Source organism: Lepisma saccharinum, chromosome 25 (assembly GCF_977018435.1).
Source record: "Lepisma saccharinum chromosome 25, izLepSacc3.1, whole genome shotgun sequence".
Lineage (NCBI taxonomy): Eukaryota > Metazoa > Arthropoda > Insecta > Zygentoma > Lepismatidae > Lepisma > Lepisma saccharinum.
The window spans coordinates 33961045-34033133 of record NC_139253.1 but is presented as its reverse complement, the minus strand read 5'-3'; the positions used below and the strand labels follow the sequence as shown (position 1 = coordinate 34033133).

At 38.4% G+C, this 72089-nt stretch overlaps 1 protein-coding gene across 1 annotated transcript; it reads right to left on the bottom strand.

The window, feature by feature from the left end:
- Positions 1-41230: 41230 nt before the first annotated feature.
- LOC145978681 (thioredoxin-related transmembrane protein 1-like) lies at positions 41231-60976 on the bottom strand. The gene is made up of 6 exons (XM_083111457.1): positions 60791-60976; positions 56127-56288; positions 54264-54438; positions 53070-53171; positions 48390-48515; positions 41231-42321 (listed from the first exon to the last, which is right to left on the bottom strand). The coding sequence occupies exons 1-6, from the start codon at positions 60943-60945 to the stop codon at positions 42172-42174; spliced, it is 870 nt and encodes a 289-aa protein (XP_082967583.1). The 5' UTR covers positions 60946-60976; the 3' UTR covers positions 41231-42171.
- Between the last annotated feature and the right edge of the window lie 11113 nt (positions 60977-72089).

The following is a 72089-nucleotide window of genomic DNA, read 5'->3' as shown; positions in this document are numbered from 1 at the left end:
AAAATGCATATTTCGGCTGAAATGAAATACCACTTACTGACTAGTTTTGCTTATTTACTGCGAGGATCGGACTGGTCCCCTGCCCCTCCTTTTTGCAGTCGTCACTATCTGACTTACACAGTAAACAGAGTATTCAGGAAACTTAAACCATCTTTAAAACTTTCGCGCACTTAAGTTGCGTCATATGTTTGCATCTGTGTCTGTGTTAAGTAAATTTCCAATGCACTGAAATATAGCAATTACTTTTCATTATCCTGTATGGCGACAATATAAAATCTCCGTATGTATGTACATGTATATATGAGTCGCCGTGGTTCAGCCGGTAGGGTAGCTGACTGACAACCGAGAGACCGGGAGTGGCTTATTTCAGGTGGGAAGCACATGGAGAGGCTCTGGGGTTAACCCAGCTGCTAATAAGTGTGTACTTGGGGGCAATCCTTGGGAATAAAAGCGTCCGCAGTGTGGTGCTGATAACATCATCTCTACAAATGACCGAGATTGTGACTTGTGACGGCGTGTTGCAATGTTCAAGGACAGTACCTTCATTTTTTATGCCCTCATACACTCTCTCTCTCTCTCTCTCTCTCTCTCTCTCTATCTATCTATCTATCTCATACATACATGCAGTGCATACCATAAGTGATTGCGCAAACTGAAACGGTGACAAGTACACGGTAGAAGCAAAAAAGTCCCAGTAAACATGGGATCGCAAACGAACCGATTGCGAATGTATGGTTATGATCTCCCACTGACCAGATTGTTTGTACACATCGGATGATTGTCTCCTTGCGCACTCCGAGGTTTCTTTGTTTAATATACGTACACATGTGTATGTCACAGGGTCAGACAGGTTTTTGTAACTTGTACATTAATACATGTGTATGTCACAGGGTTGCTTGGGTTTTCTTTCATGATTCCTACCAACAAAATATCCATAATGGATACTCTTTCAGTTGTATATAACAAATTTTAATACATCCTTCGATTGTCGAATTATTACTGGGTTGCCATGACTTACTCCCCAGCCCTCGTATATAAGCATGTTCCAGGATTATCGTGAAGACGAATATCGCCTGTGGCTACCACGTTCGCTGAAAATGTTCAAGATGTTATTAAATTTGAATTAATACTATTAGTAGGGCGTACGTGCTTCATTCTTTGATTACCGTCTAATAACAAACAACAGTAATCATTCTAATCAAAACCAGGATAGCATTCACTTGATATTAAACTGCTACGCGAATATTTAATATACTATAATTAATTTACATGTTTCAAATTAAATTCAAATAATTATTGCGTCCACAAGTAATCGGTTTATAAGTCTGTACGTCATGGTTTCATTGGCAGTTATAGATCAAGGTAAATTCCGATGATTGAGAAATTTTACGTCACTGATGACACGTTTCAGTTAGCTTAATATAATTAATTGTAGCAAAATATAAAGAATTCTCCATTGTCGGCCTTTGGCTATATCTACCTCTTCTATACGCGTGTATAGGCTGCACTGTTTCACCAAATTTTCGCATAATGTAATCACTACCAGTATAAACAAAGTATGGCCTGAAACACCAACAACACCTACTGATTGTTATTTTCTTGAGTATAATGTAACACTTGAAATCTAAATTTCGAAGTGTAACTTGTTCGTATTACTTGAGCAGTCAACTCAGGTGAGGATAGAGGAAGTAATTGTATCCACCGCTTCAAACACATTGTTACTCCCCATACTCTTATCCTGGCGGGCGCTTGTGTAGCAATTTGCAACACTGCTATATTTCTCAGTAAGTCTGTTTTTGTTTTCGACCTTCAGAAACTTTTTCTTCCGAAAGTGAAACTGTTTCAAAAGAAAAGGTGTGGCTTATACATGCATGCAGCCTTACACGACACTTGTCTCTCTTTTTCTTTGCTTCTCTGTCTCTGTTTCTCTGCTTTCTATCTCTCAATTTTACTCTTTTCTGCCTTTTCATGTCACTGCCTCTATCTCTGCCTTCATTCTCCTTCTTTTCACCATCTTTATTATTCTTACTCAGATTTTCTCTCTCTCTCTCTCTCCCTCTCCCTCTCTTTCTCTCTACATCCCTCTGTGCCTTTACTTCTCTCTGTCTTTCGGCGCCTGTTGCTAGCTTTATCCTTGTCTCTCCCTCCCTCCCCCTCTCTATGTGTGGGTTCCTGCCATTCTCTCTCTCTTTCTCGTGCTTCCATCAACCAAGTTGATATTCTTTCTATCTTTTTATGCTTGTTTTCGCAGTAGATTGATTGATTTGATTTGTTTTATATCACTTTTCTGCCACTTTCGGCTAATCGCGAAGATGAGGATGAGTTATGATTTGGAAATTGATGAAAGGACAGTCACAAAGAACACCCATGCCCAGGCCGAGATTCGAACCCGTGACCTCTGACGTCGACGAAGTATATACTTCAAGCATTTAGAGTTAGAGAGCTCATTTCCCAATTCTTAACCTTTTCTTCGCTTCCATTCCATTCCAATTTGAAAATAAAAATATAATTTTTGAAAGCCATACCAGCAGCTGGCAATACGTAATAAAGACAAAATAACAGTTATTTTTGATCTAAGTGAACTTTACGCACGGGTAGCTAATCGTGACTGGACTTACAGTTGAAAGTGGAATTAGAACCACTATATGCTTCCACCGAGTATCGAAACCGGAAATTCTTGATTACAAGGTGGCGACGTTACCACTACACTATCGGTGAAGCCCTATTGTAACCGAGTGTTAAATCTTGTTTTCTCTTCAACGAAGTATATAATTGCAGAACAGGAACATTTGCAAGATGTATGTTGATCGTTAATGGAAAATTTGATGTATATGCAACACGCGTGTAATTTAGCCACTTCCCTTCCGTGTCATATTCCTAACGAAATCCCCAGGGATCCTGTACGTCAATTAATCTCCATTTCTTGACAGTATGGATATTGCAATTAACGATGGTCTCATTTTCCTACACCAGGCAACAATATGAAAACATGTTCTGTGATATTTTTTTCTTGTGTGCTACAGGGGTCTCCACGATGGCGCAGTGGTAGCGTTGTCGCCTTGTAATCAATGGGTCTCGGGTTCGATACCCGGTAGAGGCACAAGTGGTTCGGATCCCACTGTAAAACGTATGTCCAGTCCCGATCAGCCTTAGTGTGTATAAAGTGGACTTAAAACACCAACTCAACTCCTGTGTGCTACAGATAAATGATTCGTTTTCGCACAATCTAAGCCACTTGGCTTGCACTGAGTCGTTGATACTAGGAACACAAACGTTTCTAGCTGCTGGATAGAAATTGACAAGGGTTACACAAGGCATATTGCTCTGGTAAACCAAGGTATATCTTCTCTTTTTCGAAAATATTCCCTAATATCGTAAAAGACACTCTACATTTGCTACACCTTGTTTATTTTTACCATGCGCATGCTTTATTTGTTTGTTAATTTCACAGAAATGTGTTTGATTGATTTGTTTGTTTAATATTGTTGTCAATGTTCAATTTATAATTTTTGGCTGTATATTGATAACACACATTATTGGAAACAAAGTCATTTCCGGTAGGCTGAGAAAAACTTGAACTGTCTAATGCTTTGTTGAATCCGTTGCCAAGACAACGAAATGTCTGAGGATTGAACCATTGAACGTTGTTCGAGTCGTTAGTGGTAATGTGTAATATTTTAAGAACAAAAATATACTAAATTTAAACAATAAGACTTCGTGGTTTTATGCAATTAATATACCTAGACAATTTTTAGTTTTAATACTAAGATTGAGATCAGGTCACACACGCTCAAATCGCCATTTATATAAAATTAATTTAGTTAATTCACCTATGTGCAAGTGCAATCTAGACCAGGATGATGCTCCTCATGTTATATTTCAATGTCCACTTTATACCACTCAAAGGGAGATGTTATTCAAGAATCTAATAAAAAAAGAAATACTTCTCCCAACTTCTTTATCGTGTTTAATATCGTCACCAGATGTAACAATTGTATTTATCATTTGTAGATTTTTCATATTATTAATTTAGACATACGAAGATTGTAAATATTCAAAATGTGTAACTTGATATAGTCACCAGATATAACAATTGTATTTATTATCGATTTTAGATTTTGCATGATAGTGATGTAGATATATGAAAACTGTATATATTCAAAATTTGTAATTTGATGTAGCAGTTTCATGTTACAAGCATGACTTATTTTTTAGGACACTTGGTGTAGAGCTGGTATAACAGCTAAAACCAATAAAGTATGAATGAATGAATGAAGGACACTGTCATAAAGGAAAAGAATCCGCTTATTGTGTTGTGATTTCATAAGTAAGTAAGAATAGTGAACCGTTGGAAGCGATATAGTTTTAACAAACGTTATAAAACGGTAAGAAGTTAGTAATTTTTGTAATTGCATGTCCTGAGAATGCTCAGTATAGCAATTAAGTAAAGAAGAGTCCCATGACTCTACCGCACAAGGAGATTGGCCAATTACGGTGACGTAGTAATCCAGTGCAGCTCACCCAAAAGGAATGTCACACGTTGTATAGCTTTTTGTTCAGTAACAATAATAATATTTTTCCTCAAATTTATACACTTCTTGACAAAGATGTTGGACCCATAAGTTTGTAATTCTTTCATTCAAAATTTCGATTATATCACAATCTTATATGATCCTTCCTTAGTCTTTTACATTCGTATGGTTGGAGCATATACTGAGGTGGTACTAAGTTTATGTCTGAGGATAATTTATAGTTCTAATACATATTAGCACACTATAAACTATGATCTCCCTGAGGGTAGCAACACCTACATGAGAAATCTATAAAGAACAGTATACAGAGTGATTCAGAAATATGGCTACACGTTTGAAGTAAATGTATTGTTTTACTGTACAATGAAGATGGAAATGGTGAATGGTATATCAAACTTGAAACTTCATTTTTTTTTCATTTCAGATAAGTGTTACGCGCCTGAGCTTATGTCATTAGCCAAGATGTCTCTGAACATACTGCAGCAAGTTACCGTTGCAGCGCGGGCAATTGCATACCAGAATGATCGTGAGACTGTCGAGACGTGATTTTAACGTAACATTGTTGCTGTCGACTGTGGGAAAGTGGAGATAACGACTGCTTGCATCAAATTGTTGTTTACTTTAAGTCCATTGCTGTGCACACGGCGGCGCTCACGATCATTCCGGTATAGAATTGCCCACGCTGCAATTGTAACTTGCTGCTGCATGTTCAGCACCATCTTGTACAGTAAAACAATACATTTACTTCAAACCTGTAGCCATATTTCTGACTCACCCTGTACATTTTTACAGTAGCGCTACAAGTCAAACTTATTGGTGAAATGTTTAGAGTAGTGCACTACGAAGCCAAGTATACTGAATTCAAATTCTGAGGAAAGCATAAATTCTTCATTGTCCTGTTTCCTTATCTACTTCATGATTATCGTGAAGTGAATAACATAGACAGATATAATGCAATGAAGGTATTGTGCTAATCCGGGTCGCTCAAGGAAAATGCATTGTAGTTAAACCAGGGTTGCTAATGGTTCAGGAACCCATAAATTCTAATGGGTTTTATTGGTTTTCGTAACCGGATCCTTTTTTCTCGCACAATTTAAATTCAATCCAGGTTGCGCATTGTTTCATTTCAACACGGAACTTGGTAATCAAGGGGTCCCGGGTTCGATACTCGGAGACACAAGTGGTTCGGATCCCGATTTAAACTGTAGGTCCAGTCCCGATTAGCCTTGCTGTGCATAAAGGGAACTTAAAACAACGAATCAATCAATCAATCAATCAACACGGAACTTGGATCCTATTGAAACTGATCCGGAGAAATGGTTCTGGACCGTAATTAAATTGATCCGGTTTAAACTGACCCGGAAAAAGTTTCCTGGAACGTACTTAAATTGATCCGGAAAAAAGGTTCCTGGACCGAATTGAAATACTTTACATATAAAAAAGTTCTTTACGATCCAGAACCCATGTACGCTTGCTGTTTTTCTATCCTGGATCGGAATTAAATTGATTTAAAATTACTGCACCTTTAACAACCCTGGTTAAACAATTATAATTATATTTAGCATTAAATCAAATATTGTCACCATAGTGATTCGAGCCTTAAAATATTTGACCTGAAAGATCGATAGAGCACGTCAGAATAAAAGTTCGAGGTCACTTTTCCCACCCAAATTAGCCATATCGCCGGGAGAGATAGTAGGAGCTAGCAACGTTATCTCTTGACTTTGGAAAAAGACCAGATTCAGTGGGTGGTATCAAGTATCACGATAGAAGGATCTTCGAACACCTTACGCAATCAGGAATACCACGAGTCTGCAAATTTGCTTCTCACTGTCTGCACATTAAGATTTCTAGAATTAGTGTTAGTAAGTATATAAATCGAAAGCTCTGATATTTTTTAGGGAAAACGTGCCATATTTGTGTGATACCTTTACAATGCTGTTTAATTGGAGATATCGGCGAGAAAGTAATGCGTAATATTGTCAGCGTTTGGAAGTAACAGTTACTTTTTAAGCAATTGTAACTGTGACAAGCTTCTTTTAAAAGTAAGTATCTGTAACTGTAACGAAGTTACTTTTTGCAATAAAAGTAAAGCTATCAACAATTACTTTTACAGTTATTTTACGACACTTCAATTGAAAAACTTGAAAATTTGTAAAGTGGGAGAAGAGCTTAATTTGGCAACTATTAGTGTTGCCCACGAGACGAGACTTTGGCCTGTCTCGTCTCGTGGAAATGCTGTGAAATGCTGTCTCGTCTCGAAAATATTCGTTTGTCTCGGGACACATGATCAATCTCGTCTCGTCTCGAATTTTTAAAAGCCTGTCCCGTCTCGTCCCGTGGGCAACACTAGCAACTATGTGTCTTCTCTGGATGCTAAGGTGAATGGATTTTAGTAGAATCGCCTAAGGCAGTGGTTTCCAAAGTATGCGCCGCGGCGCCCTGGGGTACCATGCCTGGCTTACAGGGGTGCCGCGAAATGTTCCAATATTTTCACTGAAAGGACATGATTGTTCCAAGTATGTGCTTATTTAATACTTTTGTGCTTACAAAATGTTTCTGAATGTCAAATATGTGCTTATTTTTTAACTTAAGGCAAGCAACCTAACAACACTGAGCGTTGCAAGTGTTAGAAAGGCCTACATTCTGACCTGGGCGCCGCGGAAAATCTTGATTGATTGATTTTGTGTTTTAAGTCCACTTTGTGCACAGTAAGGCTAATCGGGTCTGGACCTACAGTTTAAAGTGGGATCCGAACCACTATGTGCCACCGGGTTTCGAACCCGGGACCCCTTGATTACAAGGCGACGACGCTACCACTGCGCCATGCGGTAAAATCTTGAAACACTAAGGGCGCCGTGAAACGAGGAAGTTTGGGAACCCCTGGCTTAAGGCAAGAAAGCTAGGCTTCGTTGCACGCTAAATTTAGTACATCCAGGCTTTATAGTAATTCATCATTTCTAACTGCGCGAAGATGTCAGTGTTTTTGATGGATTCTACATTCATTTGGCACCTGGTAGTCGAGCTAGATAGAAATAATTGTCCAGGATCTTTTCTGAGCTTGCAATTGAAGAGAAAGACACAGGTTGAAGTACAATTGATGCCACTACATGCAAAATACTGAGACATATGAACGACTTTTAGAATTGAAATCATTTGAGCAAATCCGACTCCTTGTCCAATTTTTTTGTTGTTGTAATAATATAAATATATTACGACTTATATTGTGTACCATAAAAATAAATAAAGCACATGCAAGTCTTCATTCGATGAGGATGGGTATAAAAGGAATGGACGATATCGGAAATTTGATATCGCGATATATCGTCATAGACGATACGATATAATATATCGTCTCCACAATATGCATCGCCAAATATTGTGACAATATATCGCCGGCACGATATATATCTCCAAAATATCGTGACGATATATCGTCTACTTAATATCACCTGGACGATATTTTTCCAATATCGCGATATATCGTCTGGACGATATATCACTCAAAACTAGTATTAACCTACACCTATTCGACCCTATCATTTATTTCTGACATATAAAGAAAGAGATGCCTTTCCTTCACAATTCAGCATTTCTTTGGCTCTGAGTACGCAAGATTTCAAACACAAATTTTAAAGATGGCTTCACCATTACGTTCACGGCAATAACTATTTAGCAATATCTACGTCATTGTTGGACAACAATTACGTCACACGCGTGTCGTAAACCGAGATTTATATCCGCAAACCAGCACAGAAAAAAACAACACCACATTCTCAATTGTACGTAAACAGACTCGCACTTTAACAAAAATATGAGGTTATCATCCTCATGTGGAAATACAATGGATTTGTTTACATGTTTAGAGGGGAAAGACCTACGTGAAACCGTCTAAAAAAGTGCCTTATTCTTTAACAAGAAGTCCTAGACGAGATAAGAAGTTGACGATCCTTAATACGTTATGGGAGCAGTGAACTTAACGAGGTATCTATATCTCTAGTACACTGAAGGTCAGCGACTGTATCTGGGGGGACAATAGCCTCACTAAGAGAGGAAATCTGAGTATTTTTTATTATTTCTTATTTTGTCCCACTTATAATTAATAAATAAACATACTATCCGCACTGCTGTTTCTTGCTGGATTGTCTTTCAGCTTCAAAATTAAATAAAGCAAGAATAAATGAGTCACACAAAAACAAACTGTTGAAAGGGGACAGAGGGGGCGACGGCCTCATCCTCATAAATTCTCTATTAAGCCTGTGGTTATTGTGCTTTATCAGTAATGCACAGATCCTAGACTCGAATTGACATTGGAGAAAAATCAGGTTGTGAACACTGGAGAAGATATATTCTCTCAATACTAAGAGCGAAATGAATTACGCGGAAATTAAATTACGTACTAATATACTCAAAGGTCAATCTCACAGCCGGTATAATCCTCTGTGGGGTTTGTATCTTGTATGTGTCAATTACATCTAATCACCATTCATCCTCATCGTCTCGATTAGCCAAAGCTGCCAGAAAAGCTATGTAAAATCACCAAATCAATGAATCGATAACGTAACGGCATTTTTCATTAACGTTCAACTAAACCATTTAATATGTCAAATTTCTACATCTTTGGTTAATGGCGACGATGGTGATGAATGATGGACACACAAACAATAATTCATCCATGTGTGGACAGGGTTCGAACCTGGACCTTAGTAGCAAGTTCCGCTGACCACCTAAGCGGCAACCATGTATTTCGTTAATTTTTAGTTCATGATTTTAAATTAATATCAATTGGGGGATTAATTAGTTTCAACAAGAAAGAATATAAATTTAATATTCCATTTACTCAGGTTCTGTTTTGTTCTCATTCACTTCATGAAAAACTTTTAAATAAAATAAGACATGAAGAATTTTAATGGTAAAACTATTTGATCCTCTCTCTTTTAAACGAAAATGCATTTATAATAACGTGCTAAGTAACAAAACTACAAAAGATTACTAAAAGTGTTGCTTTACTATTGCAAAGAGACAGTCTTTTTTGATATTTCTCATTGTTTAAAATTCCTATCGCCAGTTAATTAATAAAATTTTCTCAATAATTTTTTATCTTACAATGTCCTATCACCTGCCAAAAGATATCCGGTTTAAAAAAATAAGTCAGCACCTTCGAAACCTAAAAATTAAATCAAACTATTAAAATTGAAACAGTGTATTTTCTTGCAACTGCCGACCTATAGTTACTTCTGATTTCCAAGATTGATATTCAGGAAGTAGCCTATACGACAAGACATGCACACTTTATTTGAAAACAACTTTCAGAAGTTTAGCGTGTTGAAAATCTTGAAGTATACTCTATCCCGGGAATCTCTGCAGCAAGACCGCGCAATAGGTAGAGAAGGCGAGGTGGGCGGAGCGAAGCAGTACATACTGCTGCCATGGGTGTCCGGAAGGGTGGGCAAGGGGGGGACCACGACACCGCCATGGAAAATGGATGTTACCATCAGAGGCCTGCACAAGACCTGGAGCAGACCCGTTCACGAGACATCGCTCCTGAAATGCCATGCAACCTGCGCAACATCCTCGCTTGAGCAGCTTGTATGCCCACCTGCCCAGATCGTTCCTGGCAGGCATTGTAGACCCGCCGGGTACCCGCAGTCTTACGATACCTAGTAGGTCTCAGTTCGTTCTTTCCATCAACTGCAGGCTCCTCCCTCTGCATGACGTAGTTGATTCGAGTAGAAACTGCACCGGGCCCACACCGTTATGCAGTGTTGCCAACTGCAATAGATTTTCACTACTTAAAAAAGGGAACTCAAAGCTTCGTAAGCCACATCACCAATGAAATGAGATTTACGAATGTTGCTACCCCCCCCCCCCCCACACACACACATTGAAATAGGTTTTCCGTGGCACAGGATCCATAAGTATATGTCGTAAATAACCAATATACGTATATATAGTGATATAGGGCAGGACTGAAACATGTCACGTTCGACGCTGAGGTCGCGAGTCGAACAACACACTGTTCTACTGCGAACACCACGGCCGTAGCCAGCCAGGAGCATTGCCGTTACCCTCGTTTGGGGGGGGGGGGAGCAAGTACTTGGATAAACGTAACAACAACAACAATCACAATAATAGTAATAAAGTACCATGAAAGGCATTATTATCCTCATAAATCACGCAAAAAGGGGGTAGAAGTCGGTTCTCACGCATTTGTGTTGAAACAGAGGATTAGAAATATTTTTTTGCAACACGTCAATTTCACATTAGCTAATAATGGAAAACAAGCACACAAACTATTTTTGAAAGAAAGAAAGTGCATGATAAATGCATTCCGAATGTATATACATATGGCATGTAAAATTTCCATCTACAATATTTTCTTTTCACATGGAGCGACGTATTACATAATTAATTCATCCAACTCGTAACAAACCAACATTAATAGCAAATAATATCACGGGCCGCCATAGCATTCTCTGTTTTAAAACTTTTCTCACTTAGATCGTTCGGCGCTCAGGGCCGACTCCCGCTACCCCTTTGCTACGGCATTGAACTTGATGAGACTTGTACTTTAATGTTTGACTTCCACCCTGACCCCTCCGCTAGACAATTTCCGTCCAAGGTTGTGAGCAATGCACCCTGCCTCCTCTGGTTGCGCCACTGCGTGCCTGGTTAAGGCACCATGCAATGAAAAACAATTAGTTTTCAGTGAGGAGATTTTTGTTTGCTCGATCATTAATTTAGATAAATGAAACTGTAATATTGCGTGCATTTCCTGGCAATAAAATAAAAACTGCTTACGCTGAACTGAAATCGCTAAGTATATAAATTCTCCTTGGAGAAGAAGCTCCTCCTAGGACTTCGTAGGATTTAGTAGCTACGTAAGTAGGCAACACTGGCTGCAGCCGTCCGCGTGGTGATGAAACACCTGGAGCGACACGCTGCCGGAGGGCTGTTTCCTTCCAGCAGGTTTTGCAGGCGCCCGGGTCTTGTTGAATGCCCAGGTACCTTGTAAGCGCAGAGCGCCTTGAAGACCAAGAACCCGGGTAAAGACGCAAGTCGACTCGTTGCCGTGGGCAGGCGAGCAGGTAAACCTGTTATCGCGTGCAAGCGGACAGTGGGTAGGTAAAAGGCAGACTATGCTGGCCTCTAGTTACCATAAACTTATACAAAGGCTGTCTCAGAGAAGGTGAGACTAATTCCTGTATAGGAAAACAGCAACGTCCATTGGCTAGCAAATGTAAGGGGGTGAAAATTTGGTTCATTAACTGAAGATTGAGACCAAAATAAGCGCAATAGGTCAAAACGTCGTGACTGCGTAGCAGTTAAAAGACAAGCATGTACATGGACCCCTCCAAGAATCATTGAAATGAAACAAAAAATTACAAACCACAAAATTTTTATTCAGAATCAGCCATATCGAGTAGACGTACATCTTTTTCAAAATAGGCACCATTGACAGCTAAGCAAGCGTCCATACGCACCTGCCACTTTGTGAATGTCTTTGAAAATTAGTCGTCAGGTAGCGAACTGAAGAAACTTGCGCTGCGGTGATCACTTCTTTGTTCGTCTTGAAATGGCAACCACGTAAAGCGGCCTTTAAAAGTGGAAATAGCCAAAAGTTGCAGGGTGCAAGGTCCGGGCTGTATGCTGGAAAATTTATATTTCTCTCTTCGTCGCGGAATCCTGAAAAGCTCGCGCGGTATGCGGGCGTGCGTTATCGTGGTGCAATATGAAGGAGTTCTTCAAATGCGGCCTCTTTTTTGCTCAATGACTCCTTGGTAATGCTGTGGCTCTACTCAGTCTGTCTTGATCGGCATATGCCTGTTGAAACATTGCATATGTTTCCGCAGTACTTTTCCCTAAACGCCAACAAAATTTTATGGCATGTCGCTGTTCATCTTGAATACCCATCGCGAAAAGCAATGTTACACACAAAAACCTGGAGGGGTAAACGAAACACGTTCCACGTAAATCAACACAGCCGCTCACTAACGTGGTTTCGCAACATGTGACAACTTGCTACGGAAACAGAATGAGTCATCCTACACGACGCGACTAGTGCCAAAACCATAGCCAGGAAAAAATCTGTCTCACCTTCTCTGCGACAGCCTTTGTATATTGCACACGTATATGTTTCATTTCAGTTACAGTAATTAATGTTAATTATTGGACGGGTGTTGCAGGAATATGATAACTCAAATGTGAAAAAGTTATTTTTTGAGGGGTCAACACTATTATGCCTCATTTCCCTCCCGCTGGAAAAAAATATCTTGCTTGTTCCTTCCTGGAAAAAAAAATTGCGGACGTTCATGCCTTCTGCAAAGGCTGGAAATCGCAGTCGCTCCCCCCCCCCCCCTCCAAGGATATCCAGGACAGAATACAGGCAATGGTGCATTTAAGTTCCCATTTCAGGGAAGACCAAGGGGTGCTGCGAATTGTTCCTAGAAACTGGTTATCTCTTATAAGTCAGTATACTGACGTTCATGTGTCTGTACTTCAACATAATATTTTTTTTATTTAGTTTATTTTACTTCGCGTTTTGTGCCTCTTGGTTATTTGCGAAGATGGAGATGAGTGATGAAAGGATGAAATTGATGATTGGACATTCACAAACAGCCAAGCCCGAGCGGGATTCGAACCCGGGACCCTTGGCGTCGCAGCGCAATGTGCTAACCACTCGGCTGTACTTCAACATGAGAATCTACTGAAAACAAAAAGAATCCTCGTAACACTTCAAATTTATCTTGTTAGAACCAGAATAGATTTGGTCCACTTTATGCACAGTATGGCTAATCGAGACTGGACCTACAGTTTAAAGTGGGATCCGAACCACTATGTGACTCCACCGGGTATCGAACCCGGGACACCTTGATTACAAGGCGACGACGCTACCACTGCGCCATCGGGAAGACCCCAAGAATCGAATAAATTAATTGAGAGAGAGTACTGTTAACATATAAGTTATCATAACAAATCTTATTATGAGGTTGGTAACCTCTTTCAGCACTACCACCGCCTAAATGCCACAATATTAAGGAGCACATTTCGTTATATTACGCATCTTAATATACATTTTGACTTTTTAAGTGTGTTTTGCAGTTTTAGCCCATATTGCCAGTTCTCTAATGATAAATATAACAATTTTCTGAGTTGGGAACATTTATCTCTCATACATACACCGTTGGGGGCTAGGATCTTTGCATTCTACTTTGAAACTTTCATTGAGATAAAAATTATGGAGAATATGTCGCAAATCAATTACAGTAGCAGAATTAAGCTTTTTTTAATATATCACTTAACCATAATGATATGTGTTTATTGTAATTGCTTTAATTGTCGTAACAGGAGCACCCAAAAGTCAACCTCACTTCCACGCAGTACACCGTGGACTGCATTTTGTAGACGAACGAGGCTTTGGCGACTGGCACTATGGCCAGTATAATCTTGTGTGCGTTGTTCTGTTTTTTGTCCTTGTGTGTGCTGAGTGCCCATTTACTGCCTCAGCTTTTAACAGAAGTCAGAATATTTTAAGATTTTTAGTTATGCAACGTTAGAGTTGTTATTTGTAATGGTAAGGGGCTGGCCCCCGTATAATGTGACGGGTGCATAATAGTCTAAGTGCTGACGCACCCAAAATTTTAAATTCAAATTTAAATTCAATTGTCGTAACAAACTGCGTTGATTCATGTAATGTCTAAGAAATGGTTTTCAAATTAAAAACTTCGTTAATTCGTAAAGCAGATGTAAGATCTTCGTAAATAGTAATTTATGCAGTGAATTGTCAATTAAAATTATAAATTACGTAAAACATTATGTTATATATCTAATATTCTGCCATCTCTCGGTAAAAAATGTAGGAGATTTCCCCAGTGCCGGATAGCAGAAGTTTACGCATTTCTACGCTAGATAGCAGCTGCAGACAGTTATACAATAATAGAGAAAGACAATCAAATTTAGTCATTAGAACAGCTTGAGCTTTGATCTTCTATGTGCGGAGAAATTCGTTAAGAAACTCCAGTCACTTTCTCGTTGCACTATGGAGTTATCTTTTAAATCAGTTAAACAAATTTCTCGTATCCCTTTCGGACATGGCGGTGTCAATTGACACTCGAGTGTTCAAACGAATACTTCTCAGGCGATACGAGTTGTATCCGCTCGCTCAGGCTGTTGTCAGTTGCCAACAAGCTTTAAGAAGGTGCTGCCACTTGCGCTTCATTTTTGAACTACTAAAAGACCACGTGAGTTTCCTTACTTGGGAGTGTGTGTCAAGTTGCTCAACTGTTCAAGACACAGGTAAGAATACTTATTTGTTTAAAATTGTGTTATTTGTGTTATCTAAATCAAGTAAGTGGTGGAGAAGCATTTAATAGTTATATTTTAAAGTAATGTTATCAAATTGGCTATTGGTCCAATAATTACAACTACAGATTTTTTTGAAAATTAGTGGTGTTGATTGACGCCATCATGACTAAACAAGAACAACAAATAAATATGCGTAATTCAGTGATCTCACCATGTCTTGCCAAATGTTTGGACAATGTTACATTATTATTTATTTATTTATGTTTGTGTCACTGTTTTAGCGTGGGCATGCGTTATATGTCTTGATGGATGCATGTGTATGCATGTGACACCAAGGGGAAGGGGGGGGGGATGGATAACATGCATGTGTTCTGAATGAATGTAAATCAATTCGTCATCTAAAAAATTGTGTTTTTAGAAATACACAAGTTTTGTTAAAATTTTTGGATGGCAGGTCTATGTGTGGCGTGCCACGTGCAATGGTGTGTGTGTGTGGCGGGTGAGTCATGTTTGTTGATGTATGTGGAAGTGTTTGATTTTGTGTGTTAATGTGTGGGTTCCGAAAGAGGTAAGAATTTTTTGTATCTGTGATGGAATGGACTTTTTAGTACAGAAAATTACAATTACAATATGAATTTCCTTCATCATCTTCAGGTTAACAATGGCGCTTTCATTGGAGGATGCACATAGGCTTCTCGATCAGCTTGATGATAGTGACCTATCTGATTTATCGGAGCGTGAAGATGACCCTGATTGGACTCCAGACACCAGAGAAACCTGTATAGGTACTTCCTCTTCTGCACCAGTTGCAGAAGCCACAGAAACTCCTGTTAGTGAAGAATGTGACGTGGAAGTGAACATTGAGGAAGGGACTAACTTACAAAAGGAACCCATTAAATGGAGAAAGAAACCGTTCTCTCCTCCAGATTTTTGTTTTAGCGGACAAGCGGTGTCCATACCTGATACAGAAAAAACACCTATAGAATATTTCTCTGAATATTTCACCAGGGAAATATTTCAACTTTTATGTGATCAAACAAACATCTACTCCATGCAGAAAACTGGCACGTCTGTTAACTGTAGTGTTTCGGAAATACGCAGATTGTTTGGCATTCACATCATGTTTGGGTCCTTGCACTACCCAAGAATTAGAATGTACTGGGAACCAAAGACCAGAGTCCCCCTAATTGCTGATAGCTTACAACTAAATCGAGTGTCTAAACTTAGAAACAACCTTCACTTAGTTGATAATGCAGCAGATCATCCCCTGGAAGATCGTCTTTGGAAGGTAAGGCCCCTCATAGACAGAGTTCGTACAACATGTCTCAGTTTGTCACAAGAGGAGAAACATAGTATTGACGAACAGATGATTCCTTTTAAGGGACACACGATAATGAAACAGTTTGTAAGAGGAAAGCCTACTCCCGAAGGATTAAAAAACTTCGTTCGTTGTGGGGTTTCAGGAATACTTTACGACTTTGAAATCTACCAAGGAAAGTGCACAGGTGTGAGTGAGAACAACAAGTTTCTGGGATTGGGTGGATCAATTGTGATGAGACTCTGTGATAATATTCCTTGCGGAAAAAACTACAAAGTTTATTTTGATAATTTTTTCAGCAGCATTCCTCTAGTTAGAGAACTTAACAAGAAGGGAATTCAGAGTGTAGGTACTATTCGGGCAAACAGGTTACAGAAGTGTCCTCCCAAAGGAGAAAAAGAACTTAAAAAAGAAGTGAGAGGTGCAGCTGATATTGCTGTTCCTGTGGAAGAAGATTTTTGTGTTGTTCGTTGGTTGGACAACAGTGTTGTTACTTTAGTGTCCTCATATGCAGGAATTAATGATACAGATACCGTTCAGAGGTGGAGTGCATCCCAGAAGATGCACATTCAAGTTCGAAGACCCCTTATTGTAAAAGAGTACTGTGCTTTCATGGGGGGTGTAGACAAAATGGACTTTCTTGTGTCCCTATACAGAATTTCGCTCAAATCCAGGAAATGGACACTAAAGGTCATTTTTCATCTTGTTGATTTGGCAGTTTGCAACTCATGGCTGCAATATCAGCGTGACGTGAAATTACTACACGGTGACCGGACAAAGACGATGGATCTGCTAACATTCAGAAATAGTATTGCTGAAGCGCTAACTTTGATGGAGGACACTGAACAACAGAAAAGATTGAAAAAAAGAGGAAGGCCAAGATCTCACGATCTGAATGACACCGCCGAAGGAGACGATGAAGCAGATGACACCCATTCATTGACGACAGGGCTACCTGAAGTGAGACCCATCAAGGATGTACGTTATGACAACATTAATCACTGGCCTGAGTACATTACAGGAAGAGAGAAACGGTGCAAGAAAGAAGATTGTGTCGGGAGAAGCAGGATAAAATGCAGTAAGTGCAAAGTTTCTCTGTGCTTGAACAAAAGCAAGAACTGTTTTGTTCAGTTCCATACGCAGTGAAAATTCCATTTCCCTAAAATATCATGTAGAAAGACAATAAAACGTGCATTAATTTTAACAGCAAACTATTAGACTAATTCGAAATATTCTGAAGTGACTCATTTTTATAAATGTGTGTTGTAGTCAGGAAATGGCTGTTGACCAAAACTTAACTCTTGTGGTATGTAGTTAATAAATATAATAAATATAATACAAAATGCACACAACAGTACATGCAACTATTCAATATTCAGTTTAAAAAATAAACAAATAAAACAATTTCATTGTATTTTACAAACAGAAATAAATTTAAACTGAAAAGACATATGTTTCATTTCAAGTGCATAGAATCCATAGCCCAACATTTATCACCATTCAGTCACAGTGGCGTCAATTGACACCATTTCATTGTTGCGTACCTAACAATCAGAATGACAAAAGTTTGTCAAATCCTTGTTAGTATTTGTACATAGATGTAGAAAATGCAATAAAATAATTTTTATCACTCAAAGAAAAAAATCATGTCCGAAAGGGGTATCTTATTAAACATGATTAGACAACAATAAATGAACTTACATTAAGAAAATATAGGTTAATTATTCATCATTCTCAGCAGTGAGCACAATTGGTATGCGCAGTTGGTTATTTTCTCGTCATAAATGGCAAAGTTCTTCTTCTGGAACTGATTAGAAAACAAGTTCTGAGTACGAATATACGAAATCGGTGTATATTTGTCAAAGGATGACAAACCACATATTGTTCATGACAATATCTCTGAATCTGTATTTGAATTTCTGTAATTTTGCGCCGCTTTCTGCCACTTTTGGCTAATCGCGACGATGGAAATTAGTGATGATGTGGAAATTGATGAAGGGATACTTACTAAGAACACCCATGCCCAGTCCGGGATTCGAATTCAAAGTAACTCGGACCTTATCTCCCTCACGATATTGTCGAGTCATGAAGAGACGTATAGCCACCACAAGCCCACGTGGGTGTCCTAACAAGACCTGGCAACACTGAAGGGACATCTGATGGCCACGCGCTTCGTTAGGAAAATAAGGTCCGAATTTCTTTAACTTTGTCCGGACGTATAGAATATCTCCAATTGTGAGAAAAGAAATTAAAAGCGCAGGAAAATGAAAATGAATTTTCCGTGTACCTTCATATTTATGTTATTCCAATAATTGTTTTGTCTGTAGCGTGAGTCTACAGGCATTGTTCCTAAGAATATATTCAACTGTAAGTTTACTTGGAATCAATGTCTTAAAACTGCATATTTTCGTATATATGGAATTTAAAATTAGCAGCTGTTTGTAACAAGGTGTTTTATATGGAAAATCCTAAGCAATTTCACTTGAACATTCTTATTTCCTGCCGTTATTGTTGCTTCATACTGCACTGTCTCTGGGGTGCAATCTCCAACTACTCTCTCCGTAGCCTAGTCACCAGTGAATACCAAAGAGATGAATTTCGTCTTCACAGAGCATTGTGCATATCCCCATTTAAGCAAGAATTTGTTGTGTGTTTCCCTATTCCCACTAATCTGTTGTTTCTTTTTTTTCATTCAGGTCTTAACTCACAACCCACTGAAGCTGGAATGTCAGCAACAGGTTGACTGTAGTGAGTGGCTAGCACTGTGACCAAAGGATCCAGGGTTTGATTCCTGTTGAAGAGGCGAGTGGAATCCACTTTAAAACTACAAGTTCAGTCCTGATTAGCCTATCAGATCATAAAGTGCCAACGTTCTGGCATGAGTAGGCTCTGGCCTTCCTTGTTTAATGCGTATAAGTATAGCCGTGTGCACAAATGGTTCCTGTATTTTTTGCTATTGAACTCACTTCTTGTTTTTCCTTTTACTGAAGAAGAGATAGGACCTTGCTGGCTAGGCAACCATTTTTGCATTATCGTCAAAGGGGTTGCATAAGATTTAGGATTTGGCAGCATTGCACGGTGAAATCTTTTCAATTTCGTTACTAATAGCACAGTTAAACCACCACGTTTATTCGGTGCTATTAGTAATAAGCGCTTAATTTGTTATATTTGAATACTTGATAATGTCACTTTTATCATCCGTGTGGTCGTATAGAGTTCTATTATTGTTGTATTGTAGGATATTTCAAGTTTTCCAGTCGCAGAAAATCTGACAATTCAATTGCACGTATAAAGGATAACACTTGTGCTGAAATCAATAACGTGCAGAGCTCGACCTCTCTTCGCCTGTAAGGGCGCTGAGCATATTGAATAAATTTGCTTTTCGTCACACATTCATGGAAAATGAAATTACCAGGTAATGTGATAGAGTAGTCAGCGCAACACGATGAGAAGCCAAAAGTTCGAACACTGGTTAATGCGTCAATGCATCACTGTGTGAGTAACATAGTCCATTTCTTAAGTTAATCATTCATCCTAATCGTCGTAATTAACACAAGAAGCAAAAAAGCGACGTAAAGTAATCGTAATAGAAAGAAATACCAATGAAATTACTTTTCAATAGTGTTCAGAAAGTTACTTGGTTCAAAAAGTAACTACCCGTTGATCTGTCTTTTTTTAGCCAAACATATGTTATCATATTTTTTTTCTGAAATCCTTATTGTTTGGTTAACGTTGTGAAATTTTAAAAAGATTGAATAATTTGTAAGGGAGATAAAATGATTTTTCTAGGACAGTGCAGCTCACAAATCGATATATTTTTACTGTTGCCATAACACCGAAACTATTCGAGATATAAATTTGAAATTTGAAAAACTTTAAGAATAGTGTAATACCAGTTTAGGTTCTTTTATTATTATATTGATTATAATAGTCAAAATTGTTTTATTGATTGATTTATTTTATTTCGCTTTACTGCCACTGATGGCTAATTGCGGAGATGAGGCTGAGTGATAATATGATGAAATTATGAATGGACACTCACAAGGAATACCCATGCCTAGGCCGGAACTCGAACCCGGGACCCCTGGCGTCGTAGCCCGCTGTGCCAACCACTCCATTAAGGAGGTCGATTATTAGAATGAACAATCGAAATAAATATAGGTCATAAACGACAATTATAATGAACACTCGAAACCAATATGGGTCGTTTACGACAATTATAATGAACAATCGAAACCAATATAGGTCGTTTACGATAATTATAATGAACAATCGAAACCAATATGGGTCGTTTACGACAATTATAATGAACAAACAAAACCAATATGGGTCGTAAACGGACTTCCAACCTACTATTACTTCTCTATCAGCTTATAAAGTTTGTACTTACATTCAAACAGCAAGGAAGATAAACCGTATTTAGTATTGAGAGGAATCTTGATGATAGATGCGAGCCAACTGGAACGTCACTCCATCAACAGGTGATGCTCACGTGCAACAGGTGTGCACACACGCACGCCTAGAGAACATGTTGCCACCGTTGTAACAAAACGAGAGACATGGACAGGGCTTATAAAACGCGCTTGGTGCATGCTCCTAATGCGCAGACTCCCACTCACACCCCACCCTCCCGACTCGAGTAAGATATTGAAAAATTATGCAGGGAAGGACAATGACCACAGCAGGGTGCCTTTAAGCCTTCGGTTCATATTCCTTGACATCTTTATATCAAGTAAGAAGTTCTTTTGACATTCCAGTATTTTGTATACTCCCACACGTGTGAGGCGAGTCAATGACACTTTGTCTCTCGTGGGTGGCGAGATTATTCTAATTTTGTCGCACTGGGAATTTCCAAGCTTGGAATAGCTGTATGTGTTAAGCTTTTCACTTCATTGTGACTGGCTGCCTCTTCTTTCCACACTAATTAGTTGGCAGGTGTTTTCTATAATATTTATACTTTGATTTGATTCTTCTTATTTAGCGTCGCTTTTCTGTCACTTTTGGCTAATAGCGAAGGTAAGAATGAATTATTGTAGCCATAGATCCAGACGCCAGAGCCTCGTTAGTCTGCAAAACGCAGTCCAGGGTGTAATACGTGCAAGTGAGGTTGACATTTGGATGTAATAAGTGAAAGGGTGATGCTTTACACCCCAATAAAACTTATAGAATAACGTAATACCAACTTGTCTCACTGCTCATAACGCCTTGGGCGATTTCAACCAAACTTGGTACACATATCACTTGCAATCTGCAAATAAATACTATGGGGGTAAGACACTCCTGGCACCCCTAGGTGTGGGGGTGGGAAGGGGTAACATGTAAAAATAATCTAAAACGACCGATATAGTTGTGGAATCCATAGTTTTCGGGGTCGCTAAGATGAATAGTGACGCTCCCAATGCCGTTCAACTCGAAGACACTACTGGCACCCCTAGAGGTGGGGGGGGGGGTTGGAAAGGGGGTGACGTAAAAATAATCGAAAACGACCGATATTAGTGTAGAATCATAGTTTTCGGGGTCGCTAAGATGAATAGTGAGACTCCCAATGCCGATAAACTCCAACTTCATCACCTATCGGTGTGGGGGGTGAGAGGGGGTGAAAGATAAAATGTTAAAAATGACCTAGATTAGTGTCGAATCCATAGTTTTCGGAGTCGTTATGCTAATTTGTGACATTCACGATGACCAAATTTGGTACAACGACTTACAATCTGGAAATAAATACTGTGGTAGTAAGACACCTCTGTCACCCCTATGGATAGGGATGGAATGGGGTGACATGTAAAAATAATAAAAAACGACCGATATTAGTGTGGAATCCATAGTTTTCTGGGTCGCTAAGACGAATAGTGACACTCCCAATGCCTTTCCACTCCAATACACCCATGGCACCTCTAGGGTAGGGGGTGGGAAGAGGTGGCATGTAAAAATAATCGAAAACGACCGATATTAGTGTAGAATCCATAGTTTTTGGTGTGGATAAGATGCCGATCAATTTCAAGTTCATTTTACACTATAGTTACAATTCATATTATTCCTATCTAATAGAAGATTGAAATAAATAAATACCCGGGCAATGCAAGTCAATCAGCTAGTTAGATTATAAAAGTCAACATTGATTGCTTGATTTTGTGTATTTTACTTCGCTTTTCTGTCACTTTGGCTTATCGCGAAGATGAAGATGATATGATGAAACTGATGAAGAGACACTCACAAAGAATACCCATGCCAGGCTGGGATTCAAACCCGGGAGCCCTAGTGTCGTAGTGCGCTGTCGTAACCACTCTGCCACGGATTTCGACTATTTATATTGTGGATGAACAAATAATCGATTAAAACCGCTGTCGACCTCCTTAGCGGAATGTTTAGCACAACGCGCTACGACGTTAGGGGTCCATGGGTTCGAATCCCGGCTTAGGTGTTCATTATGAGTGGCTCTTGTTAATTTTATCATATCATCACTCGTTCTCATCTTCGCGATTAGCCAAAATTGGCAGAAAAGTGACGTAAAATAATCCAAATCACTTAATCGGTATAAAATTGCTATTGTTTCCAGAATAATAAACTGTTCATCAAGGGTGGAAAAAGGTAAAGCAACATTCCATGAAGGGGGTGTGGAGGTAAGGCTCCAGACATTCATAATCTCGGTCACCTGTGAAAGTGAAACTTACCAGTACTGAAAACAAGGAAAGACAATAAAATGAAACCTTTCTTCATCTAAATTTTTAGGACAAACACCGACCAATTTTTCTGTATTTTAAGTATTTTTGTTATGTGTGTGTTCATGCTGTACGTGCATTTTTTACGTTTCTTACAGCATGTGTATTTTTGTGTCTTGTCTTTTTGTGTTGTTTTTTGTGTGTTTTCTTCTTTCTTTTTGTGTTTTTTTTATCCTTTTGTGTGTTTTATTAGTTTCTTTGTTATTTTGATGTTTTATATTTCGCAAACTGTTAGATATTTCAACTAAATTTGTAAAATGCGAAGTAGAGATGGTTAAGTGTAAGAAAAGGCTTGTGCCTTAACTTCGCCATCCAAAAAAAAGTAAATAAATAAAATAAATAAAATAAATAAATAAATAAACAACACGCTCCACCATCCTTTACTCCTAGATAGACCACCAGGTACATATTTATTAGAGGCTGTGCGAGCCCCAGAGCCGTTCCATGATACAAACGTTCTCACTTGAAATCACCCATCCCTGGTCTCCTGCATGGCAGTCAGTTCATTAAACTTCTTAATAAAGGAATGGAACCAGGTGTATGCATTCGATTTTGTCTTAGAAAAAAAAATATAATTTACTTTTCGGAACCAGAATATATAAATTACCTCTTTAAATTAGTAAAAAATACACTCCTCACAAAAAGTTTGGAACGGCACGGTGGTATATGTCGGCGAAAAGACGAGAATGTCCACCAGACAGATACCATGTGTTGCTGCATTCCAAGGCCGTGTCTGTCGCCTATCGTCTAACGTAACAATATTCCAAACATTTTGTGAGGAGCGTAATTTCAAATGGAAAAATTTTGCACTATGTCACAGGTTATTTGCAGAAGTATCGGACGGGTAAAATTACCGAACCGCTATTCCTATATCCAATAGATATTGATTGATTAGCCAGCCTTCGTGATAAAGTGGTTAGCGCAACGCTCTCTGTAGCTGGAGCTCCCAGGTTAGAAAACTGGTCAGGCATTGTATTCGTCCCTTCGCGATTAACCCAAGAAGAGAAAAAACGTAAGACAAGCAAATTGGTTGATCGTGACGATACGTATATCCTGTAGCGTGCATTGAGAAAGACGGAGCAATTCCAAAATTGTAGTACAATATTTTTTGTTTTTTTTTTTGTTTCTGCAGGCTACACGAAATGATTGTTGATTAGACAAGGTGATCAGGAATATTTTCTAGGACGAGGGGTCATTCACATTTAGTATACACGTAAGACCCATACAAAAATGTACATTTCGTCTTTAAAATAATTTATTTATACATTTATTGTTTCTTTTTCTGGGGGCGGACTTTCCAATCTTTCCCCCTCTGACGAGGGTCCGCAAAAAGCAATTCCTGCCTGTGCGGTTGATAACTCTACAAAATTGTTAATATTTGAGCCATTCATAGTGCAATTATAGGAGAGTTGTTCCATCTAAGTAACAATTGGTTGAAATATATACATTTTTTAGTCTCCCGGTATAATTATATTTCTAATCCAACGCTAATTTAGTCTTGTGTCAATAGATCATGATATAATCTCTGAAAATGGAATATACCTGAAATTTGAGTCTTATCTTAAAACAATGCGTTTCGCCATAACTCCGGAGAATTAAAGGTGAGATGTCCCATTGCAGAAGGAGTGATGCTCTACATGATAAATATTGTTTTAAGTAAACAAAAGTAGTTTCAAAATGGTGTATTATTGTAAAAAAAAACATGTACATTGACAAACGTAATGTTTTGTTGAATGAAAAGCAAAGTATCTTTAACTCATAATATGACGTATAAACATCAGAGAAAATTTTATAAAATTAGTCGAAACGTTAGTTTTCTTTTCTATGTATAAACTTTGTAGAAAATTTTGCCTGAGTAAACTTTTCTTTTATATTCAGGACTATGCATAGTTATTTATTTCCTCCTTTATCTAAAAAACATTACAGCTGTAACCATACAACGTGCATGTTGTCTATGCATTCTAAGTAGTCTACTGTGGATGTTTTCTCTTCAAAGCATTTCAAACACTTGTTTTTATTTCCTACTTATGAGTCCAAAATTTCTACATCAGTTGAGGATTTCAAAGCATAGGTTATCGTTATCAACTTGTATTTTCATCGCGCAGATTTCCCCTTAATCGATGATTGATTGCTTTCAGACTTTACTTTCAAGCGGACCTTTTTCTTTTCTCACAGATAAAATCATTATGTAAAACCTTTGCTGGCTGCTTTCCCTTGCCTTTTCTTCTTTTTCTCTAACACAGGAACAAAAATACTAGCATTCAGGTATCTGAAGGTATTGGTAATACCTTATTGGTATGTTTCGCTACTTATATCTTGATTGTAGCTAAACTACAGGTTCACGTTAGAGCTGATTGTGAAAGGAACTGCATTCGAAGAGAATTCCTCGTTAACATGCATGTCACTACAGACACTTGAATTTTGGAGTACGTTAGAAAAGAATCTGCTTGCTGCCAATTAAAGAGATGTGCACCTAAAAATGGCACTTTTCCACTCAACCCATATAATCGTCAGTTACAAATCCATCAAATACTGCACATGACCCATATTAGTCGCAAATGACAGATTAACATGTCATCAGTCATCAAGCGTCTAATTATGACACCTCGATAATTTCTTACATATTCTTCTCACCGGCGTCGTCGCCTTGTAATCAAGGGGTTCCGGGTTAGGTACCGATGGAGATACATAGTGGTCCGGATCCCACTTTAAACCGCAGGTCCAGTCCCGATTAGCCTTACTATGCATAAAGTGGACTTAAAAACACGAAATCAATCAATATTCTTCTCACCCAAAAGTGGCATTCTGGAAAAATATTGACGCTGACTTCCGCCATTGGAATTCCTGCGTGGCTTAAACTGATAATGTTAAGCCTTGAAATCTATCTCAGTGGATGAGGCTTTATAATGCAGAAAATCCGATGTAAATATCTTATACGGTTTTCATGTTACAAGCTATCAAAATTTGGGTTGCGCGACTTTGGTTAGTTAGAAAGAAAAAGAAAGATTACGAAAAAAGAAGAAAGATTATTTTCGAGGGAGGGGAGTCGGAATCATTCGGGACGGGAAAAATTAATTTGTCTTGTTCTTTCTTCTTTCCCTCGACGAGATCTAAATTATTTCACACTACTACATAGCCGGCCCCCGTGGCGGAGTGGTTAGGAAATGGGTATCGAACCCGGGGGTGCCAGGGGTGTCTTATCTCCTTTCTCTCCTCTACAGGAAGGGAGGGGAGGGGAGGTTCCAAAACCAGCGGGGGCAAGATATCTATATCTTCCTCGACTCCATTCTCTCTCTCCCTCTCCCAGTGAAGGATTTCTCAAGAAGATCCTTGGACGACGCGCCCTTCATTGCTCTCAGAGGGCATAGACAAAGCAGAATTGTCTGAGAAGTAGAAGAAAACACGCAGTTGATTTTAATCCATTAATTTCATTATTTGCACTTGAACCTCTGACACGGGTATTCCCGATCACTACACAACCGCGTATTTCCTTAATAGACTTTATCTTGTGCTTGACCCAGACCAGTACTTCCTTTTTTGTATCACGTTTTGAAAGCTGTCTTGTGGTTTGACAGGCAAAGAAAGCATGATGACAGCGTTATTGTCTGCGAAATCAAATATGTGGCAATTAGCCTTTATATAACTTGTGCATGCATAAGTTGTACTAACATGCAGCGCAAAATATTTGTAAGACTTTTTACCTGAAACTAAATGTCTTAATTTATTCATTTTTGATAATTATTACAATTATTCTCTTTTAAGCAAATTGGGAATAAAGGAAAGTGAAGCATCTCCTGACATTAAAATTAATGGAGCTCTTCTCATTTCTCAAAAACGGGGCATTTGTCCTTTTGTCTAGGAGAGAGGCCCTGTTCTGTGGTGTTCGTTGAAAAGACAATCGTAGGAAGCCATTCCTTTGTACGTTCCTTGCACCATCTAGGACAAATCGAGGCTAAATTTACCTTTATTGTAGAAACAGTAAATAAAAAAGTTCATATTATACTCTTGACGTAGAAAAATGATAGAACTTACCATTTGCCTCGAATATCTCAAAAAATAAAAGACGCATCAACCCAAATTTCACACACGATAACGTACAGACTGCGCCCGAGAACAACGAACAACAGATAGCGGATTATCGGGGAAACTGCCTGAATTAGAGCACAAGGGGCATATCTCCTGGTGGGGCGTCTAACCTCGAATGGCCATATTATTCGTGTACGGAAGGAACAAAAGAAGCCTTTTAACAACGACTGAATAAATATATTACATTTCATATTGTGTCCTAAAAAAGCTGTAATAGATCTACAATGACATGGGCTTATAATACTAGAGTACATAAGTCTGTAGTGGTTTACTTGTCCCTCTTCTTCTGTCTCTCTCCCTCTCGCTCACTTCATTTATCTTTATTTTTCTCTCTCTCACTTTTCTTTCCTTTCTCCCCTTTCTCTGTTTCTTAAATCCTTTATTTCTCTTCGTTTCATCATCTACCATTTCTTTCGTATATTGTCTTGACTCTCTCCCTTAAAACGTTCCTTTCTTATTTAGGGACATTCCATGTGAAACTGTTCTTGAACCTATGTTTTTAAGATTAAATACAATGCTGTAACTTTATTCTTTCTTGTGTGAACAATCTAAAATTGTCATTTCCATAAAAAATCAAGTAGAATACACAATTATGTCAGAACATATATACTGTTTGTTTATTTTAACTGTGTGATTTGCTTTTGTTTTCTATTGTGTCCCACCCGTGACGCCAAAAACAATTAGTTTTCCCCTCAACTTTACTAGAATATTCAAAGCTCAATTACCTTCTTTCTTTGCCTTAAATAATTAATTTTCATCAGTGACGTGCACTGAGAAGTAGCTAGTCTAGCAGAGATAGATCAATCAATCTCACATCTCGAATTATATTCAAATCACAATATTTATTGTCTTGTTAAAGCCACCACAGCTCATATGCAACACCTTTTTTTTCCACGCTCTTCTCGTCCATCGGTGTTCTCCGCGGACAAAGCTGGCTGGATACCCTAGCTCGCTCTTCTTCCGCCTGACCAGTTTCCAGGTAGAAAAGGCCGCCCGAAAGAAAAGGAAGATTTCTACCTCTACCTCCCTTGCCTCCTCTCCCCGCTGCAATGATGGAAAGCCCGTGCTTTCAGGTCCCCCAGTCTATCTCCTATACGACAGATAGGGGATTGGTTTCTCATAGATTTTTTTGTAAATCCTCTAAAGAACTCAGGGTAAAATTTTCTGCAGTTCTCTGTATTTACACAACATTTTACACGTTGTACAATATGTATGTATAATATGGGATGTAGTTTTATTATTTATGAAATGGGAACGTGTTATATGCAGACAATAATGTTATGCTTTCTTTCTTTTTTTTTCAAGTATGGAATATATAATGATTAAATTACAAATTTGTGCTCGGGCTCTCTCTCACTCTCCTTTTAGTAGTGTTTTATTTATATATACTACTCTTGGCCTCTAACAGTCATAAATACGGATGTATTTATTTGGGCAAGAGAACGCGAGTTCATATTGTTGTTTGATTGGTTTATTTTACTTCGCTTTTCTGCCACATTTGGTTATTGCGAAAATGAGGATGAGTGATGATATGATGAAATTGATGAAGGGACCTCCTATGAACAATCCAGGCCAGGATTCGAACCCGTGATGAGTGCGCATTCTTGTCCTATGTGTTGTACTCTGCAGTGAATAATGAAATAATTTGGAATGAAAAATTTATCTCAGAACTCAAAAAGCCAAATGAATGTTATTGAAGAAACTACAAAGAAGTGGGTTTTGTTTCCTGTTTTGTTTCTGTGCATAAAGTGGACTTAAAACACCAAATCAACCAACTGTGCGGTGATTATCACAGCGCGCTACGACATCAGGAGTTCCGGGTTCGAACCCCGTCCTGGGCATTGGTGTTCTTTGTGTTTTTACCTTCATTAATTTTATCGTATCATCTTCGCAATTAACCAAATGTGACAAAAAAGCGACGCTAAGTAACAAAAATGAAATCAAATCATTGATTGATTGCTCGATTTGGTTTATTTTACTTCGTTTTCCCGCCACTTTTGGCTAATCGCGAAGATGATACGATAAAATTGATGAAGGGACACACACAAAGAATACCCATGGCCAAGCCGAGATTCCAACCCAGGATCTCTAGCTTAGTAGTCAAATCAAATTGTTTTTTACTTTCCAATGTGGGTGGGGTTTACGTGTACTTTTTTTAGTACTCATTCATCATTTTGTAATCTTTTCTTGTTATTGACATTCTTTTTTTTTAGGAATACTGGGCTCTAAAAGGGGAGGGGTGTGACCCACACCAACACCACTCCCCTTGAGCACGCCACTGACTGCTAGCCCAAGTGTTGACGTCACCGCACGTCACTGATTTTCATAATTTGACAAGTCACAGAAATTAAAATAAATTCCTTCGAGGCAGTGTTTCGTCTGTCGCACCCTTGACACAAAATTGTTCACTTATAGTTCCAAATCTGAGAAAGTATTTTGAGGGTAGTTATGTTTAATGAACAGTTACGTTTCATACTTCATTGCAGAGAAACTGTAAGAAATATGGTGCTTAACTATCGGTAGAATAGTTACTTTAATATAAAAAATGTAGTCAGCGTGTCCCACCCGTGGACAATTGAATGTACCTATTAACATGTAAACACGACATGAAATATCCCACTAGTAAGAGCAGGACTTTTCAATGGTGTTGTGCGAACGTTCATGATTCGAAGGGAATGCTGATTGATACATTTAAAAGAGACCACGGACACTTCGTTCCGTTTCCTTGGACAAGTTTAAAAACTGGTGAATTTGTAAACGAGGAAACTAGTTGGCATGGGCGTCGGGAGGGGAAGGGGGCTCGACCGGACCCCCCCTGGACATCGTTCATTTAAAGATACAAGAAAGCCGAAAGTTTCTTACTCTTATTGTTAAGAACAAAAATAAAGTTCATTTAGTTAGTATTCGAAGTAAAAATGCATTGGATCGAAAACATTGAGTGAAGAAATACAGGAACAAGGTTGTATTCTACCACTTCATCCAAAGAACAAATGGTTTCACAGTTTTCAAAATTCTAATAATTACAGTTGAGAGGTCACACAACACACTTTAAAAAAAAAAGAATCCCTTTAACATTTAAAGCCTTTTCTTGAACGAGACATTCAAAGGTTAATATGAAAACGCCTTCAGATAATAACTGCATAAAAAGCAAAAGAAATAATGGAAAATAGTTGTGCTGGTAATCACTCGTTTGGTGGATCCAGTCTCCCCATTTATATAATAGAAATTATTATTATTATTTCGAATAAAATTTATTTTTGTTAGTTTATAATATTTATTATTGTATAATAACATTTATAACCATGGTAATGATACTTATTATTTATCTACTATTCAACTTTTATAATTTGCCCCCCCCTGCAAAAATTTCTGGCGACGCCCATGCTAGTTGGTATTGCATTATTTAAAGTGTAACCATCATTTTCCTAACAATCGAAAGGACGCAATTAACAATATTGCCTTCCTTCTTCGATTATGCGTCGATGAAAAACAGAACGTGCTCTACAAAATTTTCTGATACGATAGTTTCCTAATCAATTACGTCACGCCTCTTCGTAAGAGCCTCACAAACAGCTTCCAAGCACGTAGTCGCAGAGGAACTGAGTGTGTAGTCACTGTTTGACGTAGAACGGGGAGAAAGAAACAATTGACAACTCTGAAGCGCACGATGAATATATTTCCAGCTTTTTATATTCTGCATTTCGCTACTAATTCTACAGATATTACAATAGGAAACTTTTGTTTCATTTTCTTCTATTGTGTACACAGAATAAATTCGCCGTATTGAATACTACAGTTCGTTGCTTATTATATATATATATCAGTTATAAGTCGGACTGAGTAGCTTCTACTAAGATCAGCTTTGTTAGGCATCCTTCAGGCTTGAATTATATTACCTTCCCATCTCGATTCTTCCTACTGCTGCGTCTTCGCTTACGTGAGGACCCAATAAGATCTGTGCTTTTCCCCACCCTTCATAGTGGTGTTTTACACACGTAAGTAGCATGGTGAAATCTGTGAATGCATAGGGGAGAGTTGTACAGTACCAGCCACCTTAAGCTTATTGATTATAACTGATAAAGGATTAGGAGATAGTCGGATTGAACATAGTAATATGATACCTCAATGCATACTTTAAGGAACACTGGTTTAATTTCTCTGAAATGTTTTCAGAACTACAAGATATATACAAAAAACGAAAAGCTGAATTTTCAATGAGTGGAAAAATTGTCGTCCAATATCGGCCAGACAATATTTTAATTTTAGGTGGTGGTAACTATTAATAAATGCTTCAGTTTTATGAAGAAACTGTAAATTATGTGTACAAAGGTGTGGTAGTTAACAAATGTGGAAATAAAGTCCGTTAAAGCAGAGTTCAAATCACATTTTTACAATAGTCACAAATATACAAAATATTTTCTTGCTCTACGCATTCAACATATGCCAAACTCCACTTTCGGTACACTGAACCCAATCTTCCTCAAAGGACTCGAGACAAATTATGAATTGCGCAGTTTCTACAGTTGTCTTCTTATTTACTGAGGGGCATAAACTTATTGTCCAAGTCTTTCATATACGAAAGTAATTGTTTTTCCATTTTGTCATCAAACGTCTTCTTAAATCAGCCCATCTGAGTTGTCAGGTCCATATCCATACCACGTTGAATTGCTCTCAATCTATCTCCTAACGTGCTTCTTGGTAAACAATATATACTAGCTGCTTGCTTGTCTTGCTGTCATTTTGTTTGTCATTACCTCATTTACGGCCTCTTTCATGGCCTATTCAGTCCATTTACCTATTTTGTTGCCCTCCTCATCTGCCATCTTACTCGGAAAACAAAAGCAAGCAGGACTGTAGTAGGTGCGTACAAAATTCTGTGTGTCCGATACTGGACGACACTTTGCTGGCCGATACTCATAGGCGGAGTTCTGGAGGGGCCGGGGGGGTGGGCTGGACCATCCAACTTAAAAAAGACTAAAAAAAAAATAACACATGATTATGTTCAGTTACTATATTTTTGTTATGAAGCCATACCGCAAATCTTGACGTTTGGCATGATGGTATGTGCGGTAATTGCGCCGCAATAGCAGGTCTTAGACGATTTGATTGATGTGTACAGTTTGAAGAAAGAAAAATGTAAAATGACTTTGTGTTGAGTCAACAGTTACTGTTGAGGCGTCAAAAAAACTTTTCAATTTAATTTTTCTACAATTTCTGAAGCTTACTGATGTACCGTAACTTTTTTTAAAGTAATATGAGTATTGTATGAATAAAAAATTAATGAAATGCAAAATGCAATAATCGTACTGTTTTGCTTCTTTTAAAACTGACAACCAATATACTAATTAATATTTGTTTACTTAAGCGAGGATATTTAATATTTTTAAATCTAAAAGGCCTAAAACGCAGTGTTTTTTTTTTTTATTTCCGGGGGAAGGTCTCCGGACCCCTAATAAACTAGGGGATATTCAATACCTGAGGATTATTGAATATCCCATAGTTTATAATATCATATGCTTCTCCCAGAGTCTGGCCCTCCCCCCAAAGCAAAAGCTCAAACTCCGCCCATGCCGATACTGTACGATCATTAGGTGGTAACAAAAGTTCCGATTACATGTTGTTTACAATCAATTTGCTAAACTATTTACAGGTTTTCACATCCTTATAGAATACCGATAAACAATCTGACAATAAAATCAAAGACTTACCTCGAACATGAATACCAGGGCCCTAGAAATAACTTCTCTCATGCAGCCACTTGACTCGTCACAGTAACACAGGCACAGCTCTCACAATACTGCGTGAAAGCGGGTGACCCCGAACTACAGCGCACACGAATACATACCCTTCCCTCCTACTCCCATGAACTACTGCTATGTAGCGCCAAATATCCGAATTAGCAATTGGCCGATACTGTAGGATGGCCGGTACTGTACGACTCTCCCCTAACGCAGCCGAGATTTACACTCTTGCTGTGTTCATCCACGAAACTTCCCTTGTCTGTGGACTTCTAGTCTTCTCTTTTTCATTTCGCCGATTTCCGTGGCAGAGTAGTGAGCCGAGTGTCCTACAATGCCAGGAATCCCCAGTTCGAATCCCTCCTGGGTTTGGTTGTTCTTTATGAGTGCCCCTTCATCAATTTCATCACTCTTCCACATCATCGCGATTAGCCAAAAGTGGCAGAAAAACAACGCTAAATAACAAAAATGAAATAAAAATTAACTCTTTTACCTTTTCTGTTTGCGATACGTGCCAATATTCTACCTACTAGTACAGGCTTGCATGAATGTAGGGCCCCATTCGTAGCCTCGTATCCACCCAGATATCAGGTAAGTGTTTGGACCCATCTTATTTTTATTAGTGTCTTCTCGTGCATGAGTGTGCGCGCGTGTGTGTGTGTGTGTGCATACAAATATACGTATGATAAAAGGATCATCCACACCTTACACATTGCAACATGAAGGCATGTATGTGGATGTACAATCTCCATCCACTTTAGGGTTGCCTCCCTACTTGCGGCTGGGTGAACCCCAGAGCCGCTCCTTACAAGGACATTGATGGAAACATTTCCTCCTGAAATCATCCACTGTAACTTGTGTGTGATGTGTGTAGGGGGAGTTTCCTATATTGCATCGTGTATATTTATGTATGTATGTACACACACACGTACGTTCCAATAGAGGATGTTTCCACACGACCACTGACATTATATTGTCAAAATCATATTACCACGTTATACAAAACTTTTATATAAAATTGACAGCATTAAAAACTTCCTATGAATATAATAAAGGTTCAGACTGTGAAGTATCATTCCACTCACAAAGAAAAAGAACAAAGAGAAAGACACAAGACAGGAATCATGGGTGATTTTTTAGAAATATCCACAAATTATGATTCCATAAACTACGCTGTACCTTGACCTTACTTTAACTTACTGACTACAATTTTGAAAATCATAAAAAATCTCCTAGAATGCCTTAATTTAGACTTTAAGTGTATTTTTGTCCTTGGAAGTCTTAAAGAAGAAAAAAGCGAGAGGACTGAAGAACAAAGAAATAGTGAACAGAGAGGGAGTGATATAGAAAGTATACTTAGCGAAATGTTGGAAACATTGTCTAAGAGAGAAAAGGAGCATGTGTACACAAGCACAAGGTATAAGCAGAACACACATACACACAGAGAGAGACAAACAGAACAATGTGGGTAAGAGCTCTTGGCAAAATCTTAGAAATGGCTTTTCACTGGAAGAATGCAATGTAGTCCGGCCCACTGCTTCTTCTTTTCTTTAAGTAGCTTGCTAATTGTCCACATTGTGCTGAATCAACACTGCTACTTTTGGGACAGTCTAAGCACTATACAAAAATGCATGTTTCGGCTAAAAGGGCATTAATTTACAATTTTCTTGTAGGTTGAAGGAACTCTCTGGTGCTAACCATTTGACTAACAAAGAGTGGAAAAATGTATTCACCATTGTAAAAAGGCAGAAGCTTGCGTGAGCTGCATATATCTTTATCAGTAAGCTATTACTAGGAAAGGAAGAAATGAAAGAAGAATACGAGAATTTGAGATTTGCCCTTTGCTCTAATGCTTTTTTCTATACTTCACTCCAAAACTTGTGATAACCTGTAATCCCTTGTCTCATTCCCATTCCTTATCAGCCACCTACTGACCAGATTGAGGAGGTTGAGACCAGTAAACACTGACAATTTGTAATTGCCTTCAGTGGTGCCATCTGTGGATGAATATTAGACCTGAAAAAAAATTAGATGCAGCAATTAGCTTCTTTATACAACGTTTTTGTCCAAGAAGCACTTCAACAGACATTATCCAATTGTTTTAAGTAGAATTTCCTATTTCTTTGTGTAATTAGTTTTTATATCTTCTCGTTGAGAATGAAAAACAAGAATGATGCATGGAAAAAAAATACATTAGTGCCAAACAGAAGAAGATACATTGAAAAGAGGAATGAAGTTAAAACAACAGTAATTGAAAGTAAAAAAGTATCATGGGGAAAATTTGAAAATATGGTCAAAGAGAAAGCCTGGGTAAAGAACAGAAGGCAGTTCTGGGAAGTTGTCAGGAACCTTAGGAGAAAGTTTTGGAAAAGCCACAAGAACTATTGAAGATGAGAATAAGTTAATTGCAGGAAGAATTAAAACGAAGAAGCACTATCGAGAAACAATCCAAAAAAAAGATGAACGGCCCAGAGGAAAATGGGGTGACATATGAACCAACCGCAGAATTCCAGGGCCCAGATATAGAAGGAGAAATATAATTTAGTGAAATGCAAATTGCTATAGATAAGATGAAGGCAGGAAAGGTAGCAGGGCCGGATGCAATCCTCTAGAAATAATAAAGTACGGAGATGCAGAAGTAACATAAACAACCTAACTAAGCTGTTTCAAAAAGCATGGAATGAGAAGCAGGTACCAAATGACTGGGGAAGAAATATTATCCCATTTCATTAAAGAGGCAGCAGCTATGACTGTAACGACGACACGGTCATCTGCCTCTCATCTTTTGTACATAAGCTCTATACAATGGTGCTGCAGAGATGGCTCAGGAAAATGGTAGAAGAACAGGTGGTGTTTCGTCGCAAAAAGCGAACACAGATCATGTGTATACCATACGAACTGCTATGGAGTAAGGAATCACCAAGAATATGTATGTTATTTCCAGCCTTTCTTGATTTAAAAGGTGCTATTGATTCTGTTCCTCGACAACATGCATGGAAGCGTTGGTGGCAAAGTAAGTGCCAACAAGAGTGCTCAATGCAGTGAAAACTGTATGTAATAACCCTGTAGGGACGGTCCAAAAAAATGGCAAACTCTCAAGTGAATTTAATATCGAGTAAAGCATAAAACAGGTAGACAACCTTAGTCCAATCCTATTTAATATCTTCTAACGTTAAGTTTTAACTGCTAAAATATGTAAGCGGCAGATCTATAGAACAAACAAAACTCATAATGTTGAGGTTACGACCAGTATACCTTCAAGCTCTACTATACAGGGTGGGGCAAAAAAAAATGTTACCACCGAAAGGGAAACGTACACATTTAATATACCCCTTCAACCTGTGAACCAGAAATGTGAATACATTTGAGCATTCTGTCATCCATTCAGTCCATGACCCTTGAACACATGTCTTGCGGTATAGAGCGTATTACTGTCAAAATTCTGCGTTTAAGGTCTTGTATGTCCCGCGGTTTTGTTGCGTAAACATGCTCCTTTACCATCCCCCATAACCAGAAATCGCATGGGCTGAGGTCTGGTGATCTTGCCACCCATGGTAGGGGACCACGCCGACCAATCCATCGTTGACCAAATGTCCTGTCGAGGTAACCATGAACATTAGCGTGATAGTGTGCAAGTGTTGAAAGTAGCCACGTGCAAGAATGGCTAATGGAAGGTTGTTTACCACGTAATGAGTTAACATAGCCAAATAGGAGGCGCCAGTGACCGTTGCAGTGTTAAAAAAATAGGGGCCCACTTTTCCCAACTTTGAAACACCACACCATATGTATATCTTCGGGGAGTCCCGTATGTGTTCCCTCAGATGTTCAGTAGCCCAAATCACACAGTTGTGTTTGTTAACGCGACCACTCACATGAAATGTTGCCTCGTTGGAGATGAAAAACAGCACAGATGGATCGATTCTTGTCATTTCCACTAAGAGTTCTGCCATTTTTACATGAGCGATTTTATCGGCATCAGTAAGTGCTTACACAATTTGGATGTGATATGGTTTTAATCCCAAATCATGGTGCATGATTCGCCGAAGAAATAGTTGAGAAATTCCGGTTTCGCATTTTAACCGAGAAAGTGACTTTTTCGGGCTATTCAACATGGCTTCTTGCACCTTTACAATGTTGTGCTTACTTCTCACACTTCTGGGTCATCCACTGTTCCCTTTGTAATTATTTGCCACCGAACCAGTTTGTTCAAATTTTTCATACACTCTCTTTGTTATACCACATTCTAAACTTGTTTCTCACTACTGTGGGTGATTGATACACTTCCATTCATGCTGCAATCTTCCTTCGTTCCTCCATACCTAATCGTGGCCATATTTTATCTGAAAAGAAACCATACGAGTGGAAACGGGAAACACCATATAAGTGGTAACATTATTTTGCCCCACCAAAACACCATATAAGTGGTAACATTATTTTGCCCCACCCTGTATAGTGATGACATCATTCTGATATCAGATACACCTGAGAGACTGGCAGGTAGGGGAATGGCATGGAGAGCTAATGAGAAAGTGCATGAAGGATTACACTCAAAACAGCAGAGTTATGTGGGTGACTAAAGAGGACAAAGAAAATGAAGTCCCAAACATAACATATGGTGAAATGCAACTAGAAAAAGTTGAAACGTATGGATATATCTAGGCACTAACCTAAGCGGCCATGGGAGAATAGATCAGGAGATAGTGAATAGGATGAAGAAGGCAGCTTCAGTATATTACCGATTGAGTAACACCTTAGTGGGCAAGAGAGAGATTAGCACAAGAATAAAAAATACAGCTTTACAACTCGATCCTTGTCCCTATCATGTTATATGACACAGGGAGTCTACCACTCCAGAATAAATATCTTAGCAAATTCCAAGTTATAGAGATGAAATATCTCACAAGAATAGTTGGAAAACTAGAAGGGATAGCATATGCAATGAGAGAATACAAGAGGATGTAAAAAAAAGGCGTGAGGTGATAGAAGAGTGTCACTTGAAGTGGTTTGGACATGTGAATAGAATGAGAGAAGACTGGAAAGTGATGCAAATGATGGAAATGTGGGTTGAGGGAAGCAGGGGAGAATGCACGCCAAGGAACACATGGGAGGATATAGGAAAAATGGATTGACGCATGGGAAAACAAAAAACGAGCTAAAGAGGATGAGCCGAGATCAAGAGGAGTAGATGAGATGAAGAGAACGGAATGCCCTGATGCTTAGCAGCATAAGGGGATAATGAAGAAAGAGTTTGAGACATCAAATCTGCAAAACGTAACTTGATGATCTTTGTGAAAACCTGTAAAAATGGGCACAATATCTCGCAAAGAGTGATGATGTCTCACGAAGAGCCATTTCAGTGTTCCGTTCCGAAAGGTAACCATAAGACACTACTATGCAAAAACCAAGAAAGTGATTCTCTTGTTAATTAAGAGTGGGGAAATTTGAACAATTTCATCAGGGCAGAAACTATCTCCCCCACTCGCTCTGCACTGAAGTACCACTTCTCGAGGATATACTATGAAATAATAGAATGGAAAGGTCTCTCTTCCTAAATGAGGCCAGAGGATTGGGAGTGGCGACTGACTTAACAAGGGTATGTAGTTACCAGTAATAACAATGGGACACCTAGATCCTGGAATACTTCCTTCCCTACAAGGCATTTACCACTCTACAGCAGTGGTAAAAGCTGCCATTGAAAATTTGCTCTTAAAATCAACTTATCGCAATAGAGTTAGGCAACACACAGAACACCTCGCAGGGAAGCGAGTATTTCAGGATGTGTGCGTTCAATTTTTATTGCCGGTGACTGTACGTTCCGGTAATGACAGACACACATCCTTGGAATGGTTCACTGCAACAACCATAATAAATATGTGCAACACTCGGCTGCTCGTGCAAGAAATAGGCCTATGCTGCACATCAGTTTGTGTGAAGCACCTACGAGAAAACTGAAAATATTGTGTAAAAGGTTTGAGCTTAATGCAAAGAAAATGTTTTGTAAATACTGCATGCGTCAGTTCTTCTGCATCTATAATGAGAGGACTTACCTCTGTTGAGGTAGTAATTGAATAAATAAATCTACATTCCATAATTTCCTAAATTATGAATACAGTATTTCTTTCCATTTTGATTTACATAGTACGATAATCTTTGCAGATTCATAAAAAAAAATAACTTTGAACTTCAACAGCACTGCAAATTATCCGTGTACGTGTAACCAACGAACACAGAGAAATACAATATCAAGAAAAACACAGCAGAAGAAATAAATCTTTCACATAATTGATTAAACCATTTTACACAATCTAGCGCAAAAAACATTCGTTTTAATTTCTTATTTTTGGGCATTATTTTCAGACCACTGCCTCTGCTAATAATGATTAAAGTATTTGTGGATCAGGATGACCGTTTCCAAATAATAATTTATGAAGAACTTTTCCTTTGCCGCCATTTTCCAGATGGCATATTTCCCCCCAAAATTTGAATGGTGGATTTTTAATATATTATTCACTATACCATTCCGCACAATATAGTATAATAAACAACTTGTGTTGCAATCATTTCTGTGTGAAATATAGTAAAAACCATGCAGATGTGGAAAATAAGGTTGGAAGTGTGGTAAGTTACCAGTTGCAGTGTGGATTTGGAGAGGATCTGCCAAGCTGCTTAGTAATTCCAATTAAACTCCCAACTACTGATGCCACCCCTATCCACCCACTATCATTCCTCGCATGACACATATCAGTCAGAATATATGTTACCATTCATAACATTTAACATTAATCTTTAGTGGAAGGCAGTCTCTATTGCCTGTAAACTTCTATGGATGGAAGGTTTTCAAGTGCACAGTGATTCATAAAAAAATTGTAGAAGGAAAATTATTTTCCAAAGACAGTTGCAGTTGTTCCTTCCCCTTCAAAGGATTACACTGTTGTGGAAAAGGAAACTGCAAAACCACATTCCCAAAAAACAGAATTAGGAGAAAAGAACTACGTACATGAAGAGCCCCCTGGGGCCCTGGTATAAACTAATGTGAATAAAAGATTCTAAATTGAAATACTCTTAGGGTTCTACAACCCTTTGGTAATCCAATAGTTCATCTGGAAAAAAATAAATGAGATTACATAATCCCCTACAAAAAAGCATGGTAGCTGTCGGTAAGCACTAGCAGTTAGGTACATTTGGTTTTATTTTACGTACAGTGGGTAAATATTTGTGTTCTACTGTTGCAAACCATTTTTGGTATCTTATGTTAAATAAGGGTCCATCAGGACCTCATGAAAGTTTTTTTAAAAAAATACAATTTGGGGTGAAATATCAGTATTTATAAAAATATTTTTTTTATGAATTTAAAAAAAATGAACCAATAGCCTGCCTACTTATGAATAGATGACAACACTACTTTTTTGCTATTAATGGGAAAATTTTCAACTATACTTAGCACCACTGTACCTATATAGAAATGCTATATTCTGGACCTTTCCCATTTGCTTTGGATTATTGTTGAAGATGCAAGGAGCCCCCAGGAGGAATTCTCGAGTAAATTACCCTTTCTCTTTATCATCATCTAATTGTACCTGCATCCACATTGTACAGGGTTATTCATATGTCAGTGTCACATTTGGGGAACATCGTGTGCGTGATGTATGAGACGTGCGAGTCCGAATCATGTACGTATGAAATCAGAAACTCTCCAAGTTTGTGTCACGTGAACAGCGCATGTTGTGGTGACGCGGTTGGCCGCTAGGCGGCAGAAGTGTACAATATGGTGTTCTCAGGTAACGAGAGAGCATTTGCGTGATACAGTTTGCGAAAACAGAGTTTACTGTGACTGTTCAGCTGCGATTTCGCACTCGTTTTCAGAAGGATCCACCAGATCGCAGGACCATCAAGAAGTGGTATGAAACTTTTGAGCGCACAGGGTGTCTGCGATAGCAACGATAGACCGTGACATGCTGATGCAGGTGTGGGCAGAACTGGACTATCGCCTGGATGTCTCCCGTGTAACAAAAGGTGCACACATTGAGCACTTGTAAGGTATGACAAACAAACTTTTTGAGATTGTCTATCTTTTTTATATATCATTCATGCTGATATATCATGTACTTATTTCACAATAAAACTCCGAAATGTGACATTGACTTATGAATAACCCTGTACGTACTTCTTGCACCATTCCATCCAAAACAAAACAATATTCAACTCTCTACAACAAATAATTTTCATTCTATGAATTTTTAAAAACATTTCCTTGCATTTTAAAAGCTTGCTTTCTAATTCTTAAGAAATAATAACATCAGCTTTTGACAAACCTGCAATGATGTAAATAAAAATAAAAAAAGACAGAAATAATATCTTGCTTTTAAGAAATTATATGTTATACGTTAAATACCATCTTAGAGAGTGAAGTTATGAGTATGTAACCAAATTACAAATAATTGCCACAATGGGCAAGCAAGTTATGTCAAAAACCAATATTACAAAAATATTTTCAACATTCTAATACCAGTCATCCTGAATAAAATACCCAAGTTATTCTTACATTTTATTAAATTTCCAAATAATCAAAAATGCACGATGCAAATTTAGCATTTTACACAACTGCTTTATGGAGTAAAAATACTAATAAAAAACATCTGGTAACAATTATTTTTCATTCAAAACTTCTGAACTAATAATTTCCTTTACATTTTCCATGAAAATATTTGGATCTATCATTATCTACTGAGTTAGGAATTAAAAAATGGAATGACCAATTCTTCATATCAACATTAATCAGACACTTAGCTGCTTTTAGAGGCATCACCCACAGTACAATTAACAATTCTACTTTTATCACTGGTGTCTTAACTGTTCCATTAACATAGCATTAAATGTTATGAAAGGAAATTGGAAATATGTTATGCAATGGAAAAGTAAATACAATTTATCAAATAATAAGTTTTTGAAAAATGCAAATTATTACAAAAATATTAATAGAAATATAAATTTATGAACTTTCATGTACAAAAAAGGAAAAAAAAAATAACGCACACAGAACACAAACTTCATAAATATGCCAGTTATCTTGAGTTAGATGTTAAAAATTTGCTCATCATTCTTCACCATCAATTTTTGCAGACTGGACATCAGTACTAGCGTACCACCACACTTAATACAAGTAATCACAGGCACTTTTGGGAATCGTATCTCATTCTAACTGGTCCAATCGTAGAGCAATAACGTTGTTTTTACTGGAAGTCCGGACAGTAATAGTAACTCAATTGTTTTTATATGCACTTATGTTTATATCCCTTCCGATATCTAAAGAATTATAAAGTGGAATCACTATACTGTTGCCATGTGCAAGGCATCTGACCATACAAACAAAACAAAATCTTCACTGTCAATACTTGTTCTTAGCTTGTTGAATAAAACAACAGACCAACTATCACAAAAACTGTTCTGGTTCCATACCACAATGCACTCGAGTGTTAGTCAGTTTTCCTTGGCCTTCGCTTCCTCACATTTGGACTACCGCTGGTTGCCTCGGCATCTGATCCGCCGCTCACAGGAGGAGAGCTCTCCCTATCTTCTTCATCTGCCAAATCATCTTTGATGACATCATCATCTTCTTCCTCTTCCTGTTGGCAAAGGAGAACAACAATAATTAAAATACCAATTATCTAAAAGGTTTACAAAACACATTTTTTATTTTTATTTAGGAGAAAATTTGTTCACTTTGGTAAAAATAGCACACAGCATCACACTCGTATGTAACATAACCAAAAGATGAGGTACAAAGGAAATTTTCTAAAGACACAACTATGCTGGCGCCACCATTAGAAAAGAAAGGTTTGAAAGTTGTTTTATTTTTCAGTACCAACTATAAAACCTTATAATAGTGTCCATGTTATGAACATCAAAACTATTTTCACTCATAATTGGGAAATGAGACATGCGGTAGTAGATATATACAGAGAAACTACGTAATACTCAAGTTATCCACGAAACTGTTTTTCCTTAGTCTTTCTTTTGGAAATTAATAGAACAAAGAAAAACAGTTTCGTGGATAAAGTTGAGTACTACTTTCTCTGTATTTATTTAAAACTATTTTATTCATTCATTCATTCATTTTCTGACCAGGGGCAGATCTATCCTTGCAACCTCCACGCTGTTCGATCTTCAGCCTCAACTATTTTATCTAGAACTATTTTTGAAGAATAAAATTGAAAGAGAAACGATAATACCAACTGCTCGGCAATCAATGTTCAATTTAAAACAACAGATGCCCAGTGATCGCACTAAGGTAATAAAATTTGAAGTCCTTTGAGTCCTGTACTACAAGGTAACCAAAAAAGTTCTTGCCGTTTTTGATGTCCCATTACTCATGCGCTCACAGAGAGGAAACGAAATGATGCACGTGCCTGCCAAGCGATCGGGAGTTAGTCTGACCATCGACTGTCAGTAATACAGGCACGTTGCGCACACACAGCAATCATAGCTCGTCCCGTGTCGAAGAGAAATGGAGGTATCGAAGCAGCTTGTTCGCGTGTGTTTGTTGTATGACTTTAAAGTGGGCCTGTCAGCTGCTGCATCAAGTCGCTGCATTTGCCAGGCATTTGGGGAGAATGCCGTGAACGAACGCACTGCCAGGCATTGGTTCCAGAAATTCCGTTCGGGAGATGTGAGCCTTTCGGATGAACCTCGCAGTGGACGACCACATGTGTTGGATGACGAGGCCCTGAAAGCAGCCATCGAGGTGGACAGTAGTCTAACGTGTGATGAACTTGCAGAAAGGTTCCATGTTTCCGCTGAAACAGTCAGACTGCACCTGCATGGGATACGGAAGTCATACAAGTTAAGCAAGTGGGTACCCCACACATTGTTGGCAGCCAACAAAGAACAACGAGTGACAGCCTGTTTGTCCTTGCTCACTCAGCACCTGAACACACCCATATTTGATCGCTTGCTCACTGGTGACGAAAAGTGGGTCCTCTATGACACTCCCAAGCGTACCAGACATTGGTTGTCGCCACGTGAACCTGTTCTTCACACCTCAAGACCACCTCTGCACCCACGAAATGTTATGCTCTCTGTATGGTGGAATTGTCGGCAAGTGGTGCATTACGAGCTCCTTCCACCTGGTCAGACCATCACTGCTGACCTCTACTCTCAGCAGTTGCAAAGGGTGCACCGTGCATTGCGGCAGAAGGAGCCGGCATTGGTGAATCGCAAGAGTGTGCTGTTACTGCATGACAATGCCAAGCCACATGTGGCAAAGAGGACCCGGGAGACCCTTCAACAACTTGGCTGGAAGACACTGTGCCATCCACCATATTCACCGGACCTTGCACCAACAGATTACCACCTGTTTCATTTCCTCGACAACCGCCTCCGTGGGAGATCCTTCCCAAATGAGGGAGACCTGCGGAATGCACTCACAGACTTCTTTGCATCCAAGCCCGCCGAGTTTTATCACAGGGTATTGTGCAGCTGCAGAAACGTTGGCAAAAGGTGTTGGATGCTGATGGAGATTACTTTGAAACCTAAAGGTACATACTGTCCACTGTATTGCTCTTTGTTTAATACTGCTCTAGAACGACAAGAACTTTTTTGGTTACCTTATAACCAATGCCTGTCAGATTGAACTTTTGGGAGTCACAATTATTGTAGCATCGTAATCAAACAAAATCATATAGTGAAATTGAAATACATAATATACTCTTTACTTTCCCTTCATACCTTTTAAAGCATTTTTTGTATTTATTTCCATGCAGTAAAAGGCAGAAAAATATTTATGTGGGTGTTATTTCATTTGTTACTTAACCTGTTCTTGTTAGTACTATAGGCAATCAGTGTACGATAGTTATGTTTTCGTCGCCTTCCACTAAAAATACACTCCTAACACTACACTTAAACACTCTTCTTTGGATACCTATCTTTGGTACCGAATATCAGGGGAATCAAAGCTGAATCCTCATGCTCTGAGTAGTCAGTTCATTAATATGTATTTACATTATATTTCTTTGCACAAATAACAAAAAGAATAAGTTAACATCTGATCCAGTAACCCTGCAGCAACAATACTTAGGCCCAAAGATAAGAATGCTCATAAGAAATACGAGTGCTGAAACCATTGTAAAGTTCTTGGAAAAAAAAAAAAAAAAAAAGCAAACATGACATGACGTCCAGAGGATGCTTTTGCATGTCACATTCTGAAATTTGGGCAAAAATTATGCACAAACGCACACTTGTGCGAGCTCTGGATGCCTGTATTAATTGTATGTCTATTAGTGATGTGTTGCTGGATTTAGAAGTCTTGGGTAAGGAGTGCTCGTTTAACACTGGACATCAAACAGATGTTCGTCTTTAGACTAGCTCAGGGGGTTCCAAGTTTAAATTACGGTGGAGCCATAGCTTATGTTGTAGTTCAATTCCCACAAAAGTTCCCCCTCCTCTCTCTTACAGCATCTCTTATAAACCATCTTCCCCCCTAACAATTATGGTATTTTCCATCACATGCCTATGAAGGAAATGCAGTCACTGGTCAACAAATCTTAAATGACTGATTGTTATGGCGATTGAAATATGATATATTTAAGTCTTTTTGGGTCCCTGAACACGAAAATGATGCGAAAATCAACTGATTAGTTCTTGTTTGTGAGATAATTGTACTTTAACAGTTATATTTACAAAATATATGCTATGTATGCAGAAATACATCATGAATTCAAAATTACGTCATGGTAATGATATCTTGTGTATTAATGGCCTACTATGCGAGCACTCTATTTTCCTTGATAGCAGTACATCACAAAAATCTTGATGCAAGCACTCATCATGTTTGTCGTTTACATCATTACAATTTGGCAGGAAGAACTCCAGGAGTGTATAGTCTGCATAGGGCATACAAGTGTTGATTTTTCTTTGTGGGTAACCCTTATCTAATAGGAGGAACTGTGATAAACCCATAGTACAGTTCATGTCCAGTGGGCATTTCTTATACCAGAGGATAGCTGGCTGGCATACCTGCCAGATCACGTGGCAAAAACTAACACATCATTTTTTTTGAAAACTACAGATGATAATTCAGTTGTGTCCTTTTTAGTTGATTTATATGCATATGAAAGTATGACATACTTGAATCACAGAATAAAAATCAATTATTATTATAAACAAATGAAGTTTGATGTCTATATTTTCTCCTCAACATATGACAGGGCAGATTTTATAAATGGGCTATTTACTCATCAAGCACTGCTCCTTGCTGATATAATTTTATTTTCACATGTAATAATGAAAGCAAAAGAGCATGTTCACATCATCACAATTAAAGGTCCAGTGGAAATTTCCTGAAAATTGTAGTTTTCTAAAATTTTGCAAATTTCCCATTTCCTTTTAAATTGGGAGGGACAGGCTTTACATGTCCTCTAAGAGTGGTGTGGTCATTTGCTGTGTTGCCCTGCAGAATCCATCATCCAGTGTACATTGGGCCAACGCTGGAACCGATTTTCCAGATTTTTTTCCCCTCTAAGGAACAGCCTATTTTCAACAAAACTTTGCATGGTTGTATGAATGCATCACTGCTACATAATACTGTATTTATTCATGTATAACGCACACTTTTTTTTTTCCAAAAATGTTTCCCCAAAAAACTGTGGTGCGTATTATGCACGGAATAATTCAGACAGCCAACATTAAAACCATGCACGTTTTCACTATCTCACTGCATATAACTTGTATATATGAACAAGCGCAAATACAAATTACCACGTTGGATTTCTTTAGTAATAATATTTTTTTAAAAAAACACAAAGTGAAATGGCCCTTCTCCATTATTTTTTTACTTTACAATGGAACATTTTGTGACACCGCCTCGTTCTAGCAGAATTCGTGCATGCATAGGGCTACCATACGTCCTGGTTTTCCTGGACATGTCCTCTTTTCGGACCCTGAAATTTGCATCCGGGCAGGATTTTACTTTGTTAAAATGTCCGGGTTTTTACTTTTATCCAATCATCATAGGTCAGAGAACACGAAGTTACAACTTTTCAAATCATTAAACGTCTGATGTTGGCAGTACTGGACGATGCGCTAAGTGTTACTCGTTTGTTGTTACAGTTTCAAGTTCCGGTCGATGTGATTTCCACGTCATTCGTTTGTTCGTGTTTCGAAGTGGAAGTTAGAGTTTGCGAACACGGTGTAAGCTATTAATATGCCTAAAAGAAAGTGCAAGTTTACTAATGAGTTACAAGAAAAGTATTCAAGTTTTAGACGTGGTAGAGACGATTTTGAAGGCGAGTGTATGGTTTGTAAATCTGGTACACATGTGTCTGTGGCAAACAAAGGAGGGCTAGACTTGCAAGCACACATGGAGTGCAAAAAGCACAAAAGAGCAGTCAGAGGTGAAGCTTCATCTAAAAAAAGAAAATGTCCTCTTTTTAGCATTTCAAAATATGGTAGCCGTATGCTTGCACCTCCCATCAGAAGGAATGTGTAGCAGCGGCATTTGTCGGGTGAGATATAATAGAAAATAACTTCCTGAGTTTTGCAAATCCATAACATAATTTTCATCACGCTTTCTTCTACTACAGAATAAACAAGGTGGTTACAGAAGTGAAAGCTTTGTGAAGTTAAACACTGTGGAGGAAGAGGGGGAGGTGGCATGGGTCAGTTACTCATTGTATAAACAACACGATATTCTCCTCTTGGTCCACATAGCAACAGGTGACTCATTGAATAGGTATGATGTCATTTGCTCTTGATAAGCAAAGCAACAGCTTTATGATCTACAACTTAGAAAGCCATTTCTTGTACCTGAATTGTACTGCACGTTGTTTACGAGACATAATTGTTTGTTGCTTTCCTCCAGCAAAAAAAACAAGGTGCACATTATACATGCATAAATAGGGTACATTTTCTCATTCGATTTGGTCTATTGTGGTGGTCTCGGGAATGCACATTACAATCTTTTTGTAAAATTTTGTTTTTCCTTCTTCTTTCATTAACCTTTATCATTGGGAGGTACAATTCATAAATTTCGCCTCCTCTAAAAGCATAGTCATTCCAAAATAAATAAACAGATTTCATATCTCTATGACAATTAGTTCTTGAGCTTCAATTTTGTTTGTACTTTGCACCAAGATTTGAAAAGCGTGTGCATGAAAAGACCTGTGCTGAGAGATTACACATGTGGAAGGTTAAAAGATAATTCAGTTGTTGACAACAAACAGATCAAACTACAATTTTTAATCATCTGTACCATGCACAAAACAACACACATTTTTTTTAGCATCTTGTCGAAAGCCAGTGGGAGGAGGAAAAGAGGATAAAGTTTCAGGGGCAACAGGATGATTTTCTGGCACATATTTTTGACATCAGCACAGCCTTAGAAAGCACATACAGCAGGAAAGAGGAGTTAGGGAAAATATAAGAAACAGGTAAAAGTCCCAATTACTTAACATGGGTCTTTTACCAGGACCTGGCTCACTGAATGTATTACGCACACAAAATGCAAAATGCGGAAAAGTAAGATTGGGGTTCTACTGTATCTGGCTAGCTTTTAGTGCTCATAAATCTTAAGTCTGGTTATTATTTACATTCTCTGGACAAATATCCTAACAGCATACTGTGCATGATGTGTTTATATTCGTTGTAAATTCTTCCACATCTTCACATGATAAAATATATTCTCAGCTTTCCAACTTACGAATTCTTGGTCACTTTGGTGTTCTGCTGCATCTCCCTTGGATACGTCCTCTTTCGGAGCCTGTACCACTGCAGTCTTTGGCAATGGTTTTGGTGGATAAATGAAATCAATCACACACACCAAAATCTGAAAGAAAATGGAAAGAACACTAAACTTTGCTCAATAACAGCATAAAATAGTTGACTTTTAGTTTCCTGAATTCTACAGTGCACTGAACTAACTTCGTTTAGGTGTTTTTGTGAGCTTATCTCTGTTCTGAAGATTTCCCATTCTGTTGATTCTCTCACCTTGTTGGATACCTCTAACCTCCAACTACATCTAAAGCAATGAAAGCAGACTCCCTAGGTTCAGTTGAACACAAGAAAGTATCTCAAATATTGCAGAAAGCAATGGGAGACTATTGTAGACAGGTATTTTAAGTTTTCTCCAAATAATAATGAGTGTTACTTACGTAAAATTTTGAAATTTCGTATTTCCACGTTGCACAATTTAATGGTTAAATCCTATTAATTTCGACGAGACTCTGTCTTAGTTAACTACCGCCACAAACAAAGCAGTGATGCGGTACAATCTCCGCTCCAGATGCCATACCCTTAGTGAATGAAGACACAGAGTCTTCGAAATTAATAGGATTTAACCATTAAATTGTGCAAAGCGGAAATACGAAATTTCATGTAATTGTGTTTACCGCATCCATCATGTATAATAATGACATGCCTGAATGCTTTTAAGATATTGTGCGGTCATTCTATTTACACTTATTGATCCAAATAAAAACTCTGAGTGCTTCAGCAGTTAGGCTATTTGCCCTGCCACATTATATGGAGCACTGCCCAATACCATAACTAAAGTAAATACAGGGTGGGCACAAAGTTGCTTTCCCCAAAACAAGTATTTTTTTAAATTTATTGGGGAAAGCGACTTTGTGCCCACCCTGTACATGTCTCAGAGAACAAAAATCTGCTTACTTAGGTTAAAAGCTGATTGTAAAAGGGCACTCAGCACATAACAAAACAGCCTACTGGCTACCTACTGGCCGTAGGTCCAGATGGCAGAGCCTCGTTAGCCTTCAAACAGCAGTTACTAGGATGACTATGTGGAAGTGAGGTTGATTTTTTGGGTGTCTTTTCAGGTCACCCCTTACAAAGAGGCAATTTTGGCCTCTAGCTAAAGGGGGTTACCAACTCAGCGTACCCTGTCCTCAGTACCAAGTAGTATGGTTGGCCATGGATTTGGTTGAATAAAAAAAACACCATGGATTTGGTTGAATAAAAAAACATTCATTCAGTACCAAAATAGGTGTGTGTGTGGGCAGGAGGTGGGGTCCCAGTTTTCCATATAACTGACTGAAATAATATGAAAAACAAAGTGTGAATATTAAAGAACCAATATCTGCACTGACTCATTCTTACAGCTAATAGTATTTTCTGTACCAGAAGTTGCAGAGATATTATCTCTCTCTCCCCCTTGATAAAAGATGACCTTTCTCACCTTGCAGTATTCTGCTAAAACTGAGCACCAAACATTTTCCACCATTGTTTTATAAAAAAAAAAAAAGGTAAAGTGTTCCCCTGTGCTTAGCACCACGCCAGGAAGGCGTATAGAGGGTGTGGGGGTAACGCCCCACACTTTCTTGATCCAGTCGTGAGTGGGGGTGATGTGATCAGCATCACGCCCCTGACCGCCTTTACCCCCCAGGGTTTCCCCCAGGTACCCATGTTATTTGACGCTGGGTAGGCGCCGGGGCCGCTTCCACCGTTAGAAAAGTTCCCGGATTTGAACCATTGTTTTATAGGTTCCTGAATAATGACCCAAATTGTAAAAGAAAATTTTACTGTTTAGCTCTCCAGGGACACCTCTGTCTAACCAACACCCATTAAAAAATCCCAACAAAGACAGTGTGCAAAAAATGCACACATATAGAAACACATTAACACACTTATTGCTAGGGAGTTTGATTTTCTGCAAACGCGAGAGCACAAAAAAGTTAATTATTGCAAAAAAAATGTTCATGTTATGTACAGTGGCATGTTCTGAACAAATTTTTTCACGGATTTGAAATAGCAAAAAATGTGAATTTGCCATATGAATTAGTGAATTTTAACACATTTTGTGGTTAAAAAAAAAACTATGAAAATCTATCATTCTCGTGTTTTAGGATTCAAAAATAAAATGAAAATCAAAAGAAACTATGGTGCATGCTACACAAGGAATAATTAATTCTAAAACCTACATGAAATAAATGAATGTTTCTCATAATTTCTCACTTCTGTTGGATTGATTGAATTGCTATATTTTACTTAACTTTTTTGTGCCACTTTTGGCTAATTTGCGAAGATGGGGATGAGTGATGATTAGAGGCATGCAAATTTCGTTTTTGACGAAAACCCAAAATATGAAATAACATGCTGTAATGTTCATTTTTCATGGTTCTGAAAGGTCTGAGGTGCATTTCTCTACCCTGTTCTGTCACGAAATGAACTGCAAAATCGAAATTTACTCAAACACGAAATTTACCATTTATATACAGACGCGACACTTTCTGAAGTCTGAAGTATCCTGTGAGTTATGCAATTCACGGAAAATTGATTAATTCTGCTGTAAATATTTGAGAAGCAAAAATGGACCCCTTTACACACGAATAAACTTAACTCTCTGGTAACTACATAAATGTGCTATTAGAAGGGATAAGATTATTTTGTGTAAAAAGGGCAGTTTTTAATTCAAATTTAGTATTATATTCACAATTTTAAAACCAAAATGTCATCTTATATAGCACTTTTGATGTGATTATTCACCGCTATAACACCGAAATTTTATTTTATTTACCGCTTTTGGACCCGAAATAGACTGTTTTTCTACCAAAATTTTGCTTTTTTATTTATCAAAAATATGTGTGATTATATGATGAAATTGATGAATGGATATTCACAAACATCCACGTCCAGGCCAGGATTCAAACCCAGGACCCCTGACATTGTAGCACGATGTGCTAACCACTCTGCCACTGGTGGCAGCCCACCTTCTATTGGAACATTTTGGGAAAACAACTTCCTCACAAATAGTTTCCAATGTGTGACATTTAGTCAGGCCATGTGACCTACAATTTAAAATACTAGTTTGCACAATGAAGGTATATGTAATTTTAGGTATATTTGGTAGAAAAATGTGCTGCAATAAAACCACAAATTTGGATAAAAATAACACTGAAAAGTAAAAAAAATAACACCTATTTGGAAAGAAAAAAATGTAAATTTGAAGTTCATACTTACTATCAACTAACCAAAATGTATGGAACTAACAACCAGACAATCTAATTAAAGTAATTAATAAACATAAAGGATCAAGTAATTATAGGACAGAGATTCATGTTTTAAGTATAATATTCACCACATGGATGACATTAAAAAAAATTAAACTGTGGCCATGAATCAAATCATTGACGATATATTTCATACCAAAGTGGCAAGCTACACATACCACTTGGTAATGAACCAATCAATTGCATTTCACACTGTAGCAGCGTGAATGACATACTGCACAAACCTTCATTCAATTGTCAATCCTCCAACAACACCTATCACTTATCGCTTGTGAGAAATATTTCTTAAGCTATACTTGTTCTATTAAAAAAATGTTGGGGCTGTGTGTTGATTCAAACATTATATGATCCAAGAGTACTAACCAAAAATTTTCAAATCACTATTTTATTCTTAAACAATCTGGTCAATCATGTTACTCTATATTGCAATAAACTTGTGCATCACAGGACAGTCACATGTCATATTTTGTCTTTGATCTGCAATAGCTTGTGGGTAATCAATATGTATCAATTCATTTGGGCCAGCAAATTGTACACTGGTATTTGTTGACAGATCATGTTAGATCAATTCTTGTCTCTCATAGGCTGTCTTGAGCCATTTAACCAGTGGATCTATCAATCAATAAAATTTCACCTTTACAGTACAATTAGTTTGAGATATCAAGAGTTGACATGAACCGATGGGCATATAAACATGACCATTGCAGGACATTTTTTCTAGATCTTTCTGATAAGTACCACAAATAGTAATGGATGGAAAACCAAATTAATAGTTATCCCTAGGGGCAGGCATATTTCGTTTTTGACGCAAACACGAAATAACACATTGTAATGTTAATTTTTCATGTTTCTGAAAGGTGTGAGGTGCATTTTCCTACCCTGTCTTGTCACGAAATAATGCAAAATATACTCTTAAACACGAAATTTAGAGTTTATATACCGACGCTACACTTTCTGAAGTCAGAATTATCCTGCGAGTTATGCAATTCACGGAAAATTGATTAATTCTGCTGTAAATATTTGAGGCAAAAATGGACCCCTTTATACAGGAATAAACTCAATATTCTGGTAATGATTTAATGTGCTATTAGAAGGGATATGTTTATTTTGTGTATTAAGTGCAGTTTTTAAATCAAATTTGGGATTATATTTACATTTTTAAAATGAAAATGTCATTTAATATGCCACTTTTTCACCTCTAACAGCGAAATTTAATTTTATTTACTGCTTTTGAACCAGAAATTGACTGTTTTTGTACCGAAATTTTGCTTTCTTATTTACCAAAAATATGTGCCTCTAGTTATCACCTTCCCAGAAGAAAATGTTTCTTTACTTCAAAACATAAAATAGCCACTTACCAGTCCCAGAAGAGCTCCAATCATTATAGTTGCCACCGCAAATATGACATAGGAACCCCACGTTGGCAAACCATAATCCTCCATTAGTCTTGTGTGCACAGACTGTAAAGATGAAAATGTCCATCAATAATATATTCTTCACAAAGATCAACAATACAAGCTACGTATTCTTCAAAAGAGCAAGGTGCTCAAAATGTTGCAAGTTTTCCCTAGTTTATATGATCTGTAAACCAATTTTGAGACGCACGTGACATAGCAAGCTTTACAAGGATACATTTCTTGCAGACAAGAAAACATGGACATAGAGCATGTGAACTCTGTGATTAAACCTTTTTATTAATTGAAGGGCTTGGGAGTAAAACATGGTGACATTTCGGTCACTGTTGAGTTACAAAGTACAAGGAAGCATCCTTTAATTTTCGCGTGCAAGTTCCATGTCATGCAATTTGCAATGGACTCGTTGAATGCTTATGAAATTAGTAAACAGTCTAAGTGCAATTCGAAAAACTTTCACTTCCAGTCCACGACTTCAAGAAGAAAGCACTGCAAAACCACACTCTGTGGATGCTTGCTTCACGTATGGTCATGCACAGGGATACCTTTATTTTACTTTTAGTTTTATTTACATTAGCATTCTGTATTGCAACGAAAAACAAAAGGCGAAATGTTATGTGAAATACTTTTATCTACAGTATAGGTTCTAATAACCTTTTTTTCTTAATGAACTCAAATAATGACCAAAATGTCATTGAATTTTAAATCAACACAAATTGAAGTGTTTTTACATTTCCATTCATATAAGCTTCACCCCATAAGTTCAAATATTTTGTTTCCTTTCTTAGAGTATAATAAACACCATTACATGATTACAAGATTCATGTACTTTCACCTAAAGTGAATCGGATATCTACAAAATCATTACGTACATTTAATTCAACCTGATTTAAATCCATCACACCTTGTTTCAATTTCAGAAACATTTTATTTAAAAGGTACTAAAACAATGTGAGACTAACAAGCAAGCATCATTTCCGTGAAAATATTACATCATTTCGTGACGTCCCTGTAAGCCAGCCATGGAGCACCAGGGCACCACGGAACACACTTTTGGAAGCAATGATATGCAGCATTTGCTCAGGTGGTATGGAAAATACATGTGAAAAAAAAAAAAAAAAAAAAGGATAAGTATCTTACCCTGAGAACCATAGATAATTTGAAAAAGTAACTGACAACCGACATTTGAACAGATGAAGGTGACTTCCACCCTGGAATGGATTCAATTGCTTTCCACTTCTGATCCTCTACAAATGAAATGAAATCATCCTTGTCACGTGATCCTCGATATTGTCGGAACTCACCATCAAGCACACTGGAAAAAGAAAGAAAATAATGCATTAATGCAGAAACATCTCCATTACTCCTGACCAAACATTTTATACACATTTTACATATGCATTCACAATTCAGATTTTAATAAGACACAAAGCAGATTAATTGCTTATTAACACTTTCAATGGATGGATCCACACTGAGCATTTTCACCCCTTGTAATATTGGGACAGTTGATCCTTAGGAAAACAATAATTTAAGGTAGTGAAACACAACAGTTTCAGTGACCAACCACACATGAGGTCTGGAAAGACAAACTATCCCTCCGCCACTGACATTTTCCCATGCCGAGCTGGAGGAGAGGTCTGTGTGCTGGATGGTTGTGGGAGGGAGCGAAACTTAACATTATGCTTATGGAGTATTATTTTTACTTGTTCTCTTGTGAATATCAAACTTCGGATGGCATAAAAAAACACTAGCGGAAAGAGGACAGGTTGAACATTTCGTTTGTGATGTATTACGAGGTTTATTTTCTAATTAGGGGCCATTTTGCGCTCACATCAGCAACACTGTGTGCTTGGCATTTTGTGCATGTGCATTAGTTACCGACATGCCTTGCACGTAAACAGATGCCATTTGCACATTGTGAAACACTTGGTGTGGTTGTGGTGGACAATGGAAGTAGTGCAGGTGATTAAAAATCCCGCAGTGTGAGATACGATCAGTGATCAGGTTTTTGACAGTGAAAAATAAACGACGAGGAATGCTGCATGACAACGCACGGCTACACACTGCAGCCGCCACACAGTCGCTCATTGACTCATTTGGCTGGGAGCTGATGGACCACCCTCCGTACAGTCTGGATCTTGTCCCTAGCAATTATCACCTATTCCTCCACTTGAAGACTTTCCTCGCTGGGAAGCGATTCACAGAGCCGCTGAAGGCAAACAGACTGTGATGGATTGGCTGTCTGACCTGGCGGCAGATTTCTTTGATGAGGGTCTACAAAAACTCATCTACCGCTGCGACAAGTGTCTCAACATCTATGGGAACTACATTGAGAAGTAGCTGAATGTATATATGAACAGCACCAGAGGTAATTAAATTTCTTCCTTTGCATGCTTTAGTTTTATTTCAAAATGGCCCCTAATTAAAAAAATAAACCTCGTATATATTTTACAGAATGGATCATCTTTAAAAAACTATTCCACTTGCAACACATGGAGAAATTCACTAATTCACTTTTTTTAAGTACAATGCTTCTGTAGTATCAATATTGCTCTTATCCTAGGATTTTAAACAATGAAAAATTTTCATTACACTTCTGCTAATACTGTGCTGCATATTTTTTGTTTGTGTTTGTTTGTTAGATGACACTATTGTCTCAAATGAAACTGTGAAGTTTCTCAAGAATACTGTGGTAGACCAATATGGTATAGCATTAGTACTTGAAAACAACGGCCAATATTTGTCTTGGCTTCTACACCATGTAAGATTACTTAGGTAGTTGGAAAATAGGACATCATGAGCTTTCAACTCGCAACTGAAATACGTTAGCGCAATAGGCAAAAAGCCAAATTTTCAGTTCTCTAACCTAAAAAAAATAAATTCCATGAGCAAAACACACCCATACAAAAAAAGTAAAGTCTTCTTTTGGCAACTCTCCTTACAAATAGGATTCCAAGCGATATTGATCTGTGTACAATTAATAATACAATGGAAACTTACTGAAAAATTGTTGGTAAAGCTGTAACCATAAATCTTCCGCTCAAACCTGGTGATGCTGTTACATCCACTTGCCCTACTTTGATGTCTAAGTCATCACTCCATGTGGAGAACTCTTCCCATATAGGCTGTAGAGCTTTGCATGCTGGACACCATGGTGCATAGCTGTATGAAAAAAAGAAAAAAATCATCACATAACACATAGGTGATGGGCAATTATATTAATTACAGTCAGGGGTAGCAAAATACCGCCATGGTGCTGCAAATTTTCAAATTTGGTTATAAAAGAATTTTTATTTTAATATTTCAAGTTTATATAAATTTTCATTACTTTTTTTTTTGTTTTGTAATAATGGATACAGTGGGTGTTTTTTAATGTTTTCTGTATCATTGAATCAGAATAATACACCTTCATAAATTTTTGCACTGTTGCTAGTGGAATTTTAAAGTCTGCAATTAAATAGATATATTAGAATGTATTGCATGCTGTTACCAGTAGAACCATGTATAGTGTTTTTTTAAAGAGAGCCAACTGTAGCACAAGAATGAATTACTTTTAATCCAGTCTTGTATTAATTAATAAATGTTTTAAGGTCATGTTTCAAAATGTGTAGGTCTTTCTTAGTAGGATATATGGCTTTCTTGGACAATATTTGCAAATAATAATATAACAGGAAAAATAAATGTTAGCTCATGAATTATTTTCATTTTTGTCTATCCCTGGACTATATTAGTGCTTTCTTCGCAGATTAATCAACGTATCAGTAAAATTGCCATTAATTTGACTTATCCAATATTAAGGTGTAATAAACATGCTCAGGATTTCTAAGGTAAAAGTCAAAATATAAGGTTCATTTGTTTATGAAGTCTGCTTTATGCCAGGGAGGCTAAGTGGGACCTGCATCGCTGTGCAGAATGGATGGTTTCATGGAAGACCCTCGAGGATTTGTTTTATATGGCAAAGCCCATTAATATTAACTGATTACCAACATTAATTACAGTTCATTAACCATTCAGGGTTCAGATGAAACATTTATAATATACAAGTGTCATTCTCTTCAAACTCTGACACCAGTATCTGATACATTTTGTCCTGTTTTGATGCCACTGCAACATTCATGCTATTCAAGTTTAGTTTGCATTATATGTGGAATAATGTATCATGCCGAAGGCATGACTCAAACCCAGAACCCCGGGCACCATAGCCAGATAGTTTAATCACCTCATAAAAAGGGTCCCCGAGTACGTAAGAAGCTGGAAAGAGCTTCTTTCATGCAAATGACACCTGCGATCTTCAGCGGAAGTAAAAATCCGCTGATACGAATTCTTCCGGAATCGCAGGAAAGATATTGCAAACACAGCTTTACGCTGAAAGCACCATTATCGACAGATGCGGTCTCTCAATGGCTGAAAGTTCGAATTTCATTTAAATAGCTCGAGAGAATATTTCTTCCCTCAGTCGGTATCTGAAATCTATCGTGTGCACAGTCGTAGCCTCGGAATTATACAAACAGTTGAACTAAGAAAGTTATGGCGTGAATAGTTGTTGCCTCCCGCTTATAGTCAGATTATCGACCGGCGCTAAAGAAGTTACAGCGAGGAGTAGTACACTATCGGAAAGGAGGTTTATTTCAGGAGTGTCTCATCCACGAACCAGCGAGTCTATCCTCACTTCAAGATCTAGTTAACAAACGTTCCTAAATCCTTGTCTTATCATTCTCTCTCATCCCTGCCAGACCAGTAAATTGAAGTGTTTAAATTTAATTTTGAGTGCAGTTCTTATTTCACGGGGCAAGCTCCTTGCTTGGTCGAGTGTTGACGTAGCTCCTCAGAGCTATACCCCGCCCCCTCTTACGATACATCTCTTGCAGCCAATTAACTTCGAATATCGGGTTTTCACATAGTCTATCAACGATCCCTTAATCTAAACAAACTGGTGTTTAGACGATACATACAGTGACTGAACATCTGTGGCACTCATGGGCTATAGTATTGGTGCAAAACTGTGTTAATTACCCTCCTACCTTTGCAAGCACACATGACAAAGAATTGGGTATGAATGCACAATATAGAGAATGTCTCCAATTCCTTTCCTACTTCTTACACTCACTAAATATGCAGTTCTGGTAATGTATCTGGAGTTAAGATATGGGAGTCACGTGTAAAAATTGTACACTTACGTCTATATATGTTGCAAAATTACGTTCTTCATTACCACGATCATTCTCCATACAGGAACATAGGAACCATGTTTGATGATATGAATAAGTGACGTTCGGCATTCGTTGCACTGTCTACAGTGTTGCCACACTGTTCGCTACTTGCAGATCATTAATTGTTGCTTGGTCAGTGAGAATGACGAGGTATAAGAGCATGTGGAATGCAGACTTTGATTAGAGGTAAGTTTGGCAACGATGTTCGAGCGTTCAACAAAAATGGCATTTTCTGCAATCAGGAAGCTAGTGCTCTACAAACCATTCACCGATAGCCCCACAAACCATTTCCGGTAAGGTTAGGTTAGACAAACAGTTAAAATTTTGTTCCTAAAACAATGCGATACAGCTGTAAAAAAAAAATGTCCACTTACATCGGCTTTTTTACCTATTTCCACATGTGGCCCCTGCATTTTAACAACAGATTCGTGATTAGAAGGCCAAATTTAGTTAGTATACCAAAAATTAACGAAATTGGAGACATTCTCTACATTCTTCATTCGCTCCCCCATTTCATTATATTCAATTTATGATATTTCTTGAAAAGAATGTTTTAAATCTATCAAAAAAAGAATGTATACAAACATTATATGATGTAATGATGTTATTTGATAAAAGCTTTAGACCAAAGCTTGAAACTTTGCTGTAAATTACACAGACTAGGGCGAGCAATGCTAACCTAATCAATTTAATTCATTTCAGGTGGTGAGAATAGCATATTTTCACCAGACAGTGAGAACAGCAGAAAGTGCTGAAGACCCAAAATCACATGATTAGGTATTGGAAGTATTTGAGAAAGTAATTTTAAGGCACAGGTTCCTTTTGTTTTATTGAGATTTCATCATGCTACGAATGCAATTTTTACATGGTTCAATTTATGTCTGTTAACACATACTGCAGAGCTTTAGTGATTAGTTAAGATTTTGTTCAATATATGCTTTTGTGGTTAGGTTAGGCAGGTCAGATTTGGTTCTCTTAGCATTAAAATAAAGACCCTAAATGCATTTTACTAAGTTCCGATTTACTTCTACATTTATTCCCAGTACTCTATGATATTGACTGCTCCTTGTCAACGGAGAATACTGTGTCCATCTAAATGCCTCTTTTTTCCAAATCCAAACAGTGCTCATTACTTCAAGGAAGGTTCAAATTCCGTGTGACAATGATTTCCAAAATTCAGTATGATTGCACAATATAGAGAATGTCTTCCATTTCACTACACCGAGTGATATATTAGCAGCAGCAAATCAGAACACCTTGCAGTATTTTTCCAAATCCATGGCGTGCAGAAACGAAAAGTACTGCACACGAAAATAAATGCACACCACCTAAGCTTGATACAGGTTAACAACTAAAGAATGCATACTCCATATAAAGGCTACGTCCGGCCGTAGATCATGTTTACGTGCAATTTAAAATTTGAGGAATCGAGTTGAAAATTACGTACTTAGGTAATTAACATTTAAAGGTAACTCTTTACTATACCGGAGACGGATTTCTTCAAATTTACAGGAGAAAGTACTTACACAAATCATTTTCTGTAGTGTTGTTGATGTTCGGGAATGTAGTTTTGATCCATTTTAATGCGAATGCATGTGGTTTTCTACGAAAATCTCTCTCCGACGCGCTATTGCTGCTGCCGCCATTTGCTTTCTGCACGAGAGCACAATATGCTCTCGTATTGTCAGTATATCCTAAATTAAACGAAAGGAGTGCTAATGGAACCTAACCTAACAGGCCTAACCTAACCTAGTAGGCATACCTCGTCCCTGCGATGGTATGTGGGGCATCGTGAATTTTTGGGGGTAACGTCAAAGGTTTTGGGGGCTGCCCATGGATGATTTGTGGGAAATAAGGAACAACAGTAAGTACTCGTTAATGTAAGAAATAGACATTATTTTCGTTAGAAATTCATTATTTCACCTAAAGAAATGTTCCGCAATGCAGAATAGTACATTAGCAATGTAAAAAATTGCGAAATAAATCATTGATAGGTGTCTCCGGTATAGTAAAGTAGTACCCGTTAAAAATATCATTAAAATTGCATTCTAGATACTAATTGCAATTCAGATACTTGGGCTTGATTTGAAAACATGTTCGAACTATCGAAGCATTCAGGTCATTTTTCATCCCTAGCATGAATACATTCCTTGTCATTTTATACTTTCTACGTGTATACTAACACTCGTGTCACACGTTCTTAAATACGGGTGTCCGAAAAATATACATGATGCACACGTATAGTTAATACACTAAATGTAATGTAAATTTGTACTAAAAACTATCCATACAATTGAGGTACTGGTATACCACATTATTACGTATTATTAGCACAAAATTTAACTTTAAAATTTTCTATTTTAGATATAGAGAAACTTCATACAAGTAGAAAAATTAAACGTAATTTAGCAATGTAATGCAAATATATAAATATAAGTTTCATTAGATACTAACAATTCTACCATCCACTCTCCAGACAGAATATCAGTCCAGTTGTTTTCATCCAATTGTATTAAAGTTTTCTTTGCTAGCACTGGGCCTAAACTAAAAATTAATAATAACACAAGCAACATCATTCCCAATTGTCTAACACATGTGGCAGTCGCCATTTTTCCCCACACCTAACACCGGTTGTGGAACAGTAGTACCAGATCGGCTACTCCACAAGCTCCACAACTTCACGGAAACACAATGCTCAAAATAAAAAAAAAATAATAATAATCGAAGTTCATTGTCATACGGCATCATGGCTCAATCGATCTCGAACATCAAACTATGGATTTTGTTGCAAATGATATTTCGCTAAGTATGTGGTTTCATTTCTACATTTCTCTCCTTGATTCGCCATAGCTCAATGCAGTCGCGTACCCATTGGGTAATGGTGGATGGAAGAAAGGCGAAAAAAAAATTGGGAGGTAGAAGATGAATTTCTGAGCATATTGCAACTTAATCCTGCTAATGAAGTAAAATTAATTACTACTATACTATGTTTAAATTGGATATTTGTAGGATATATATGGGGGTTCAGCCCCGAGACTTCCCCTGGCCTATGTGCCTGCTTGCGAGAAACTAAGATGTACTTTTTTTTTGTACAAATTTTGTACTATTTTATACTGCGAGGTACGTATTTTGTAATAAATGATTGAAAAGTGTTTTCTGTGGTCTTGTTTTGATTGATTATTAGTGTTTTAAATCCACTTTATGGACAGTAAGGCTAATCGGGAATGGATCTACAGTTCAAAGTGGAATCCGAACCACTATGTACCTCCACCGGGTATCGAACCCGGGACCCCTTGATTACAAGGCAACAACTCTACCACTGCGACATCGGCGAGGCCAGTCTTGTTTTGTCTCAATGCGTCTATTTTTTCCTTCGCTTGGCAACATGAGACTGTAAGAGAAAAAAGAAGTATCTATTCATGTGTATGAAATATGTCTATATTTATTAACAATTAACTTTGCAGCATGTTTAGTTATTGCAATTTTCTGAGGCCAGTTTAGCTCTAACCTGGAAAAGACGAAATTTTGACATGTGTTACACTGCAGTTTATTACAATCCTCTCTCTTGTGACCCGGTAAATGCAAAAGTTATACAGTATGTAACATTCTTATTCGTACACACGGATTTTCAAAGAAAATGCTTTAATATCTGAAAGGAAATACACTCTTTTGAAATTGTTTCTTTACAATTCAGTAACTAATATCATTAGGAACATAAAATCTTACGCAAATTCTGTATAACCAATGACAATAATAAATTTAATGAAACTGAAAGAGAAACATGCCATTTTTTGTACAACTTTTCTATTCGTACACTTAATAATATATAGGTAAGAAAAAAGTATATTCAGCAAATTGACTGACAGTTCTAATACTTTGAAGCGTATCCTTTGACTTTAATTACTGCTTGACACCTGTTCCTCATAGAATTAACTAGTTTCCGACATGTTTCAGAGCTTATTTTATTCCACTCGGCTTGCACAACAGTTTTCAACACTTGTTTGGACTTGACGCCTGGTTTATGGACTCGTCTCTTCAAAATTGCCCATAAATGCTCAATGGGATTTAAGTGTGGACTTTGAGCTGGTGTTTGTAGTAGTTTGGGCACATTCCATATTAGCCAATTCATGTTAACCTTATGCTTACTGTCACTGTCTTGTTGGAATCTGTAGATAGGCGGCATGTCCATTTTTGGGCACTCTTCTTTACATTGTTCTTCAATATGTCAAAATAGATATATGCATCCATGATACCATCAATAAACTGGATGGTACTAACACCTTTGGACGACATTCAGCCCCAAATCATTAATGGCCCACCACCGTGTTTAACTATTGGAACCGTGTTAATGTGATCATTGTCTTTATTTGAATTTCTCCAGACCCTATTTATCCCATCTGACCCGTATATATTAATCTTGGACTCGTCTGACCGTATGACACTATCCCAAAATTCCTGGTCCTTGTGGATGTGCTCTCTCGCGAATGAAAGTTTATTCCTGCGATTCACCTTATTTACATACGGCCTCTTTCGTGGTATTCTGCCATGATATCCATGCTTCCAGAAGGCACGTTGGACAGTTTGATAGGACATCATCTTGCCAGCAACATTTTCTACTAACGGTCATAACTGATGAACACTTAGTCGGGAGTTTTCTCGCACTCTTTTTAAAATAAAGCGTTCGTCACGTTGATTCAACCGTCTCTCTTTTGGTTTTCTCGGCAATTCTGTGTTGAACCTTCCTCTCTAAATTTGTTTACTATGTATTGAACTGAGGAGTGTGATTTATTGACTGTTGTCCTATTTTTCTTAACGAATAACCTCTAAGAGCCAAATTTATAATTCAAGTTCCTTCACCTTGCACATTAGATAGATAGACGATAGGCCTACAACAATACCTACGCCAGCATTCCGTCAGCATTTGACGGGGAGCACGCCTGCATGTTCAAACTTGTTACGAAGTTGCATGCACGAAATCGCTCGAATAGTGGTGACGTTGTATACGAGGTAGATTGAAACTCTTGCCTGTACGAATAACAATGTTGCATGAAACAGCGTGTTTTCATCTTTTCACACAAATTATATGCTCTGTTTATACACTTTGAACATACATTTTTATTGACATTTGTTGGTGAAACCTTCATTAACATTAATTTCCAGGTACATATGAAAATGATTATATTTACTAGTAGATATGACATTTTTTCCTCGGAAATTCTATGTATACGAATAACAATGTTACATACTGTAGTAGAGCAACCATCTATTTTTTATGTTGTTTTCAATCTTAACATTTCATGGGATAACCAAAGAGTATATATATTGCTATTGCTGTACGGCAAAACTTTCATACAAATAGCAGCAACATGGGCGTCCGGAAAGGGGAGGGGGCATAAATTTTTTCAGTCAGAATAATATGTGTTAATTATTGAATGAATATAATAAATTCAAATTTCAGCATAGTTTTTTGAGGAAACAACACTAATATTGGGGAAAATGTGCCTTGTTTGCCCCAAAGCACAACAGTTACAAAAGTATTTCTTTAACTTTTGGCTTTTCATTATTTCTTCCCTGTTACGGCAAAGGAATCAACCTGCAAGTCTTCAAGGTTCCGATATGAGGCCATGGTGAATACAAGTGAAACTCCCATGATAAATATTTTTTATCCCAGACTAAATAATCAGGAGGTAAGTACTGCAAAAAGAAGCTGGATTAGAAATTATTCGAATCGATCAGTGATCGGTTAGTTCGTACGTATGAACTTTCCAGCCTGATCATTATCAGTGCGTAGTTAGAGATCGGTTAGTTCATTGAACTCTCCAGCCTAACTATTGCCTATTTTTGTGGGAGCAGGAAAAGGTTTATTATCCATTTTGCCCTGACTCATCTCACCCAACATGTCGCTAGGTGCCGTGGCTTGCCGCGAGTTGATAGCTTCCTGGAGATGAGGCCTTGCTCGAGAAAATGTTTATTATCCAAAAAGAAACTGATTACCAGGGTGTAGTTAGAGATTGGTTAATTCATCAAACTCTTCAGACTAACAATGGCCTATTTTGGTGGAGCAGGAAAAGTTTTTATAAGCTGTAAAGAGAAACTGTGAAGTTACAAACATGGGGTTTTCCTGTTACGCATATATATTATATACAAAAATGCCTTGGCAAGATTGCTAATAGCTTAGTACCATGCGAAATAACCATATTTTAAATATGCATTGTTGTTATATTCGTAAATTACACAGGCAGATAGGTAATGTTGCAAAGAAGTTGTGGCAACGCTACATAATGTTCAGTATATGTTGCCACAACGTTGTCAACCTACGTTGCAGCAACGTTGAAATAAATGACCCTTACGTTGACACAACGTTTTTACAACGTTGTATCAACATACACTGAACATTGTAACAACGTTAGGTATGTTAGGGGTTAACGTTGCCACAACGTTGTGGTAACATTACCTTGTTGACTGGGCAGATATTTCTGAAAAGTGCCAGCAGAGAAGGGCTTGAAATGTAACCAACTTTCAAACTACGGGAAGTTCGAGGGGTTGTGTGGAAACCGAAAGCTTAAAAAACTTAAGTGTTGGCATTGTTTACTATTTTCTACGGAAAGAACTACGTGGTGCCAAAATGGATTTGTGAATATTGCAACATATGAAAATTGTTTCAATCATCCGCAATCGTCTGCTGCATTAGGCTACATACGTTTGACAACAGACCAAATGAAGTTAAAATAAATGAACAACTGTGCCAAGACATTCATCTTTTCCCTTAGAGACGTTAAGGAAACAGTATCAGATAGAGTGCTCATTTTTTTCAGTAAACGTACCATGTAGAAGCAAAGAATTCTTGGTTTTTGAAATTTTTCTAAATCTGCTTCCCCAACGGAAAATGTCACCGCACGCCACTGACCTCCACGTCACCCCATTTGCCATCATGGCATGTGTGCACACGTACAAGGTTACCTTTACTTTACTATTATTTATATTAGCATTCTTTATTGCAACGAAAAACAAAAGGCGAAATTTATGTGCAATACTTGGATTTTCAAAATCCTAAAATATGAACAAGAAAGAGCCTTCCTCTCAGCTTTTTTTCAAGTCCAGATAGCAAGACGAAATAAATCGGGGACAAACTCCAATAAATTAGAATGAAAAGTACATTAAAAATATGCATAAATAGAAATTGATTTACTTTGAGGCTCATTAGGACATATTCAGGGCTCATTGTCATATTGTTATGAGTTATGTAGTTTGTGTGATGCGTAAAACCGCAGTTCTAAGTTACCTATTGTAAGAAGCATTTTTCCATGCATCTATTAATTCGAATTGAGACCGAAACGAGAATGAGACAGGGTGTGAATTAACTGGATGCATCCCTTCCAATCAGTGCCGTATCTACAAACCTTGCCCCCCCCCCCGCGAAATGTTACCAAAGGCCTCCCTCTACCTACATACCTTATATATTATATATATATATATATATATATATATATATATATATATATATAGTGTATATATGTGTGTGTGTGTGTAATTCTTGATCTCATGTTGACAAGGGCCTAGAGCAGTGGTTCCCAAACTTTTTTGTTTCACGGCGCCCTTAGTGTTTCACGATTTTTCCGCGGCGCCCAAGTCAGAATGTAGGCGGCCTATCTAACACTTGCAACGCTCAGTTAGTGTGGTTAGTTTGCTTGCTTTAAGTTAAGAAGTAAACACATATTTCAAATTCAGAAATATATGTAGAGTAAGAAAAGTTTCATGTCAGTGGAACATTTCGCGGCGCAGCGTACACTTTCGGAATCACTGGCCAAGAGGGTGATTCAAAATACCCTAAACGTGTAAGATCCGCCCTAGATCGTACTTGGTTTGATTGGGTCTATTGAGCCTCGGCTTCACACTCAGTAACTCTTCGGGGCTTGAGTCTCCTCGGTTCAAGCTTCGGTATAATTCAGCTGCATCAGTTCTCGATGAAAATTCCGTCGTAATTCTGGGTCGAAGAGTCTCAATCTACTTATAGATCTTCACGAAGATTCTACAAGCAGTCGACAATCGTTCTTGGCACTAGGTTCTGTGAATATCCAGTTAAGTATCCAACTTCCTTTTCTCTCTACAGCCTCTGATCAGAGAACCGAAAATTCTTCCCTGACCACAGAATAAGAAAATGTGTACCCTGACCAGGGTTACAATCGTTGACTACCAACAGTCTATCGGCCGATCCCGAATTCCAGCATATCTCAAGACAATCACAACTCTCTCAATTATATCATCTGACCAGGAACATAAAACAGAGAGAATATACATACGCCTTCTGACCAGAAGAGCTAAGTAACTGTCCTAAGGTAATCCCAGAATGAACTAATTTCTAATATCGAAGTTGATGTAAAAACAAAAGTTCGAGCGTTGAAAGAAAAGACGGTTATACGAGTTCCGCATTTATCAGATGTTCGAATACAAAAGCTCACGGGCCAGGTGACAGTTGAATTTTCTTGATGTTAGTGTTCGAAGTGCCGTTTCCTTGACTTCTATATCCGTTGTTCACCATTTTCTTTGATATTTATGCGATCTTACTTTGTTTCCCTTTGCATCTGTCGCTCGAGGGTTTTATCTTCTTCTTTCGTTTACTTTGAATTCACTCTGGCCGTGGGGTGCGGTGAGTGTTGTGCAGTATGGCCGCAGTGCCTATTTGGTTTACTGCGGGGTTGTGGTGTCCTTTAAGTTCTTTCCAGAACTTTGTTGTTAGTCTTTTAATGACATCTTCTATATGGTCAATTTCTAGGTCTTCCTGGATTTGCAGATTGGTTGTGTATCTATCGTGGCCGCTGATTATTCTTGTAGCTTTGTTCTGAATTATCTGGAGTTTCACCATATAGGTTTTTGCTGCATGATGCCAGGCTGGAATGGCATAGAGTAATGCAGGTCGTATCATCGTTTTGTAAATCCCTATCCTTGTTTCAAGTGATAGCTGCAAGTTTCTGAATATGGCATATAGTCCTCCTATTCGCTGATTTCCCTTATGATGCATTTCCTCTATGTGGATTTTGAACGTAAGTCCGCTGTCGAGCGTCAGTCCTAAATATTTTGCCTTCCTGGCGTTTGTTATTTCTTGTCCAAAGACTTGCAGTGTTTGCTGCTCTTGTCTTCTCCTCCTAGCAAAGATGACTGCTATGCTATTTGTCGCATTGGTTTTTATTTTCCACTTCGTTGTCCAGCGTTGGAATTCATTTAGTTGTCTTCTCAGTGTTGCGTAACAGAACTTTAGCTGGCGTCTGGATGCAAAGAATGCAGAGTCGTCCGCAAAGAGTGCTGGGAAGCATCCTGGAACTATCGGAATACGGGCCAGTTACCAGTTACGAGTCTTGGCTTGCTTTGCGCAATATGATGTGGAGTACCAGCGTCTGTAGACACCTTGTCTCCTCTTTGAATTGTTTTTGAAATGGCGTGCGATGTTTTCGGTGTTGAATTTCACTCCTGCAGCTGTCGCTTGGGGTGGGAAAGTGATGGTGGCAGTGGCGGTTAGGCTGTGGTCACTTTTCACTTGTCCTGGCTGGTCGGATAAGGGTCTTGGTAGACGATGATTGTGTCTGTTTTGGTTGGCGGTACCAATGGCTCGTGACGTTGGATTTGGGTTTTCCTGGAGTTTGGCCCAGAACGTGGCGGTTGTCCGCTTGATCACGTCATCTAGCGGTGGAATGTCGAGGTCTTCGTGGAGTTGGACGTTTGTTGTATACCGTCCGTGTCCGCTGATGATACGTAGGACCCTGTTCTGTATGACTTGGAGTCTGCGGAGGGTCGTCTTGGGTAGGTGTTGCCAGGCAGGGCAGGCGTAGAGCAGAGCTGGTCGGATGATTGCCTTGTACAGTTGAAGTCTGGTTTCCAGCAGCAGTCCTGGCGATCGTAGCATCGGGTAAAGTGCTCCCACGCGTTTGTTTCCTTAGTTGACGATTTTGGCTACGTGGTCTCTGAGATAGAGCCCTCTGTCTAGCAGCATGCCGAGATATGTTGTGGTTTGTTTGTGGGGAACATGTTGTCCTTGTAGTCTGAGATGGTATTCGCGTGGACGGCGTTTACGAGAAAAAAAGTTGGTGGTGCTCTTGTCGGGATTCACTCGCACTCTCCATTGTTTTGCACAGTGATCGTATTGTTGCAGTTGTTCTTGCATTCTGATGTAGGAAACACGAATATCCTTGGCTGCGGCAAAGTATGCGGTGTCGTCTGCGAAAGTGGCTGGGAGGCAACCAAAGGCTGTTGGTACATCCACTGTAAACAGGGCGTACAGCAGCGGGGAGAGGGAGGATCCTTGGGGTACTCCAGCCGTGGTTGTTCGAATGGTGGAGATGGCTCCTTGAAACACTGCGAAGAAGGTGCGTTGATGGAGGTAGCTGTCCAGCAAGCGTACATAAGAGTCAGGTATACCAAGTATGTGTAGCCTGTATATAAGTCCTTCGAACCAAACCTTGTCGAAGGCCTTCTGGATGTCGAGGAATATGGCTAGTATGTGGTGTTTCCAGTTGAAACGTACCGAGAAGTGGTCGACCACCCTCACCAGCTGGGTGGTCGTGCTGTGATGTTGCCTGAAGCCAAATTGGTGGTCTGGGAGTAGATCAAATTGTTGGACGTGGTTTTGTAATCGGTACAGGAGGAGGCGCTCGAAGACCTTGCTGACGTGAGACAGTAAGCTTATTGGCCGATAGTTCTGTGGGTGTAGCGGGCTTTTTCCCTTCTTCAGGATTGAACATACTCTGGCGGTTTTCCAAGCTCTCGGGTAGTAGCCAGTGAGAAGAATGGCGTTATATATTTGGGTTAGGACAATCAGGAGTTTCCTTGGGACTTGCTTCAAGGCTTCTGTCGGTATTTTGTCCGGGCCTGGCGCTTTACTGTTTGGCAGCCGTCGTATGACTGTGTGAATCGCTCGGGGAGTAATTAGGTGTGGTATGTCTGCATACGGTTGCTCTCTGAATGTGTCAAGGAAGTTGTCCACCGTTGCTATTTGTTCCTCGTCGCATGGTTCTGTATTTGGAGAAAACTGTTATTCAAGGTTGTTTGCGATTGCGTCAACTTGTTCTTGTGGTTGAAATAGAAGATTGCCCTGTGGGTCGTGGAGGACTGGCGTCGTTGAGCTGGCGGTGTGTCCGCGGAAATTGCTTGCGAGTTTCCAGAATTCGTTGTTTGGCTTGTCGGAGCTATTCAGTTTTTCGTCCCAAAGGTGTTCCCTTGATCTTTGAAGGTGTCCTCTCACTCGACGTTTCAAGTTCTGGAGTAGCTGCCTGTATTGTGGATGTCGTGTCTGTTGATATTTGCGTCTGATCCATCGCTTTAGGTGCAACAGGATGTGTAGCTTGAGGTCCGTTGTGTTTGCTTGCTCTTGACGGTTTTGTTTAGTGGTACTGTTTCGAATTGCTGAAGTGATCTTGGCACCGATTTCCTCAACGGCCGTGTCGATATCTTCCGGGGTTGCAACGTGGAGAGGCAGCTGGATTGCTTCGTGAAGAGTTGTTTTGTACTGCTGCCAATTTGTCAGCGGTCGTGTTGGTGCAGTAGTGAGATGCGTCTGTAGTCTATGAGCGACAACACATATAACCGGCTCATGGTCTGAGTCGAGATCGGCTACGACATACGGCGCTACGGTAAAGTTGATTCCTTTGTGCAGTGTGATGTCTAAGACATCCGGTCTAGCTCCATTTTTGGGGAAGTGTGTCGGATCCTTTGGTGCTGTTGCCGCAAGGTTTATAAATGGTATGTGGTTGAACAGCTGTATTCCGTTTCGATTGGTGACCCTAGAATTCCACTCTGGATGTTTGGAGTTCAAATCTCCAGCTGTCAGTACTCTGCTGCCTAATGACTGTAGTGTTTGAAGGTCTTGAAGCTCTACCCTCGTTTCCGGCCTTTTGTATGCTGCAACAAGGACCAGCGGTTCAGTTGGTGTGATGATTTTGATGGCGAAAGTTTCAATGAATATCTCTGTGGGAAAATCTCTCTTTATTGCTATCATTAGGCCGCCTTTTGGGGTAGGTCTGTCTTGTCTGTGTATGATGTAGTTTCGTAGGGTGAATCTGTTCTTGGGTTTCAGGTGGGTGTCGTTTATTAGAGCGACGTCTATCTTCTGCTGGTGTAGATAGCGTAGTAGTTGCAGTCTTTGGTTCAAAACTCCATCCGCATTCCAGTAGAGGAGAGTCATGTGCCGGTGTACTTGGGCTTTCTTAGAAGCACCCATCGTTGAACATGGCGATGACTGTTTCAATGCACACCGTGATTTTGGTCGGAGTGTCGTCTGCTGATCGGAGTTTTTCGAATCCGGTTTTGATGTGCTGGATAATTTTTGGATATCCAGGCCATTGATGAGAGTTAATATTTTCTTTATGTTCAGCTTGTGAGGGTCTCTCTGCTGACGTGGTTGGCTGGGGTACATCGGGTCCCACCGAGCTTCGCTGCTTATATAGGATTTCTCCGTGCCGTGATGGATTTACAAACTTTTATGTTAACACCAATTTTACATCACAATAAAATACAAATTAATTAAGTATCAATGAGAAACATAATCAGTTACATGTAAAAATTATTATTTTTACCCTTTTGTGATTAATGAATATGCAATAGAATTTTAAATGTTATACTCAGTATTTAATTTGACTAGGGAGTATGGCTTCTTTCAACTCCGCTCTCTCCCTGCAACGGCAACGCGATATGCCAACAAAGAAAGAAAAAAATATATACAACGTGAAAATGTTATACAAAAATATTGATATACAGGTTTTGTTTTGCACGGGCATAACTTCCTTTCGTGTTAACGTAACTAAATTCTGAAAATACTGTCTTGCAGATAAATAATCAGGGATTATTATGATATAAGTCTAATTATTGTCCGCCAAGGGACACGACAGATACAGAGTGGGAAAGACAGCCTAATCTTTCGTCTTTTATCTTTGGCAACGTTTTCATAAGGTAGAGTCTGCCTGGGTCTTACCCAATAGCGTTAGCTTTCATGCATTGTTGTCAGTTGTCACCGATAATAAACTTCCAGCTCAGCTTGCTGGCAGGAAGAAACAAACTCTTGGAACTTATAACTAGAGCCCGGAAGTTCAGGCATTTATTTTCGTTAAAATAGGCAGGCAAAAAGGCATTTATAATGTGGAAAATAGGCACTAAAAATGAAAAAAAGGCAAAATAAACCGAAAAAAGGCACATTTGGAAGTCGCTTACTTTTATCTATAATTTCTCAACATTCATTGATAGTCGTCTTGTCAGAGAGAATGTTTTTCATAGTAGAAAATGATCTTTCTACTTCGACAGAAGTTATTAGAGCATACATAAAACAAGCTGACGTAGCTGGACTCATTTTGGTAACAGCATTTTCACCTTTAAGAATATCACAAATTGTTTTCAATTGTTTCAAGTCATCATTTGCACTCACTACCCGTTTGCACTTTTCCGCAACAGCTGACCCCTTTTCTCCTGGCACTTCCATCATCTGCTGCATAGATTCCTCGTAGATTTTCATGGATGCTATAATTGTAATTGTCTCTGGCAATGCACCATAATGTACAAAAACAAACTTGAATAGAACAGGAGTTTTTTCACTTCACGAATTGAAGCTGCTTCATTTTCTGGAAGAGCATCGATCGCCTCACTGATTTTTTCAAGGTTGTTAGCATAATATATAGCTGCTGATATCCAGGTTCCGCATCTCGTCAAGACTGGTTGCGGAGGTAAACTAAGCTCAGGCGCAACTTCCTGAAATTTTCGGGTTCGAGAGGGAGAT

Excerpts from the sequence above, each read along its gene's own strand:
- LOC145978681 (XM_083111457.1), bottom strand. The coding sequence starts at position 60,945 with ATGGCGACTGCCACATGTGTTAGACAATTGGGAATGATGTTGCTTGTG. Across the intron at positions 54,439-56,126 it reads GCTTTACCAACAATTTTTCA|TGTGCTTGATGGTGAGTTCC; the intron begins GTAAGTTTCCAT and ends TTCTTTTTCCAG. Across the intron at positions 42,322-48,389 it reads ACCAAAGTGACCAAGAATTC|GAAGAGGAAGAAGATGATGA; the intron begins GTAAGTTGGAAA and ends CTTTGCCAACAG.